The sequence below is a fragment of the Phragmites australis genome, chromosome 3 (assembly GCF_958298935.1).
Source record: "Phragmites australis chromosome 3, lpPhrAust1.1, whole genome shotgun sequence".
Lineage (NCBI taxonomy): Eukaryota > Viridiplantae > Streptophyta > Magnoliopsida > Poales > Poaceae > Phragmites > Phragmites australis.
The window spans coordinates 33,755,255-33,827,343 of record NC_084923.1 but is presented as its reverse complement, the minus strand read 5'-3'; the positions used below and the strand labels follow the sequence as shown (position 1 = coordinate 33,827,343).

Below are 72,089 nucleotides of genomic sequence, written 5' to 3'. Positions count from 1 at the left end.
GACATGGAAACAAGGCACCCAGTGCTAGAAGCTAGCTGTACTAGGGTTCTAGAGTCGTGCTTCCTTCCAAGGTGTTGAGATAGAAATTCTTCCACTATAGCTTCCTGAGCGGGGAGCCTAGCATGCGACATATGGTGAGTCCATGTGCAGGGAATGACCTCACTTGGAGCCGCATCCTCTTTTGTGGTATGAGCTAAAGTGAGACAAGAGATGATCTGTTGTCGGAGCCTCTCGGCCTTGATGATGTTCCATTGGCCATTCTGGCATGCTTGTAGTCATCCCGATCGATAGGCGAGGGCAGTGCATTGACATAGGTTCTCGCAAACTACTTCTAAAGCCACGACCAACTCGGCTTCAATTTTCTTTGCGAGGGTTGATCCCTCCAACATGGCATTAGCCTCAGTGATAATGTTGTGGCATTATTCTTTAATTTCTACGAAACCTCTCTTTTGAAACCTGTTTGTTGCAGGAGCTTAAGTTAGCTCTTGCATCATCCTGGAGTAGACTGCGCCCTCGTGCTGGAAGATGACTACGGGCAAGAACGCTGCAACCTATAGGGTCGTGGGAATCGAGTCGTGGGCAGGGACGAATCCACCTGCAACAACAGCGTCTCTTGATTAGTACTTTCCCGATGACCTCTTTGCAAGTAGCACTTGGAGACTCGGGAGACCATCGTGGAGACCAACGCAACGCGGCAAAGATGGGAGGAGAACCATGTCCCACCGGGCATGCCATTTTGTTTTGCGCATTTGAAACTAGCGTCGAATTGTATATATAACTATATGAACAATGTGGGCATTCCAGTATACAAAGTATACGAAAGATGGGAGGACGATGTAACAGAAATTGTAAACTTTATTCATTCATGTCGAATTCATAAAGTACAATTTTCCAATTACAACATGTTACTCCACATCGCACACACTATCTGGTTATCTCAACAATCTGGCGATTGCTTCGTCTTTGCTCCCGGGGCTTCATGAGGCGTTTCCCGTTAATTATGCCCGTCTTCGGGCTACCTCTGGTTAAGCTTCGCTGGCAGTCGTCATATCAAGGTCGTCTCCGAGTTTGCAAGGTTGCAGTCACATGCAACAAAATAGAGCAAAGTGATAGCATTATAAATAAAAGCAGAAAAGACAGGATAACAGTCTAGTATTGCTTCTTGGACTGTTTATGTATCCCAGGTAATCATCGGCTCATATCAGACCTCAGAATAGTGTAAGTAGTTTAGGTAAGCTAGGAGCACGACACGACGTGTTGCTTCTACCAGTAGCAGCAACTTGGCCGCGACCAGGAGCAAGGCCCCGTGCTTAGCTCACTAACTCCCTCGGGCTTCAAACTCGTCCTCATCGGCCAACTAAAGGCAACATGCCACGAAGCCAAAAAGCCACACAAGCAGTAGCTACAAAGGCAGGGTGATTACAATAGGCCACAAAGGCACCTGCCGCAAAGGCACATATTCTCTGTAATAAGCGTTATTGGACAGCCACACAAGCAAAGGAGATCACCGCAACAACCACAAAGGCATTAGCATCACATTAGGCAACATAAGGGGCATGATCACAGATTGGAGCCAACTCTCCATCATCCTGCAGAGACATATTAGAGATGACAATAGCAGACCACAAGCATATGTCTCAAAACTAACAACAGAGCACAATGCACTCCTTGACATCAAAGTAAAAGGGGCAGCATATATGCATTGGGAAGCCGCCCACATAGCCGATTCCATGGTCAATATCAAATCAAGAAACGCAGGGGCTTCTGATCTTAGCCAACTCAAAGATAGTCAAGCAGCCTCACTGTTCTTTGATCAATCATAGCAATAGAGAAATAACAACAAGTGTCGGGCCTCAAATTGATCATCGGCTAACGATCGCAAAGGGTATCTGTGAGGCAACAACATAGTGACAAAAGGGGAAACACCAGCATCATAGCGACCAGCTAGACAGGGAGGAGGCGACTAGGCCATCAGCAAGGCACATCAGCATGCAACTTGGACCACGAGGCTTCAACGGCGCATGGCGGCAGCACGAGCTTCGACGGCGCGCAGTTGGGGCTTAGGCTTCAATGGCATAAGACCGGAGCATGGGCATCCATCGACATTCGACCGAAGCACAGGCATCAGTGGCACGATGGCCGGACCGTACGAAGACACATCAGCCCGCGTGAGCTCACCGATGTGATCACAGAGGGCACCCACTTCGCGACACAGGCTGGAAGCGCTTAGCTTCTATAGCAGCAGCCGGAGCTCAGTCCTCGACGTTGGCGGGGCACGCAACAGGGAGAGGGGCGGTCGAACTAACACAAGCACAAAGACGAGCGCAGATGGCAGGATGGCATTAGACACAGGGAGACAACAACACTGTCAGAGGCTCCTTGATGTTGCTGCCCAGGAGAGGCATGCAAGAGGTCAAGCTAAGCATGGTGAATGGCATACCTCACAAATACGGGTATAGGAGAAGAAACATCGCACTAGCGGCTGGGCCGACGAGGCACAATGGCAAGCACGATGACTGGACATAACAGAGAGGCAGCAGAGGCAGCGGCCCCCATCTTAACTACCCGTCCAAGGGGCAGCCAGAGGACGAGTTGGCAGCCAGGGATCATAAGTACAGCGGCACGAAGGCCGGGCTCAGACAGAGAGCACATCGGCATGATGGCCGGGCATCACAAAGCAAATGGGAGGAGTGGAAGCATTGTGCAGCTTCAACGAGGGTCCATTGGCGGTGATGACGACAGAGGGGCGGTGAAGATGGCACGGGCCGAAGGTGAGCACACGAGGTTCCCCGACTTGACCACACGGAGGTGGACAGTAGGTCGAGCTGAACCCGACGGGTGGGGGTGACATGAATCCGTCGGCGGCGAGCTCAAGCCGTCCTTGCTCCGACGGACTCACAATGCAGCAGGGTTTCCGCGCAACAGCCAAAATCTGATCACCGTCCCGAAGGCTCTGTATATATAGGCACGGGTCTAGGGCCACCCCATCCGAAGAGATAGAGACCAAATCATACCGGAATCCACAACCACCAGTTGAATCCCCATCCGGCCCCAATTCAAATCAAAGACAAAAGAGATAGAGGCAAGAGGGGATAAGGATGGAGTCCAGTTGCAAGGGGGCGCGACGCAGGCAAAGAGAGGTGCGCGTGGCGAGCTCGGCTAGGAGAGGCGGTGTGGTCTGCGCAAGCACGGGGGCTCGTGAGGAGAAGATGAACAGGAGGGGGCGCGTGGCGAGCTTGGCTCGGAAAGAAAAAGAGGCTGGGTGGCTGGGCCGGCTCGGCTGGTGACAGGCTCATGGGCCAACCTAGTGACAAGAGGGAGAGAAGAAAGATGGCTAGGCCGGACTGTTTTGCTTTTCTCTTCTCTTTTTTTTTCTCTTTTATATATATATATATATATATGCGATATGCATATACGCGCGCATATGCATTCAAAAACATAATAAATGCTAAATGAGCACTTGCGTCAAAATGCAGTCGTACAGCATGAAGGATGAAAACTCTACCTTTCTGTCTTCTGCAGGAGACTGATGGAATGACTGCGTCCCTTCATGAGACTTTTGGAAATGCCATGGGAGGCAGCTAGGAAGGCGACGAAAGCTCTCAAAGCTGCTATGGTTGAGGCATCATGGTGCAGAATTCTTCGAGCAGCCAGGTGAGACTACTATTATTTGATTCCCTTGTGCTCTTGTGCTGGAACTTGATGCAGCAGCCATTCTTTTATTATGTTGATTGTCCTTGATGCATTCTTTTATTCTATTTTACGACAGGATCCAAAACAATACGCTGAAGAAGTTATGGAAAAGGCCATGACACCTGCGACTGAAGCATTCGAGGAAGCCAGAGGAATGGGTGTGATGATGTATGACAGACCAGATTATCCACATCAGCAATATGAGGTGGAATCATCATCACATCAGCAATATGAGGTAGAACGATCAACCCACAAAGTTACTGCATCCTTTCAGACTGCTTTCCAGGTTGATATGGAGGTTGCTGCTGCAGTTAAAAAAGCATTTCTTCAACTCGCAAAATCTCCAGATTCATCAAATAAAGAAGAGTTTACGGAGCTATTATGGAAAATCAGCCAAAATCCTGATTTGACAGACTGATGTGAATTCTGAAGCTAAACAGCAGCTGCGTGACTGTAGGGATGGAGATACAAGTAATTTGAAACTCAATAAAGAAAACTTCAGTACCAGCAGCGTTTCTTCTGATTTCAACGCAACAGAAGTTCAAGAATCCACAGATGTTGCGGACATTATGCTTGAAGGGCTAAAGGCTCTACATGAAGATGAGCTTGCCTCAGTCATTGTGGCCACATCTGGCCTAAATGCCGCACTTCAATGTGATAGGGGCAAATATCATGATACAGAGGCTGTGAACAACTTTGGTGCTGGGTCACTCAGATCACAAGCAAGAAGGTATTCTACTACAGCGAGCTTCGTTGATGTCCAAGGACCGAAGAAAGAAGTCACTTCTCAGTTACCAAGTCTGGACAAGTTCTTGGTGAAGCATCTTTCAGAACATGAAAGAGACGTTCAGGAAGCAAGAGAGGCAAGCAGAAAACCCATTTCAGTAAAAGATTTTACAAAAGGTGCCCACAGCCAATTTACAGGCAGCAATGCAAAGGCACCAGAATCTGCTGACCTAGGCAGCATTCTTGTGAAACATGTGTCTAAGCTTGAGAAGGAGATTCTGGAAGCAAAGAAGAACAACCAAAGCACTCATCCTGTGGAAGGAAGCTGCAAGGATGTCGAAGTGAGTGTTAAGATAGACGCGCAGTCCAGAAACAAAGAATCCGAGTTTAACAAGCCTCCGTCTGTCAGAGTACGCCGGAGTAACGACGATGAGCGTCGCCGGCGAGCTCTTGAGTTTGGGCGCAAAGCGAACACAGCGAAAGAGACGCAGATTTTTGTGCTGCAATGCGGCAGCCTTTTTTGTTTTTCATTGCTTGTATTTAAAGACTCAACTTAGGCCGTTGTGGCCACTGATTCAACGCGCGACATGCTCGCGATCCGAGCATACCGCGCCGCGCTCCGCGCCCGGCGCGCATGACGCAGACTTGCCCCGCACGAACGTAGCGTGCGTCAGGCTGAAGACTCGGACGCCTAACTGACGCCTCTAACAAACTAATCAAAGGAAATAATCAGCGTACAAGTTTATTCATCATTTCTCCGCCTAAACCTTGTGCGCCCGCTACTGAATGCTGACGACTCCGATTCTTCCTCGCATCTCCTGGAACTTGACTCGCGCCAGAGATTTTGTCAGGATGTCCGCCAGCTGATCGTCAGTCCTCACAAACTCGATCTTGATTCTTCCTTCAGCAGCACATTCGCGAACGAAGTGATACCGAATTCTGATGTGCTTGCTTCGGCCATGGAGAACTGGGTTCTTGATCAGGTCAATTGCTGATTTGTTGTCAACCCTCAACAATGGCGGCTGGACCTTAGCTCCTAGGATTTCTGACAGCAATCCAGCGAGCCACACACCTTGGCAGGCTGCTGCCGATGACGCCATGTATTCTGCTTCACACAAAGAGAGGGCTACTGATTTCTGCTTCTGTGACTGCCAAGAAATTGGGCTTCGCCCCAAATAGAACAGCACACCGGAAGTGCTCCGGCTGTCATCTTCATCTCCGGCCAAATCACTATCGCTGTAACCCAATAACAACAAATCTTCTGCTTTTCCCTTTGTATACTGAACACCATAATCACGAGTTCCAGCAATGTACCTTAGGATGTGCTTCACTGCTGCTTGGTGATCCTCGTGAGGTTCCTCCATGAATCGGCTCACATAATTCACCGAGTGAGCCAGGTCCGGCCTGGTGTGAAGCAGGTACCTCAGAGCTCCAACGATGCTGCGGTACTCTGTTGCATTCACCACCGGCTCGGAACTCTGCTTGGAGAGCTTGAGCCTCACTTCCATAGGTGTGTGGCACGGGTTGCAGTCCGCCATCCCCGTCTTCTCCAACAGCCTCTGAGCATAAGCTGTTTGCCGAATTGAAATGCCAGAATTGTTTTGGCGTACCTCAATTCCCAGATAGTAGGTGAGCAAGCCCAAATCACTCATCCGGAAGCGCTCACGCATCTCCTGCTTGAACTTGTTGATGTCGAGGTCCACTGGCCCGGCGATGAGCAGGTCGTCGACATAGACCCCCACCACGAGGGGCCTGCTTGCCGTGCGCCTGGTGTAGGCGGCGTGCTCGTGATCGCTCCTGGTAAAGCCGAGCGAGCTGAGGGAGGCGTGCAGCTTGGAGTACCAGGCTCGCGGTGCTTGCAGCAGCCCGTACAAAGCCTTCCTCAGCTTCAGCACTTGGTCCTCCTTGCCGACGGTGAATCCCGGCGGCTGCCGGACATACACCACCTCTTCCAGGTCTCCGTTCAGGAAGGCGGATTTAACATCCATGTGATGAACCCGCCAATCCTCGTGCGCCGCCACAGCAAGAATCATCCGCACAGACTCCATTCGGGCCACAGGTGCAAAAACTTCCTCAAAATCAATGCCCTGTTTCTGAACGTACCCTTTTGCGACGAGCCGTGCTTTGTGCTTAACGACGCGCCCGTGTTCATCCTTCTTCGCCTTGTACACCCATTTCAAGCCAATTGCTCGATGACCTGGTGGGAGATCTGCAACATCCCAGGTGCTGTTTTCCTCGATCGAGCGCAGCTCCTCCACCATGGCTGCCCGCCAGCTCGGTTCACGCGCAGCTTCTTCCACTGAGGACGGCTCCTCAGCGCTCACCACGTGCAGTTCCTCCTGCACCTCGCGGTCTGCCAGACCGGGCACCACCGCAGGTCCCAGGACATTGTCGATCCTGCGGAACCTGAGCGGCGCGTCGTCGTCATGGTCGTCGTCGAGGTCGACTGCGCCGCTTGGTGGGGATGCGAACTCGACTGGAGGTGGTGGTGGTGCCGGCGACGGCGTTCTGCCTCCAGCTTGTGACGCCGCTGGTGCCGCCTCCGGCTCCGCCTGCGCGCCGCCTGGCGCTCCTCTGTACTCGGTGGTGGTGATGTACTCGAAGACGAGCGGCTCGGTGATGTCGCCGTGGATACCGCCGTCCTTGTCCCAATCCCATTGGGCGAGCTCGTCGAACACGACGTCGCGGGTGACGTGCACGCGCCCGGTGTGAGGATCATAGGCTCGGTAGGCCTTGGATCCGGGCTCGTACCCCACGAAGATCATCTTGGTGCTGCGATCGTCCAGCTTCTTGAGGTGCGGAAAGGTGTTCTTGACGTGGATGATACACCCGAAGGTGCGCAGGTGGCCGACGGCTGGCTTCTTCCCGTACCAGGCTTCGAATGGCGTCATGCCCTCGACACTCTTGGTCGGCGATCTGTTCAACAGGTAGACCGCAGTGGTCACCACTTCGCCCCAGAAGTAGCTCGGCAATCCCTTCGCCTTCATCATGCTCCGCGCCGTCGCCACGACGGACTGGTTTCGGCGCTCCACGACGCCATTCTGCTGCGGTGAGTAAGGCGCCGTCAGCTGTCGTCGTACTCCCGTCTCGGCGCAGTGATCGGAGAAGGCGGTGGAGTTGAACTCGCCGTCGCGATCGGTGCGCAGGCAGCTCAGCTTCTGCCCTGACGCTGCCTCCGCCTCAGCACGAGCTCGCTTGATGGCGTCGGCCGCCTGATCCTTGGATGATAGCAGCATGATCCACATGAATCGGCTGAAATCATCAACCAGCAGCAGGAACATCTTCTTGCCGCTCGGCGTTGGCGGCGTGATTGGGCCGCAGAGATCCCCATGGACCAGCTCGAGGGCGCGCTTGGCTCGGAACTCCGCCTTCTCCGGGAACGAGGTGCGCCGCTGTTTCCCGGCGAGATAGCCGTCGCACAGCTGGTCCACCTGCTCGATTGGTGGCATGCCGCGCGCCCACTCCTGGTTCGCCATCTTCTTCAGCGCCGGGAAATTGAGGTGTCCCAGGCGCGCATGCCATCGCCATGCCTCCTCTGTTCCACGCGCCACGAGACACACCGGCCGTGTAATGGTGGCGTTGAGCACGTACAGGCGGTTCAGGGCGCGAGGGATCTTGGCCAGCAGGCGTCGGTCAGCATCCTTGATGCGCATCACCCAGTCATCAATCAGCGTCTGGTAGCCGATCTCGTCGAGCTGACCAACACTGATGATGCTTGTCTTGAGCCTGGGGATGAAGTACACACCTGTGAAGGACTTGTGTTCCCAATTCTTGCAGCTGAACAGCACGGTGCCACATCCCTCAATGCGCACCACTGACCCGTCTCCGAACTTGACGGTGCCACAGATGCTGGTATCGAGGTCGGAGAACACCGCGCGCAAGCCCGTCATGTGGTTGGTGGCGCCGGTGTCGACGACCCATCTTGCGGTGCTCTTCTCCTCCTCCTCCTCGCCTATCTGGGCGAAGACCTTCTCTTCCAGCAGATGGACCACCGCTCGCGGTGGAGGCGGCGGCGGCGGCGCCGGCGCTGGTGTCGCCTGGATCTCGCAGACTTCAGCCATCAGCAGGCCGCCCTCTTCTTCCTCCGCCAAATGGGCCTGGCCAATCTTCTTCGCCTTGGACTTGCAGTCCTTGGCCCAGTGGCCCATCTTCCCACAAGCACGACACTGGTCGCCAGGCCTGGCCCGGTGCGTGTCCTCGTCACGGCTCTCGCGCCGTGCGTTGTTGCCGGGACCGCCGCCACGGCTCTTGCCACGGCCGCGGCCTCTGCCTCTGTCGTTGCGACCGCCGCCACTGGATCCGCCACGGGAACCTTCAGCATCGCGTACCTTAAGGCGTGCCATCCATTCCTCTTCAGTGAGCAGGAGGCGGCCACTCCCATCCTTGGCAGATTTCTCCGCCGTCTTCTTCCTCTGCTCCACAGCGCGCAGATGGCCTGTAACCTCCTCGATCGAGATAGTATCCAGATCAAGGAGGGTCTCGATGGAGATGGCCACGGACTCCAGCTTCTCAGGGACAGAATGGAGAATCTTCTTCACGACCTCCTTGTCCGTGATTTGATCCCCAAGCACCCGCAACTCATTCGCCAGCGCATTAGTGCGGAGAGCGAAATCCTCGACACACTCACCAGGTTTGAACGTGAGATCGGCGAAGTCCCGGCGCAGCCTTTCCGCGTTCGCCTCCTTGACGCGATCGGCTCCGACTCGCATGCGTCGGATCGCCTCCCAGGCCTCCGCAGCAGAGGTCTTGACCGTGAGCCCAGCTTGCATCTCCAGGGGAACGGCGCGGAGGAGTGCGGCCAGCGCGTTCCTGTCGTCGCGGAAGTCGCCATCGCCGTGCTCGATGATGTCCCAGAGTCCTACCGCCTGCAGGTTGACGCGCATCACCAGGGACCACTCGGTGTAGTTGGTGCGCGTCAGCATCGGGTAGACGACCCCCGCCGTTGTCTTCTCGACCACCCGCTCGATGACAGTGTCGCACCCGCGGTGGCGCGGTCGGCGCGGTGGCGGAGACGGCGACCTGCGGCAATGGCCTCCAGGTGGGGTGTTTCCCCGTCCTTCCAGGCGAGCAGCTGCGGACATGGTGCCTCGGATCACAGCCCGCTCTGATACCACTTGTCAGAGTACGCCGGAGTAACGACGATGAGCGTCGCCGGCGAGCTCTTGAGTTTGGGCGCAAAGCGAACACAGCGAAAGAGACGCAGATTTTTGTGCTGCAATGCGGCAGCCTTTTTTGTTTTTCATTGCTTGTATTTAAAGACTCAACTTAGGCCGTTGTGGCCACTGATTCAACGCGCGACATGCTCGCGATCCGAGCATACCGCGCCGCGCTCCGCGCCCGGCGCGCATGACGCAGACTTGCCCCGCACGAACGTAGCGTGCGTCAGGCTGAAGACTCGGACGCCTAACTGACGCCTCTAACAAACTAATCAAAGGAAATAATCAGCGTACAAGTTTATTCATCACCGTCAGAAGCTGAAAATAGTAGTGACAATGGATGTTCTGATTCCAGGGGATCAGGTGATGACAGCAATCACATCCAAGATATTTCTGATTATGTGCAAGAAGTAAAGAGAACAGAAATTCATATTCACATCAGCTATCACCCTCTGGTGTAAGGGGCAAACAGGGTGCTAAAAGGTTAACTCGAATTGAAGCTGCAAAGCTGGATGCACTTAAATCTTTCTATACTAAAGGTGGCAACACATTACATGTTGGCCTGGATAAGATCTTCGTTAAGCCAATCCTTAGATTGGAGAAGGAAAAGAGGGAAGCACACGAAGGACAAAGCAATGTGCAGCAACATCCTCCGAAGCATGGTCAAAGCACAAATTTGACAGAGAGCTTAGATGATGTCTTAGTAAAGCATGTATCAAGACTCGAAAGGGAAAAGATTGAATACAAAAAGAGGAATGCATTGGGAGAAGGATGGACCAATGTGCCACATAATCAGAGAAAGAGCTGTAACAATGCCAAATCGTATGAGAGTTTAGATCAAGTCTTGGTAAAGCATGTAAGTCGACTTGAAAGGGAGAAGAAGGAATATAGGAAGAGGAATGCACTGGAAGGAGGAGGAACCAATAGGCAGAATCACAGTGTCACAGCTTTGACAGTTTAGATTAAATCTTAGACCCTATTTGTTTGCCTCTGGATTGTGAATTATGGATTCTGTAAACAAACGGTCAGATTCTAAAGATGGATTCTGCAAATATATGCCTGGATGGCACAATTCACAATCCACTCAAAGTGAACTTCTATAATTCACAATCTAGAATCCACGGGGGAAACAAACATGGTCTTAGTCAAACATGTCTCAAGACTGGAGAAGGATAAGATGGAGAATGAAAAGAAGGGTGCTATGATCTTGATAAAGAAGGGTGACACACAATGTACAGATGGACCAGAAGAAAGTTTGGCTGACATCTTTGTCAAGTGCCCAAGTAAACTTGAGCAAGCCAAGGTGGCTTCTTCCGCCGAAAAAAAAAAATGGACAAGTGGGTTTAACCCTGTTGAAGAGCTCAGAAAAGCAAGAGAGAAGGAGCTTCTGGATGCATACTTGATGAAGCCTCATGTGTGGAGAAATGGGTCTGGGGAACTTGATGAAACCTCATGTGTCCAAGATTGAGAGGGGCAAGGTAATTTCTACTTTACTAATCCATCATCTTTTTTTCTTATAACAGAAACTGTGCCTTACAATGTTTATACTGCTTTCCAGGTTGCTTAGAGAAAAACTGAGGAAGAGCAGAAGCAAATGTGCGCTACTAGGGAGCTGTAACTCGGTGGGACAAGTATATCCAATGTACTTTCTGTACTGTTTGTTGTCTCATATATATATCGAGGCTCCAGCTCGGAGGAAAATGCATGCCATTGTTTTTTTATTCCTGTATACTCTATTGACTAAGGAAACGTGAGAAACCTATCAGGAGACAATAAGATCTTCAGCCAAACATCTGTGTTTCTGCTATTGCTCTCACGAGTCAGGGCAATTGGAGTGCTCTTAACTTATTTCCTCTTTGTCTTGCACTAGCTTGGCTTATGTTGAGCTTGCATGCTTATCTGCCATAGCATATGCGAGGATCAAGACATAAAAGGCCGAAAAGTTTGACATTGTGCTCAGCTCATCAACAGGTCAAGAGTATCCCTGATAGATATGTTCCATGCTTGTTGCCTTTTATTGTAGCATAAGCATATAATGGTGCATTGGTGCTGTCATTTTGGTACTTCATATGGCTTGCTGCAATAGGGTAAGGATATGGCAGATATGGCTTGTTTTGTCGTCAAACCCCGCCGTAGATTCTGTATATTATTGAACGTTTTGTTACCCAGTATAACATAAGTATGCTATGATTTTATCGAGTTGCTTATTGCATAATTCTTTTTACTTGCATTTCTTCATCCCAGATAGGATTGCATCGGCTGCAAATCTAATACATGTAGATATTTTGTGCAATGTTTTCCGTAACTGCAAGAGCTTGTAGTCAGAATGTCAGATATTTGATTGTCTCTATGAAACTTTAATCTGTCACAGCTACTTCTCGTCGGGTCAACATTTTTTGCATGCATGCATGGTCTGCCCTTTGCTTCTGCTCTGAAGTTCGGTGAAAAGCTGAATCATAAGACACAGAGACAGGGGTGGACCTAGCTAATAGTAGTAGCTAGTGTCGTGTCGGCCCGAGAGAAATCAGAGGAGGGCGTGAATGTTCAGAGAAAGCTAGAAATGTGTACAACCCATAAGGGCATGAGCAACACAAGCCACCGCTATCTGTGGTCTCATAAAGGAGAGAGAGATTATCACATGAGAGGAGGAAATTTTATTAGCCCTTGCATTTGTATAGATTATAAAAACTGCTCATTTATATTAATATTTATGCTACAGAGATAGATAAAAAAATATAGGATATATAAAAAATCAATAGATAGATATTAGATGAGAAAAATAAATGAAAGAGATATCTCATATGTCCACGCTCCCTTGTAGAATTAAGTTTCCCGTACCACATCTGTTGAAGACACTACTCAAGTATCAAAGCTAAAATGCAAGATAGCTTCAAATGGGTCCAGTAGAACTTTTCTATTGCAGCCCTTTACTATTTCGATTGGAGTTCTTATACTTTTTATAATTTACTATTCATATGGATTGAGTATACTTTTTATAATTTACTTTTCAGACCAAAAGTTTACATAAAGAGCCCAAAACACGAAAAAACATTGTATTTAGAGCATCTCTAGCAGCGTGGCCTTCCGGCTTGCCAAAAATGAGCTCCAACAGAGTAACCAACCAAGTAGCTATCAAATACTGGGAAAGAGTGGCCAAATTTGGCCCACCATCCTTGTTCGTCTCCGTTCCCGCGTGCCTCCGCATGTAGTCTTCCCTGCGCTTTTCCGTTCCCAGGCTCCCACGCGCCTGCGTCGCCGAGCACTCACCTCCATGGTTGTCATCCCTGTTGGATCTCCCCCGAGTGCCTGCGCATCCTCCGTCGCTGAGAACGTGCCTCCTCGCGTGCCCGTGGCATCGCGCCGCCCCTCCACTGCCCCTTCGCCAGCGCTTGGGAGCATGTGCCTTTGAGCCTACGCACCGCCCCGCAGCTGCCCCTCCACCTGCCTAGGGAGTCACGTGCTGCGCTCAGCCATCTTTGTGGTGGGGGTGGTGGCCGTCGGAGTGGTGGGCGTGGTGCGCTCAGTCGTTGGCGTGGTGAACGTGGTGTGCTCGGCCATCTGCGTGGGGGGCGCAATGCAGCAGCAGCAGCTTGCAGCAACACGGTAACACGTGGTAACATGTAGCACGCAGCAGCAGCAGCTCACCTGCATAGAGGTGAGAAGCATGTATTCTTTTATGGATTGAGGAGAAAGTGATGTTAATTTGTGTGGTTTGAGTGCTAGATTACGACTACATGATGTTGGTTGCATAATTTGATTGCTAGATTGAACTATAGCCTACTGTCAATTCTAGAGTAGAACTTTTAGGTTTTGTGCACTGCAAGTGTTCGATGAAATGTCATTATGAATACATAACTGAATTTTTTCTTGCATGTTGAATTTGGTAGGCAATATGGAGCAGTATGTTAACATTTTGAGTCAGGGAGACACTGGTTGGGATGAAAATTTGGATTGGCCTGTAGTTGAGGAGCAAGCAACATCAATTGAAACACCTCCTTCGTCTACAGGACCAAACAACAGAAGATCTAAAAAAATTTGTGAGGAGAAAGATAAGATGTTGGTGTTGGTATGGCTAAATATAAGTATGGATGCATCCCAAGGTACCCAACAATCTTGCTCTACTTATTGAAAGAGAATTCATTCATACATCCACGAGCAAAAGAACTTTGAATCAAACCGTAATCCAACCTCACTTCAGAACCGTTGGGGTGATATTAAAAAAGTTGTTAACAAATTTGCTTCTTGTATTGATGAGGTTGAGCGGAGAAGGCAAAGCGGTGTGACGGAGAGAGACAAGGTACATGTTGTTTATGCCAATTACTTGTAGACTCTTTATGTTGTGTGCAAGTGTAGTAACTCATATTCATTCTTTCCTTGTTCAGATTGTTCAAACATGTACTATGTACAAGGGAAAACATGATGGGAAAGCATTCTAGTTCTTGCATTGTTGGCCTCTACTACAACACCAACCAAAGTGGCCCTTTGTTGTCTTCAAAGAAGCAGAAGACAACATCTAATTCATCTCTAGGTTCTTCCACTCGTGTAAGTGCCAACTCAAGTAGTCCAATAGATGAGGAGGATGCAATAGCAACTCCAAAAAGTGATCCCTTCAAAAGACCAAGTAGTAAGAAAGAGGTGAAATTGTGACCAGGTAGAAGTTACCGAGGCAAAGAAGATAAGATGTACATGGGAACATTTAAAAGCTTCTAGGCAGAGAAGGTAGAAGCAGAGAGAGAGAGAGAGAGAGAGAGAGAGAGTTGAAGAAAGAGGAGCGCTACGAACGAGCACATACACAAGAACAAGAGAGGATTGCACTTGAAGCCAAAAAAGTTGAAGTTACGAATAAAGAGTTGGAGTTCAAGAGATGGAAGGAGGAGGAGAGAATTATGGGGATGGACACTAGTGTTATGACTGGGCCACATAAGAATATATTCCTTTCTCTCCCGAATTTCCTTCTTTCATCTGATTGACTCGAAACAAAGTGATCTAGTATGCCTAAATAAATTGCCCCAAAATTAATCATGACACTAATAACACATGATTAGACTTAATTACGTGATTACGGATTTAAGACATGACATCGTTGATCCGAGCAAAGTGCAAGAGGTTCTCAATTGGGTTCAGCCCAAGAATGTCACTAACATCCGGAGCTTTTTGGACTTACGGATTATTACCACTGGTTCATCGAGAACTTCTACAAGATTGCTAAGCCCATGACTGAGCTATTAAAGCAAGAAAACATGTTCGAATGGTTGAGTGAATGTGAGTTAGGTTTCCAGATTTTGAAGAAATTGCTTGTTACCACTCTCGTTCTCGCTCAACATGAGGTGGACAAGGGTTTCGACATCTACTGTGACGCTTCCTGCATAGGCCTCGGATGTGTCCTCATGTAAGAAGGCCGAGTTGTTGCTTACGCTTCATGCCAATTGAAGCGCCACTAAGAGAACTACCCAACTCATGATTTAGAGCTTGCTGCAGTCATGCATGCCTTGAAGATTTGGTGTCACTATCTGCTAGGAAATTTGTGTCGTATCTATACGGATCACAAAAGTCTCAAATACATCTTCACTCAAGCTAATCTGAACATGAGACAAAAAAGATGGCTTGAGTTGATCTAGGATTATGAACTAGAAGTTCATTATCATCCCGGCAAGGTGAATGTTGTTGCCAATGCATTGAGTAGGAAGGCTCAACGCAATTGCCTAATGGCCAAGCCCGGAAATGCCACACTTTGTGATGAATTTTGGAGACTTGGGCTCGAAATGTCCCGGAGGGATTTCTTGCAAATTTTGAGATCACATCCACCCTCCTAGATGAAATCAATGCAACTCAGAAGGATGATAAGGGTATGGCCCGAATCTAAAATAAAATAAATGATGGAAAGGCTATCTATTTATTTTAGGATGACCAAGGTGTCTTGTGGTTTGGGAACCAACTAGTGGTTCCGAAAGTCAAGGCATTAAGGAACAAAATTCTAGATGAAGCTCATGATTCTTTGTTATCCATCCATTCCGGAAGCACAAAGATATACCAAGACCTCAAGCCTAGATTTTGGTGGACTCGCATGAAGCGAGAAATCACTCAATATGTTGTTGAGTGTGATGTCTACCAAAGAGTAAAGTCCGAACACCCCAAACCGGCCGGTACGCTCCAATGTTTACCCATTCTCTCCTAGAAGTCGGAGGAGATTGGAATGGAATTCATTACTGGATTGCCGAAGACCTCTCATGGATATGACTCGATCTAGGCCATTGTGGACCGATTGAAAAAGTCTGCTTATTTTCTTCCTGTCAAGATCACGTATTTGGTCAAGAAATATACAGAGTTGTACCTCACTCAAATTGTTTGCCTTCATGGGATTCCAAAGAAGATCCTTTCTGATCAAGGCATTCGGTTCACTTCTCATTTTCAGAGAAACCTGTATGAGGCCATGGGAACTGAGCTCTTCCATAGCACCGTATACCACCCCTAGATTAATGGTCAAACCGAGAGGGTGAATCAGATTCTGGAGGACATGCTTTGAGCTTGTGCTCTCACATATGGGAAGAAGTGGGATATATGCTTGCTATTCACTAAGTTCTCTTACAACGATAGCTACCAAGCGAGTATTGTCGCCACCGGAGAGAACTTGTGTTCGAGATTTGAGACTTTGTGTATCTCAAGGTTTCTCCACTCAAAGGAGTTTGACTCTTTCAAGTCATAGGGAAGCTAGCATCCCGATACGTGGGACCATTCCAAATTGTTGCTCGACGTGAAGAGGTGGCCTACCAATTGGATTTGCCTTCGTCCCTTTCTGATGCGTGTTTGCTCGATCTTCCAAAGGTAATATGATAAGTTGATTACTGGAGTTTCAACATTGATAATCGAAAGACTCTGATCAAAACAGATCAAGAACCCTCGCAACCACTACACCACTACTCCATGGTTATCAATCGTGCTAAGACGCGGTTGACCTCACCAAGAAGACTTTTCCTGCAAGAGAATTGAGAACACAAGCGAGATCAGGTAGATGCAATCTGAATATGCTAATTACCAATGAAGCACTCGAGTTTGGGGTTCAACAAACCAATAATCAGTGAAACTGTATTAAACAGAATAATCTAAGCCAAACCCAAGTCTAAACTATGACGACTACTGTGTACATATAGGGGATGTGAGGAGATCGACCGAGGGTTGTGCAACCGCGGTCGACCGAGGGTTGTGCAACCGCGGAGAGAGTCATGCACAACCTGGACTCTGACTCCGATATGATTACAAAACCCGGCAGGGTTCAAAACGGTGACACAACACCTTATTCCTTTGACTCTGAATAAACTATAAGGAATATATGCTCGAGCTCATATCCATTGGAAATGGCTCGTCGTAAGCTTTCCAAAATGTCCAAGATTGCCTAAAACAGACTTTGTATGAGAGAGTTATGCCCGTTTTAGTGACGTGCTGTCCTGGAACTCGACTTTGACCACGACCACGACTTCAACCACGACTAGAATTCAGCCTTGAGTCCGAGTAAGACTTTGCCTTCAAGAAGTGACGTTCGAGTAAGGTTATGGTACTTCTCTCATGTTCCTATGCAATAAAACATCACAAGAATTTAGTGGTAATCCATCTAAGGAAACACGAACAGCAAGGAACGAGTTCACCTGGTGGTCTAATTATCGTGCACGTGCTCTTGTAATTGGACCTTGTATGATTTGAGGATTATTGGTGGTATTGATCGTATCCGAAAGAGCCATGAGCTCATCATCCTCCCCCTCTTGAATTGGAGTCATCCTTGACTCAAGCTCATCTTCTTCTCCCAAATATGGCTTCAAATCTGAAATGTTAAATGTGGGACTAACTCCAAAATCTGCAGGTATATCCAATTTGTATGCATTGTCATTGATTTTCTCAATTATCTTACATGGTCCATCAGCTCTAGACATCAACTTTGATTTTCTTAGTTCTGGAAACCTATCCTTCCTCAAATGCAACCAAACTAAACCACCCGGTTCAAACTTTATTTCCTTCCTCTTTACTTCCAGCAATCTTATACTTTTCAGTCATACTCTCTATATTCTTTTTAGTTGTGTCATGCAACTTAAGAATAAACTTAGCACGTTTCTTAGCATCTCAATTAAGTCTTTCACAAGTAGGCAAATGTAGTAAATCAATAATAGCACGGGGATTAAATCCATACACTACCTGGAATGGACTTACCTTGGTGGTGGAGTGTACCGACCTATTGTAAGCAAATTTAATATGGTAAACACTCTTCCTATATCCTCAAATTCTTCTTTAGAACTGCATGCAACATGGTAGATAATGTGCGGTTGACAACCTCTGTTTGACCATCAGTTTGGGGATGACACGTAGTAGAAAACAACACATTTGTCCCCAATTTATTCCAATGTGATCTCCAAAAGTGACTCAAAAACTTTGTGTCACGATCCGAGATGATAGTATTAGGCACTCCATGTAGTCGAACGATTTCCTAAAAAACAAATCAGCTATGTTTGTAGCATCATCGCTCTTGTGACAAGGTATAAAATGTGCTATTTTAGAGAATCGATCCAAAATTACAAATATGCTATCCCTCCCCCTCATTATCTTAGGCAATCCCAAAACAAAATCCATGAAAATATCCTCCCAAGGTACACTAGGAACAGGAATAGGCATGTAAAGACCATGTGGATTTAAGCGAGACTTAGCTTTATTGCAAGTGGTGCAACGTGACACGTAGCGCTCAACGTCACGTCTCATCTTTGGCCAAAAGAAATGAGCAGGCAGCACATCTTCAGTCTTCTTTGCTCCAAAATGTACCATCAATCCTCCTCCATGCGCCTCCTGCAACAACAGAAGATGAACGGAGCTAGCTGGAATGCATAGCTTGTTAGCACGATAGAGCAATCCATTATTCATCACATATTTATTCCATGCTTTCCCTTCTATAAAATATTCAAGCACTTCTTTAAAGTCTAAATCAGCCGCATATAATTCCATAATGGTTTCTAAACCAAAAATCTTATGATCAAGTTGAGATAACATGGTATAATGCCTAAAAAGCGCATCAATAATCACATTGTCTTTTCCTTTCTTATGTTTTATGACATATGGAAATGAATCAATAAATTATATCCATTTAGCATATCATTTATTCAGTTTAGCTTGACTTCTAATATGTTTTAGCGATTCATGATCAGAATGTATAATAAATTCTTTGGACCATAGATAATGTTGCCAAGTTTCAAGAACACGAACTAAAACATACAATTCCTTATCATAAGTGGAATAATTCAGACTTGGCCCATTTAATTTCTCGCTGAAATAAGCAACATGTTTACCTTCTTGAATTAGTACACCTCCAATTCCAATCCTACTAGCATCACATTCTAGTTCAAAGATCTTACCAAAATCAGGGAGTTGGAGCAATGGAGCATAGGTAAGTTTCTCTTTCAACAACATGAATGCTTTTTCTTGTGCAGATCTCTATTTAAAAATTACTCCTTTCTTTGTCAACTCATTTAATGGAGCAGCAATGATGCTGAAATCTCGCACAAATCGTCGATAGAAATCCGCAAGACCATGAGAGCTTCTTACTTGAGTAACAGTCTCTGGGGTCGGCCAGCTCTTTATGGCTGCGATTTTTGCTTCATCCACCTCTATTCCCTATGAAGTAACAACATAGCCAAGAAAAGAAACTCGATCCGTGCAAAAGGTGCACTTTTCGAGGTTACCGAACAAACATGTATCTCTCAAAGCATTAAAAACAGCACGTAAATGATCAAAGTGTTGTCCTTGTAACTTGCTGTAAATCGAGATATCATCAAAATAAACCACCACAAATCTTCCAATAAAAATACCTAAAACTTTGTTCATTAATCGCATTAAAGTACTAGGTGCATTAGTTAACCCAAAAGGCATTACTAACCATTCATACAAACCAAACTTAATTTTTAAAATTTTCTTCCATTCATCTCCAAGTTTCATTCTAATTTGGTGGTATCCGCTTCGCAAGTCAATTTTAGTAAAAATTATAGAACCACTCAATTCATCAAGCATGTCATCTAACCTAGTAATATTATTGATGGCTCTACAATTAACACACATACGCAAATTACCATCTTTCTTAGGAACCAAAAGAACGGGAATGGCACAAGGGCTAAGAATTTCTTGTACATACCCGCAGTCCAAAAGGTCTTGGATTTGTCGCTGAATTTCCTTAGTCTCTTCCGGATTGGTCCTATATGCAGCACGGTTTGGCAAAATTGCTCCCGGAATCAAATCAATTTGATGCTCAATCCCTCGAATAGGTGGTAATCCTTGGGGTACCTTAGCTGGAAATACATCCACAAACTCCTGCAAAATGTTAGCAATAGCAGGAGGCAAAGAGGTAGATATATCCTTAAGTGAAACTAAAGCATCTTTGCATATCAAAGCATAGCATGGTAGCTCATTATCACAAATTTCAGCAAGGTTAGATTTAGTGGCAAGCATAACACACCCTTTTAGTTTAATTCCATCGGACTTAGAAGTTGTTGTTGCTTTCTCCTTTTTGAGTGGAAAAACGTTTTTCGCTACTTGCTGATTTTCAGATTCATTCTCAAGCTCTTTTCTTTTATTTTTAGCTATCTCTTGTTCACATTTCACAATTTCAGCAGGGGTTAAAGGTAGAAAAGCTATTTTCTTTCCTTTATGCATAAGAGTGTACTTATTACTTCTACCATGATGTGTTGCATCAGTATCAAACTCCCATGGTCGTCCTAGTAAAAGGGAGCATGCTTGCATGGGAACTACATCGAAATCAGCACAATCATGGTATGAACCAATAGAAAAATACACCCTAGCTGTTTGCATTACCTTCACCTTACCGCTATTGTTGAACCACTGAATGTGGTATGGATGAGGATGTGTTCTTGTCGGCAAGGAAAGTTTCTCGATCAAATCTGAACTTACCAAATTGTTGCAGCTTCCTCCATAAATAATGACTCGAACACGAAAGTCCTTGACTATAAGGAACATCTAAAATAGATTATGGCGGTGTAACTGTTCCGCTTACTCCATTTGAGTACTTAACACTCTCTGCACAATGAGTGTCCTATAATTCTCTGTAGCAGCTGCACTAAATTATTCCTCATGGTCGATATCCATCTCGAGTTGATCCTCTTTACCTGCAAGGTTAGATGTAAGAGCATATTCATCCTCAACATCACTAGCACTTACATATCCACCTCCTCTGTTGCAATGTATGCTTGCTGACTTGGGCAATCCTTCATGACGTGGTCCATTCCCTTGCATCAGTGACATACAATCCCGGTCGATCACCCTGTAGAGGCAACCGAAGAAGAGCTCTTGGCCGGACCCTGCACATTTATGGATTTTCTTACCTCGGGAGCGTGTGACAGTGTTGAGGGTACTGCTGAACGCGCCCTACTCGAAAAGGGGGCAGCAGACCGTGAAGCTGAACGTGGGGCTGTTTTGTCTTGACCCGGTGTTGATTTTGAAGAAGTCGAGCTTCCAAAATTGTTCCTTGGCCTCTATTGTCGTCCTTGTAATTCTTTTTCTGCCAAACATGCAAGTTGAAACAATCTAGGAACACTATCGTATTCTTTGTAATCAACTATGTCCTGAATTTCACGCCTTAACCCACCATAAAAGCACGCCATTGCAGCCTCTTCATCCTCAATAATATCACAACGCAACATACAAATTTGTAGCTCCTAGTAATATTCTTCTACAGATCTACCACCTTGGTTTAAGCGTTGCAATTTGTTACGCAAATCACGTTTAAAAGAGGGTGGAACAAATCTGTTACGCATAGTAACCTTTAAAGCATTCCATGTCGTAGGCGCTAATCCATCGATGCAAACTCTATTCCACCAGATGATTGCAAAATCTTTAAATTCACTAGTGGCATGCCTAACTCTATGCACTTCAGGAACCAAATGAGCATTAAACTTCTGTTCGACCGTCATCTCCCAATCTAAATAGTTTTCAGCATCATAAGCACTCGCAAAAGATGGTATAATAAACTTAACCTTAGCAAATGGATCATCATTAACACGTGGGTTATGTTGCTGAAAATCATTACCTCTCATACCTTGATGGTTGAAGTTCAATCGTTTCCATTGTCGTGCATCAAAGGCGTCACATTCTTGCCTCAAATTTTCTTCATCAGTGATGGACTCCTCTTGTTCATGAGCTGCAACATGAGGATCCAATCGACCATTGTTTGGTGGTAGATTAACTAATCGATCAAACCGTGTATCGAGTATTGCAATGCTTTCATTGAGTCATTGCAATGCGGTATTGGTTCTCGCAAGCTTCTTGTCAATGTCATCACTAATAGTTTGATGATGATCATCCAACAATATTGTGAGTTCTTCTCTCAAAACACACTCATTCGTATCTGATGTTTCACCTACCATGGTTAGTAGTAGACAGAAGATGACAAAGATATTATCCCTATCGACTACTAGGTGGTGAAGGTGGAGTCACACACTCTCAAGCATCTTACCACACTCTTGCAGGTGTTCTTACCTTACACAGCAGTTGGCACAACCGGTGGCTGGTTCGTGATACCATATCGGGTGCGAGTGAAGTAGTTGCAAGGGGAGAAACCGTTCTGATCGAGAGAAGGTGTAGCTTGGACAAACAATATTTAGTAGCAAGGAATAGCAATAATTGAAATCAGATTAGCAAAGCTGAATAAATGTCCACAATATGCGTCACAATTGCTGGCCCGAACACGTTCCCAAAATTAGCTCAAGCAAGCCGATAACTATAACACACACCACACAGTGGAACAAAAATACGCAAAGCAAATTGATTCCTATTTTTTTTTAATTCACTCTCTTCTTCTTTTTTTTTTGCTCTCTTTGCTTCTTCTCTTTTTTTTTTGCTACTTACTTTCTTTTTTTTGTGAATGTGACACAAACTCAAAACTCTTCTACTGCCTTTTCTAAGACTAGTGAGGTATGTGGGTCACAAAATTTTTCCAGAGAACTCTCTCTCTCTCTCTCTCTCTCTCTCTCTCTCTCTCTCTGGACTCTGGCTACCTTTGTTTCGGCTATGGTGGTTCGATCTGAGAAGGTGGACAACTCCTACTAAGTGGTCGGATCCGAGAAGGTGGACGGAGTGACTGGTCGGACAATGAGTGGATGGTCGGAGTGACTGGTCAAACCCTGAGTGGTTGGTCGGAGTGACTGGTCAGGACCCCGAGTGGGACACAAACTCGGCTATAGCAGACTAGGCAAGCCGAGTAACTCAACGACTAAAATAGCAAAGACTCGATGCTAGAAACTAGAACACGATGACTCGACCAGTAACAAGACACCGACGATGGACTCAAACTCAGCAGCGCAAAAATTGAAAAAAAAATTGCGAAAGGCACAAAGTGGTTTGGACAGCGGAAAACTAAGATCTAAATCCTTTTTTTTTGGGTAATTTTCTGGACTCTGGGTAAAGGAACTCGACGAAACAAAAGGGATAATTGAGTTTACCTAACGGGCAACCAAGCCTCTGATACCACTTGATGCGTGTTTGCTCAATCCTCCGAATGTAATATGATAAGTCGATTAGTGGAGTTTCGACGTTGATGATCCAAAGGCTCCAATCAAAATAGATCAAGAACCCTCGCAACCACTACACCACTACTCCATGGTTATCAACCATGCTAAGACGCGGTTGACCTCACCAAGAAGACTTTTCCTGCAAGAGAATCGAGAACACAAGCGAGAACAGGTAGATGCAATCTGAGTATTGCTAATTACCAATGAAGCACTTGAGTTTGGGGTTCAACAAACCAATAATCGGCGAAACTGTATTAAACAGAATAGTCTAAGCTAAATCCAAGTCTAAACTATGACGGATACTATGTATATATAGGGTGCATGAGGAGGTCGACCGAGGGTTGTGCAACCGTGGAGATAGGCGTGCACAACCTGAACTCCGACTTCGACATGATTACAAAACCTGGCAGGGTTCAAAACGGTGATGCAGCACCTTTTTCCTTTGACTCTGACTAAACTATAAGGAATATCTGGTTGATCTCATATCCTTGGAAAGGGCTCGTCGTAAGCTTTCTAGAATGTCTAAGATTGTCCTGGAACTCAACTTCGACCACGACCATGACTTCGACCACGACTAGAATTCAGCCTTGAGTCTGAGTAGACTTGGCCATTGAGGAGTGATGTCCGAGTAAGGTTGTGGTGCTTCTCCCATATTCCTATGCAATAAAACATCACAAGAATTTAGTGGTAATCCATCCAAGGAAACACGAAAGTAAGGAACGAGTTCACCTGGTGGTCTAATTATTATGCATGTGCTCTTGTAATTGGACCTTGTATGATTTGAGGATTATTGGTGGTATTGATCGTATCCGAAGGAACCATGGGCTCATTACTTTCTGTCGTTCATAATGTGTTCCACGTGTCGCAACTGAAGAAGTGCCTTCGAGTTCCAACCTAAGTGATCGAAGTTGCAAACCAAGTATTATAGCTGCATCTTTCATATTGCGAGCAACCAATCCGAATCTTGGACGAAGCAGAACGCAAAACTTGACAACATTCCATAAAGTTCATTAAAGTCCAATGGAGCAACTACGCCGAAGACGAGGTGACATGGGAGCGTGAGGATAAAATCTGCTTCGAGTATCCCAAGCTTTTTGAGAACTTGTAAAAGTCGTTGTAATTTTCCACAATTTGGACAACTCACATGTCTATATTCAAAATCGTGTCGAATAGAAATTTTGTTCCAAAGAGTGCACATAGAAACCTTTCAACCGAGAGAAACCTGCTCCTAGCGGTCTGACTGCTGTGGATCTGCCGGTCTAACCGCCAGAGGCATTAGGACTTCCAAAACCCTTTGTTGGCTCACGGTCTGACCAATGACTCTGCCGGTCTGATCATTGGTAGGCGGTCGGACCGCCACAAGACTTGCGGTCTGGTTGTTAGAGCCCAAAACTTTCTATTTAGAATTTGGTTTAACCGCCATTTTCGTGGTCCAACCGAGCCGCAGTCTAACCGAGCCTAGCTGTGGTCTGACCACTAGTTCACAAGGCAACCCAATGATTATCTTTTCTTTCTATCGAAGAAAGTCGACGTGATTCTTTTGAATTGAGGAGAAATGTTTCCCATTCCACCACTGTCACCTTCTCACAAAGTCTACCGAATCTTGGGACGAGATTCTTCTTAATGGGGGGGGGGGAGGGGCTTCACGTCCTAAAGTGTTAATTATGTAATTAAGCATGCATGATCATCATTGCATATAATTATATGTATTTGTTTATCGAGTTGAGTTGAAATGTCTTTTAAGTATTTTAGAGATGGTTTAGAGCATTTTGGAAAAGTCCCAAATACTTAGAAAAAGGTGGAGAGTGAAGATAATGGGACACTTAGAAAAATTCAACAAAAACCACCCACGTGGTCTGACCTGTCTTACCTGTGGTTTGACCGCCAGGTGTGCAGTCACATGGGCCAGCCGCATGGACTTACCGCGGTCTGACCAAGAACATTGGTGGTCTGACCACCAGAGCACAGGGGCTTAACTTGAGTGAATCTATCACTCTCTCTTGCTCTCTCTCTCTCTCTCACACACACACACACACACTCACTCCCTCACTCTCTTCCCCATTCCACCTTAGAGAGAGAAGGAGAGCTCCACCTCAACGTACATGATGATCGAAGATCGACGGTGGGCTCCCAAGCTTTTGGAGGACTTCCTCGAGCTCCTCCCCTCTTCTTCCTCGTTTTAGGCATACTCATCCAACCTCAAGCCTGCATGCCACCCCGGAGCCCGATCTCCAAACCGGAGCTTCTCCGGAGTATATTGATCTTCTAGGAAGCTGATGTACACTAAGGTGAGGCATCCCCTACCATTTCTCTCATTGTTTCCAAGCTCGATTCGACCCTCATGTTGTTTAGACCAAAGTTCAACCTAGCCTAAATCCAATCCACGAGCTATTTTGAATTTAGGTCAGTGAATGTTGTCCAAATCACTTTAGAAGCACTCCAATAGTCCCATAAAGCAGTTTGGTACCCTTCGTCATCAAAGGTTTCACCGGAGTCCTCATTGGCGACCCCGCAAAACTGCTGCCCAAAAGGTTTGGCCTATCTGATGGCCGGTAGGCCAAAGAATTCGAGTTGAAAACACTATACTGGGGTTAGACTACCACTAGGGCCGGTCTAACCATTCGTTGACGGTCTGATCGCCAGAGGTCAAAACATTCTGCATGCCTACGGTCTAATCGCTAGCCTCTGAAAGCTAGATATACTTAGGTTAGCTTATCTGGGGTTTTGAATTTTGAAACCCTAATATTTCAGTGATCTTCTGCAAATATTTTTGAACCTTGGCGCTAATCCAAGCGAGTGAAGGCGACGTCAACCTCCTGGACTTTTGTGAGTATTGTGCGGGAAGTATCAGGCAAACCCCACTGTAGCAAGGCAAACATCTAAGCACATTGCACCCATTGATTGAATTGTGGAGTCTAAATTGATAAGTTATGTTGTATGTAAGTTTGCATGTACAGTGAGTTGTTGCAGGGCGTCTATGGGTAGAAACTATGTTGATGCATTACCTCTACCTTGACTTGTTGATTATCCATATCCTTGTAGCCTTGATAACATTGTTGATGTCTAACTTAAGAGTTATTCGAAATACTTAGCAATACATAAGTCCTCGATAGAAATCGAGAAATGGTTCATCCATTGTTCACGAGCTTAGGGCTTACTTATTGTTCACAAATATTGATTATGATATTAATGGTTGGATGAATGGTGAGGTTGAGGCAAGATGTGGGCGGTGCTAGGGGTGTCTTCTGCCCTGGAGGAGTTCCTCGGGGTAGTTCAGGAGAGGAGCCCGGGCACCATAGATTGCTTGCATCGTTTAAGTACCATTCGTCAGTGCAGTTAGCTCTAGTACTTTCTGTACTAACAACATGCTGATCCAATGGTAAGGTAAGCTGAATATCATATGCCATGCCAACACTTGCCATGCGGCCTTATGAGACATTAGAGAAAAAGAAAAGGAGAAGCAAAGTGGCGGGGAGCCGGAGGTGTCTGGGATACGCTCGCGGTAACCCCGATGCCATAGGGGCAAGTCAAGTGGGTGGTTCCGGGTATGAGAAAGGTTGACACGGGTACCTCCTTGGGTGGGCATGTGTGGTCACTCAAGCCGTATGGTCCTCGTGTCGTGTGGGTAAAGTTGTACCCCCTGCAGGGTATAAAAATAATTTGAATTGCCATGCTCTCGGTCATGAGCATACTTCTGTCCATTTGCATTGGTCGTAGAGTCACAAATGTGGGATGGTTGGTATGGTTTTGTTGGGCATGGTTGTCGATGGTCGTTGATTACATGAGATGGTTCCATTTACATCTACGTTCATGTGGTTTACAGGTTTGGAGAGTTTGTTTGGTAAAGTATATGTGCTAACACATATGTCTCTAGGTGGCTTACGCATATGAATTTACTTAACCTTGTGGCCTTCTCCTGGTTAGTGGCTCAATGCATAATCCTTGGAGTAAGGTTATCTATATGTACCCTATATAGATTAAGTCTTGCGAGTACCTTTATACTCACGCTGCTCTTTTAGGTAGTTCCGGTGAGAAAGAGCTTGTTTTTTGCTACTTCATGCCCGCCGATGTTGGTGGCGGGCTTGAGTATCCAACTACTCTTGAGTGGCGAAGCTTTTGGGGTGGAGGCTAGGGGCATGTGGCTCCACTCTTCTTTTGTTGTCTATAGTTTTGTTTCCGCTGCGTAGTTGATCTAACTTTTCTGTACATTGTTGTAAATGGTTGAATGCTTAAGAACTTATAATATAATGTTAATTATTCGCTCTTTATTAAGCTTTGTTGTGATGTTATATGTTGGAAAGACATGTGTTCTGATCTTAAGCACAAAACACGTGTCGGGACTACCAGGTGATATTCTGATTAATCATTATAGTCATAATTATGTAAATGGTTGACTTAACAATTAGTTAGAATATTATTTGGACGGTTCCTCACAATGTGCTTCTATGGCTTGGGCAATGCGCAAAAACAGAGGCCATGACATTCTAAACTTGTTGTTAAAAGAAAAATGAGCACAGGAGGTTCAGCAAATAAGGTGAACAAAACTACATGGATAGATTGCAAACCTGCGACGAAAGAACGCTAGGCCGTAAATTGGATTATATGAAAAATAATCTTGGTATAGTCTTGCATGCCCTCGAACTCTATCGCATTGAAGTTCCTGTCGTCCAGGCATGGAACCTCCATGGTGTCGAGCGTTACCGAGCTAGTGTTGTTAGCAGGCTAGCTACCTTACAACAAGAAGCACTTCATCGTCATCATCATTCGAGGACGAATCCAACACATATCGCATGGCTAATCCGCGACGACTCATTTTTGAATCGATATAGGAGGAGTAGCAGAGAGGAGGAAGAATGATGTGATGGAGGAGTAACCGGATGGCTGCCCATATATAGAGCGGAGATATAGCTGTTGGGAAACCATTTGAAAAAATAACCATTGGAATATAGCCATTGAACAAAATAGCCATTTTAATAAAACCATTGCAAGAAACAACCGTTATGAATAATATAAAGTATATAAGATATGAAGAGTGGGATCTGACTAGTCTGCTCGAATGTACATAAATATAGAGAAATAATCTTTTAAAGTGGATAACCAAATGAAAATATGACCAATTAAATTTGACTAGTCTACTGAAGTTGCTCTTACATCCCATGACCTAGCGAGGTAAGCACAGTCTTTCCCTTTCCCCTCCTCCTCGGGCAACTTTACCCCTCTTCTCAACACCGTCGATGCTGCCACCATTCATCGCCGTTCGACATGGCCGTTGTTGCCACTCCTTGACCAGGCATCGCCGCAGCCTAGACCACCATCGGTCGGCTCACCGCCGTAGCCTACTTTCTTGCCGACCTTGCCCCAACCTGCTTCTACCGCCTGTTGCAAGCATTACCCCTCCTGAACACTACATGAAAAAAGCCATGGGTGACGGGTGATAACTGTCATGGGTGACAGGTCTTGTACCCGTCACCCAAAACTCGTCATTGATGGCTAGTCATAAGTGACGGGTAAGGACCCGTCACCAATGAGGTCATAGGTGACGGGTCGTAACCATAACATGTCACCTATTAGCATCTCCCCTGAGCTGTATAGAAAGACATAAGTGATGGGTAACCTTTTGACCTGTCACTTATGACATTCTATACAGCTCATGGGAGAACATATAAGTGACGGGTAAAAAATTTACCCATTACTTATCTGAATACATAAGTAACAGGTAACCCATTCACCTGTCACTTATGTCTTCCTCACCAGCACATGGGAGAATACATAAGTGACGGGTAACTTCTTTACCCGTCACTTATGTATAGGTTACCATACTAGATTGCCCTGCTTTTAGGCTGCATCCTGTAGCGTAGCCAGGATTTGGCAACCGTCTTCTCCCTGCAAACAACAGCAACACATCCAAATCCATATCGACAAACACACTTTATTATAGAATCACAAAGGTTACAAAGTTCCGACCAATTCATTACAAAATCACAAATGTTACAAAGTTCTGATCAAATCATATTACATAAGATCTACCTCACAACCTAGGGATTCTATAGTAGAACTTGCCATGTGGGCTGATGACTTCAGACATTATGAACTTGGTGATCCGTCGTCGAATCTCTGGGAGTGCACCATCGTGGAAAAACAAGTGTCAAATCCCTGCATAATTTGACACGTAACCAATGTCATGTGACCATGAAATTAAACTAATTACTGAAATTAGTTACGAATAATCTTGCATTGAACTTACATCGGGTGATTTGAGATCCTTCATGCGGAGCGTGAGGAGCATATTCCACGCAACATAGAATCTGCAAGCGTTTCCCGGTGGTTGTTGGTGGCATTGCTGAACAGAAAAATTTAGTGTTAGATCAAAAAGGGAAAAAAGAAACAACAACAGAGAGCATTTGGTAATCTGTTAGGTAGCACTTACCATGAACCCGGTCTTATGTGGTTGTCTTTCGCGTTGTAGTCTGGTTGAGCTCAAAGTTACTTGTCATAAGCCCTGCATTAAGAGAGATCGATTAGGGAGGATTTGAATATTAGAAAAGTTAAATATGTAAACTAAGTTATGCAGAAATTACGCGTCGAGGAGTCCTTGTAATCATGATATCTAAGTTTGCCTTTTGATCCTACTGGACTTGACGAGTCAAGGTAGAACCCCAAGTTTCACCCGAGGGCAATAACCAGTAAGATCCAATGGCCACCGGTGTTGTGGGCGCCCAACAGGTAGTCCATTTTGGAATATTGTTGCATTGCTCTGGCCACATGGTCCGTAGCGTAGTCGGGGTGAAGTTGGATGACCGATATTGTGATGGCCTCAGGATCAAGAAATACGATGGACTCCTTGTTCTTCTTTGTTTCTTTTATCAAGTGTCTACAGATAAGAATATAGTTAGATTCAAGACTTAGTGGTATTAATTAATAAATATCCAGTTTTAAGGGACTTATAATGTGAAGATCCGTAATAACGATACATCCAGGCCATCAAGATTGAAGAGGTCGTATAAGTCATTGAAACCCACAATGAAGTAGCTGTCGTTATTACTTAATAAGTGTCATCATTTGCACTGTACGACTATGGATGTGGTATTGTTGTCTCTAAAAGCCTGCATGTAGTAATTATGCAGGTCAACACATACTTATTTCGCCCTTGTTAGGCCATCTACTATCTTCATGGGCCTCTTATATTGGAATTTCTTGTTGGCCTGTATCCACGTTGTTCCAATGTCTGTGGACTTCTTCGCCGGTACAATGGCCTTCAACCTCTCCGGCAGGTGTTTCTTAGAACCTTTCTTCTTGACCTTCTTTTCCTTCTTCTTTGGGCTCTTTGGGGGAGACAATATTGGAGCTGGAAGCAAGGCTACCAGATGTGGAGGAGAAGGCAGTGAAGACGGTATCTCTGAAGGAGGAGAAGGCAGTGAAGCTTTATTCTCTGGAAGCGAGGGGCGCGACGGCGGTGCACTTGACGCTCATCCAAACTAGGATGCACTGGAGACCATGATGTTGCCCCTCTTCAACTAGATCCTTTGACGAAGAGCTTTACCCAGAGTTGTGACTTCATCATTGGGGGGGTGGGAGCTCCAACACGTGATTGGTGGCATTTCTATGTAGCATGTTCACCGTAGAAGGCCCTTTAGTTTTTTTGACTCCATCCCTGTCACCATCGTGATTTCTACGCTTATATCGATGGGTTTCACAAACAAGGCATTGATCCAGCTCTGCATATTCTCCACGAAACAAGATACAATCCTGCTTACATGTATACATTTTTTCTATTTTCAGTCTTAAAGGAAAAATTATCTTCTTCACTTCGTAGACGCCCTCGGGCACCAAGTTCCCCGAGGTAGCATGTCCCTTAAAAGATCAATGCTTCGAAACTCTTGTCAGTCCAACCATAGGTTGCCTTCAGCTATATAAGCGTTAGGTTCCTAAACATCCGCGTGTACTTCTCCTTACAGTTAGGATAAAAGAGCATCTTGGAATCCTGTACAAATTCCTGGAATTTAGCAAACTCACCATTGTTATACTTGTCGTGCCGCTCGACATCCCGCATCATCTGGTCCACATTCTCCACATAATTCTCGAGATCATTATCATTGAAACCTAATATGTCCTCGCCTCTGAGATCATGATCCATTTCATCGGGTGTAAGTCCTTGATCTACACTATGGGCATCGAGGCCCCGATCCATCTCTCCCTCGTTAAAGATTTCCTCATCATGTTTGTTCCAACATGTATAATTCTCTTTAAATCCACGCATGATCAAGTGTGCATGAACATTGTCTGGTTTCAGAAATTTCTTATCATTCTTGCAATCGTGACATGGACAATAAATTACCGTTTTACCATGATCTTTCATATCCGCCAAAGCAGCATGCATGAAATGTCACCCCGCTCAGGTACTACGTATAAGTCCAGGTCTCAAGATACATCCAACTTTTGTCTGTCATCTATAATTAATATAAAAATATTCATTCTTTATTAACAATTACCTTAATTGCATAATTAAGCATGCGATTAAAAATTCCATACAATTACACTAGATTTGTGGTATCTCATGGTAGATCAGGCAAACCTAGAATCAAATCTAACATAAATACAACTCACTTGTACTAAGATTTTAAATAAAAATGCAAAACGGTCGATTACAACTCAAAGCACAAGAAATCTTCCAATTAAGGTTTAGAGGAGGAGAGGAAAAAGGGAGATGATAACCTTCAAAGACCTAGTACCAATTAAAACTTTAAATCAATAAGATATTAGAGAGTCTCTAGCGAAACCGGAAAAATCATCATCTACTATGCACGCAGTACTGTTTAGTAACTGTTCGACGTGCACAGTAGCTGGTCAACTCTTATTACTTATTATAAGTGACGGGTCATATTATGACCCGTTACTTATGACTAGTGCATGGAGATTCATCACTTATGACCAGGTTATAGGTGATGTGTTTAGTCATTACCCGTCACTTATGTTACAGGTAGCGGGTAATATTATGGTCCATCACCTTACCTATTATCTGTGACTGGTCTATACCCGGTCCTAATCTGAGATCACATGAGTGATGGATCGTATAATAACCTGTCGTTAAATTATGTCTGTTTTTCACATAATAGAAGTTGTCGCCCTCTCCCATTCTATCGCTGGTCGGTGCGCCGCTGACCTCTCCTTTCCCTCCTCTGGCAGCGTCGAGTAGCAGATCAGGGCATCATCATCCTCGCCCCGCCTAACGCCGTCGCGTTGGCTCCGCCCTTCTCCTAGACTTCTCCGGTGCGGATCGAGTAGACCAACACGCCGCTGTCCTGAGCCCGTCATTATTCCACTTCTACCATCCTCTCCGCCTAGTGTCGCCATCCACTCGCCGTCATGCTTCGTGGAGGGACAAAAAGGTGCACGCGCGGCTGCCTTTCGCCCTCTTCTCTCCACGGACCATGTTCTCTCTCCTTGAGCTACCAGGGCCTCTGCAGCTACCACTGCCACCCTACAGGCCACCAACTTTCCCTCCTCTCTCCTCCACAGTAGCTCGCCTCCGATGTGGAGCTAGCGTTGAGTGTGCCCTAAGAATTCGAGAGGCTAGCATTGTTGTTAAGTCTTAGTCTGTGCATTTTGCAAGCGTTACGAATTCTGCAGAATTTTGAAATTTACTTTGTGCAATCTAACTTGGTTTTCCGACATAAAAAAGACACTACTACAAAAACTATTTTAGAGGTGGGTCATAATCCATTTGCACAGACGTTTAGCCAACCCGCCTGCGATCGAAGGCCTGTGGAAATGAACAATTTCCACAGGCGCAAAAGAGACAGCCCATGGAAAACTGTTATTACAGGCGGTTCTCTTAAGTAACCGCCTGTGTAAATCGATTATCACAGTCGGTTTCTTAAGTGAACTGCCTATGATAATAGTATTCCACAAGCAGCCTCTTTTGCAACCGGCTGCAGATAGGTAGATTTTCACAGGCGGGCGATATAAGGACCCGCATGTGGTATGTATTTCATTCAAAAAATAATAAAGTGCATATATTTTATTCTCTCCAAATTTCAACACATTTTCAAGACAGATACCTACATCACAGATTTCAACAGCATTTGAATCAACAAAAGTCTAATATTTAAAACAAATACAAAATTATTCTAAAGTACAATATTTTTACATCACAAGTCAATTTACATCACAAACCAAATATTCAACACAAGTATTCTTTCATCTCCCACTCAAAGCCTTGGATGGCTAGCCAATTCGCCTCCGAGATCGAAGAATCTGCCACTCTTGTGGATGACTTCGTGGATGATGAACCGGCACATATCATGTTGGACGTTTTGGATATTTTTGTCTTTGAGAGAGGTGTGGGTAGATTCGATCATCCGTGCCTGAAATGAAAACACAACTTAAAGAGCTAAAATACTACTGAAAACGGAAACATAACCAAATAAGAATGTGCAAGTGCAATGATGATTTACGTCCATGGGGTTCGTTGTGTACCTCCCATTTACCCTAAGAAACTGGCAAACATAATATCCACAAAGAACGGTGTTGAAACCTTGCTTGTGGCACTTTAAATAAAAATGCAACATATTCGTTAGTTCAATAAAACTCTTCGTCATGAATAGTGAGATACAAGCATTTGAGGTGTGTAATTACCGAAAAATGTGTACGAACCGCCATTGCATCCGGTTTGGCCGCATCGTGTATCCCACCTTTCGTTACATACCACTTGTAGGCCCTACTCGAATGCCAATAAGTAATTATCAATTCATAAATAATTTATAAGAATTTTATGTATGGTGATTTTCTTTACCTCTGTATAACATCGATGAGATCTTGGTACGATTTTCGGGGGAGATCGGCTGAGTTAAGGACTACGAGTCTGCTCGACTTCGGCATCAGTATTATACAAATAAAGTGATTGCTACATGAATCTTTATGTTAGGTTCTTGATCGACCAATTAAATTAGTACGATTTTCGGGGGAGATCGGCTGAGTTAAGGACTACGAGTCTGCTCGACTTCGGCATCAGCATTATACAAATAAAGTGATCGCTACATGAATCTTTATGTTAGATTCTTGATCGACCAATTAAATTGAATACTTATGTTAGGTTCTGGACGTATCACACTTACTTGAAGTTGTAGGGAGCTATTATGTAGTCCTTGTCTTGCATTTCTAGTATAGCCCTTCCTACGTAGGTTGATATGTCAAGCCTGCATGATTTGGTCATTTCTCTTATGACCCTTGCTTTCTCCTTGTTACTCGTTTCCTTAATCCGGGGGTTATCTGTTCTCAACTTCACGATCAAGCTGGGTTGGAAAATTCGTTGTGGATCAATTAATTTGACTTGTACATTCAACTTTTCCACATCGTTAAATTGCATTCTACAAAACAAGTCACTAGTCATTAGCTTCCATAGCATATATTGGTAGATATATAAACATAGGGATAGATTGTATACACTTACAGTCACCACACGCTTATGTGATTGATGTCTAGTTTCTCGTGGTGGAATAAAGCGTGCATGTCCTTAAAATTCAGCATGAGATAGGAGTCTTCGTTTAGAAAAACGTTAGCTGGAACAAAATCAGTGAGAGTGGTTTTCTGAGCATATATTCGGTTATCACTCACTAACTCATGCAGTCAACAGTCTGTGGCTACTTTCACTGCAACTGCCTTTTGGATGGGCGCTTCGATCCGAGTATTCAGAAAAAAATTTAGATATGTGAAATATAACTCGAAATGTAACACGAGTGTCAAAATCTGACTCGAATTCAGTGTATGATTTGGCAAAAAAATTGAACACAGATATCTAGATAACTGTGACACGCACATGTAAATCATGAGTAAGATCAGGCGTGATGAAAAACAGTGCTCAAAATTAACCTGCAAGTACTCGTCAATTAGCAATTTGTCAAGCGGGATTAGCCCCTTGACACGCAAAGCGCAAAGCCTACCAGGCTACTTACTAGCTGCATCATCCTATCCTACAAGTCACAACGGCACCTTGCAATCCTATCAAGACCATCTCAACTTCTCAAGCCATCCTAAGGCTGAGGCACTGCATGAGCCATGGCGATATATAATTGCATATCCATACACCAAAGTAGGTCCGCTACTGCTGCTGCTTCTTCATCACCGTCCTTCCTGGAGACGGAACGCCGTCGCCTTCTGGTACGATGGTGACCCGTTGGTGTCGGTCGACAATGACGACGTCGGACTCCCGCTGGAGCAGTCCGACGCCAAGGGAGTGCTGCCCTCGTCCCGCCGCTTCCTCCGGTTGGCGTTGTTGCCGCCGCCAACGGCCAGCGTCAGCTCCAGCTCGTCTTCCCTCGACGGTGGCGTCGCTTCGTCTGTGCCGACGATGATGTACTCGTCGGCGGGGAGGTGAAGGTTCAGCGAGCGCCGCGGCTGCTTGCGCCTCTGGCGCCGGCAGCTTAGCTGATCCGACGGCACGGTCAGGCCGTTCATCAGCTGCTTCTGGACGCGGTAGAGCCGGTGCAACTCATGGGCCTTCAATTTTCGACCGATTGCGCAAAAGAAATGGCGAATTGATGAGGAAAAGCTTATCAGAGTGGATTAATTCAGCGTGCTTTGCGTTCGAGTGTACCTGCTGCCTGAAGGTCTCTTCGTGCTTGAGCATGGCCATCTTCATGAGCTCCATGTCGCAGTGATTCACGAGCTTCTCCATCTGCATCATCCTCTCGGAAAGTTGATCTTGACCAGTGTTTCTTCTTAAGTGAGACCAACTAGTTGAGTACCCTGCCCAAAGGTGTAAAATGCACAAATCAATAACATGGAAGCTTTTCAGTTGCTGGAAAAGATGTGTTTATAGGATTCAGGGCTGAATACCAACGACGAAATCAGGTCATAATTACAAGTAAATAAGGAGAGGCCAACAAGAGAACCTCAAGGCTGGCTGGATGGCCATTCTAATCATACTAGTAATGAAATAAAAATCTCATAATGATATGCAATTACAGAACACTGAAACCACCGGATCACACTAGACTAGAGGGGTAAATGATCTGAACCTGCTATTACCCTATCAACAAGATCAAAAGATGCATGTCATTTACCTTTGTTCTCTTCTTGTCTCCTTCAGTAGATTCTTCTTCAGTCAGTGCTCATACTACTTGCAGTTGCATGAGACAAGGAAAGCAATAGAAGAGAGCAAAAATGTCTCCTGGTCGAACTGGGGAGTGAGGTAAGGAGCGGGGGTATTATAAGCCTGGCCACACCAACGAAATGCAATGATGCCAAGAGAGGACATCTGGCTTGGCCCTTTTCGCATGCCGAACAAGAGCAGGGGCACAGAAGGAAGGACGCGTCCTTTGCATGAGCGGCCCCTACCGGAGCAGACAATATCGGCAGGAGCCTAGTTAAACCGGTGGTCCCACGCAGTGTGGGCCCCGCATGGCCAGAAGCAGCAGGCCGGTACAGTTTCTCTGTATGGGCACGCAATGCATATGCACTGACACTGCTGTGTGCGTACATGTGCACCCCCTCCGCTCCAATGATCGTCGTTGAATGGTTTGGCACTAGTTTGTATCTCTCATTGATCTTCTTCGATGGTTTCTCGATCCATCACGACCAAAAAAATTGAAAGCAGAAAAAATATCAAAGATGGTTTTATCATTGTTTCATAAGACATTATTATCATATTTCGTAAAGCTATTATTACTATCATCATCCTAAAGTAAGGCTAAACATTATCTACTATTCTATAACCGAAAACCATAACCCTGCTGATAAGGATGATAAGAGAAAAATAGAATAAATTCTAACTCTTGAGATTCTCGATAAATTCTTTGCATGTATGTTTGTAAAATAAAATATTTTAAAACTGGGATCGATATGTTCAAAAACACAGCTTGTCTTCATTGTACTCAGTTGAATCTTCAAAGTCTTGATCTTGAAGTCATTCTAGTTCATTTAGAACATTGGCATATACTTGCAAACATAACACAACAACATCATCACATACAAGATCTCACTTTTCCGGACAATCCAGCGAAAGAATAGGTAAAAACAGAGCTACAGATAAAAATTTATAGCTTGCGAAAGATTAAAATAGGATGAAAAGATAATCTAAATATGAAATTATGTGGTTAGGGGTTTTTTTCCTAGAATTTTTCAGAGTCATCTATGATTTTCTAGAATTTTTTTAAAATTTTCTAGCAATTATTTGAATTATAAAACTACATAAAACATTAAATAGAATTAAATAACATATTAAACTATTTTCCAAGTTATTCCTATTTTTTGAATTATTTTTTACTGAAAACTAATTATTACACAATATATATGAATTATAACGTTAGCATCCCATACCGACGTGGCCCGATAAGTCAGCAAAAAGGCTGATGGGGCATGCTGACTCAGCACACTAACGTGGCTTATACGGCGTTAATGCCCGACAGATGGCATCGTTAGGTTCATTAAATCAGGATCGTTGATCGGACGATGGACAACTCTGGATCAATCTACCGAGCTGGTACCTTATTATTAATCACAATTGCTCAATCAAGATCAGACGGCTCACCATGATCGGCTTTGTCCCCTCACATGAGACGGCGGCATAGAAAGGTTCCGTGGTGGCACACTTGTTGGAATTCACCGAAACCTAGTCGACGTGCTTCAACAACTCCGACGAGTGGCAGAAGATGGTCGGCGAGACTCTACGATCTCGTTTTAGGCACGTATTGTCATCAGCGAGCTTTGCAGAAGCTTGATATCGAGCAATGGCCGCTCGGGTCAATGAAGCTTGTCAGCTAGCGGCTCAGATGGCTAGTCCATCTCGATTTGTTGGGCAAAAGGCTGGTAATGGCGAGAGGAGGGGCTCTTAGAGCATATTTATAGTCGGGAGCAAATCATGTCGGATTAGGTTTTACGATGGAGGGTACTGTTTCAACTCAATCTCCCTGTTTAAACATAGCTCGGTTGGGATTATTGGCGTAAAAGCTTGCGTGAAGCTCCTAGAAACTTCTGTTTGAACCTCAAAGTCAATCTCCATCCGGTTTTTGTTCAATTTTGAAATTGCATGGTGAGGGCGGCTTGATGTCCATCTTGAATTCAAGTTTGAGTCGGGCTCCACGGGAACTTGCACAGGCTACATCTTCGTGAGGGTCACTTGAACGTGTATTGTAACTGCCCAAAATCCTAAAACCAAGAAAAAAATATACTTTTCTAAGGAAATAAAATAATTTGCTAAGCTAAATAATTCTTAAGTGTATATATGTGTATATATTTGATTGCTGGCTCGATTGCTTGTTTAGGTGAGCCTATATATATGTGGTATATACGTTGTATAAGTATAACAATACATGTGTATATACATGATAGGAAAAAAAGGGGAGAAAAGCTTTGTAATGTTTTGGTCCCAAAGTCCAGCTCTCACCTCCTCTCTTCCTCTCTTCTCTCTCGGCCCACTCAACCAAGCCGGCCTAGCCTGCTGCTCTCTCTTCTCTTCTCTCCCTCTTTGCTTCAGCTCAGTGCAGCGCAGCTGTAGTAGCAAACGGCACCACCGCACGCACGCACTGATGTTGTTGTGTCCAAGCCAGAGAGCAAGCACCCAACCGCCAAACGAGTTCACCCAAACATCTAGAAGCTCAAGCTCGCGCTATTTTTACCCAAGCCCGAGCAAAATCCAAGATGAACACGTATAGGAGTCTGCCGGTTGCCCAAAATCCAAACCAAATTCGCGAGATAGAATTAGAGGCGAGCAATGGATCAAAAGGAAAAAGAATCCAGGTGCTATGTGCGAGTTTTTGCCCAAGAGATAAAGTCCCGAGCATGGTTGAATCGTCGGATTCAAGTTTAATAGTTTTAAATAGTTTTATAATTTAAATAAATACTAGAAAATTGTAGAAAAATTCCAAAAAATCAAAGTTGACTTTGGATAAATTCTAGAAAAATCCTAACAACATAATTTTATATGTACATAATCTTTTTAGTTGTGTGATGTTGTGATGATGATATTTGTTGCGTGATGTTTGGTTCTTTTGAGATCTTGGTGTTTATGTGTTGTTATTTTTCCATGTATGTTGCTAGTAGACGTTGTAGCATCTAGGCCAATAGGTAACTAGTAAGTGTTTCGGTGATTAATGACAACTATATTATTGTGACTAACAATTTGTTTTGAAGGGAATAAAAAATTTAGTATACAATGATATTTGGGTACTCTTGGTCTCTAAAGCGATAATCTAGTCGATCAAAGGGCATGTGCATCAAGATTAAGGATGTTCTAATTCTAAGTGTCATAAAGGAGATGAAGGACACTTAGAGTAGTATAGATTTCTTTTCTTAGTCTTTTGACTGTACTCTAAAGATAGGTTAAGAGTAGTAGCTTGACCTAGTTGAGCCTAGACTTGATTTGATGTACACTTGTGAAATTCTAGCACTAGGTAGCTCATAGAAGTCCGTGGTTGAGATGTTGAGAAGTTAGAGCTCAAGGAAAGTTTGAATTGGATAGCTCAGAAAAACTTGCCTCACCGGATGATCTGGTGGTTGTGTTATTGGTCTCACCAAAACATTATTTGCACAAGTCAGAAAAGCACTTCTATGTTCACCAGATGCTCCGATGATCAAGGCAGGGTATCACCGGATGCCTTTTTTGTTGACACGTGTCCAAAAATTTTAGAAGTGTTACACCAAATGGTCCGGTGTTAGAGTGTTTAAAGCACCGGACTAATTTCAACAAAAGAGAATTTTTTTCCCGAAAAGATGAAGTTGAACTCACCGGATTATCCGGTGATGGGAAGATGTAATCACCAGACTAATTCTTGCAGAGAAGCTTTTCCGGTGACCAAAGAGATTTGTACTCACCGAATTATCCAGTGATGGATATGTATGAGCAACGGAGCATTTTCAGTAGAGAGGCTTGCAAAGTGAAGTTTGGCTTGGTTCAACTGACCGGATGGTCCGGTGTCAATGTATTGAACACATGATGCTTATCACCAAACTAATTCTTAGCAGTAACGGCTAGTGACAGCTGTCACTTAGGTATAAAAATTGTACTCACCGAATTGTCCGTTGTGAGTAAGGATATACTCACCGGACCATCCGGTGATAACAGAAAAAGTGGGTGGTTAGGCAACGGCTATTTTTGGATCTCTAACCTATAAATACCCCTTCCACTTGGTTTCAGTCCACACACTTGCGACCCAGAGGAGTTCATACACTATGTGTGTTATCAAGAAGCAAGAGAGAGCACTTGAGTTGATTTCCATATCCCTAATTGAAGATCAAGGGCATCATTAGTGCTTGGAGAGTAGCAAGTGTGCATCTAGTTGTAGTATAGGCTTGATCTTGGTCAAGTGAAGTTATTGTCTTGTTACTCTTGGTGGTTGGCAACACCTAGCCAGTCTTGGTGATTGGAGGTGTTCTTGGTGAGCTCTTGGAGTTCTTGTTGGAGACTCGAGAAGAGCTTGTACTTGGTTTGATGTCCGCCAATCTGGAGATGAAGAAGTGGCAATCATGAGGGAGTACTTGAGTCTTGGTGACTCAAGAGGGAGCGATATCCTTGGTGGATGATCCAACGAGGACTAGGGGGGAGTGCAAACTCCTCGATACCTCGGAAAAAAATCTGGTGTTCTCTTGTCCATCTCTTTATATTCCCGTATTTACTTTGAGCATTTACTTTCTTGAAATCTTTTGTTGCCGCATTTATCTTTGTATTTTTGCTTACTTTTTTTGTTCCCTTTCCTTAGCTTGATCGTGTAGTCGCATTTCTTTGCATCTAGGTTAAGGTTGCTATTTGTTCTAAAAATCGGAAGAAGTATTTTTAAATGCCCAATTCACCCCCCCCCCTCTTGGGCCATTCTATCCGCAATGAAGAACTCAGCAACTTCGCCTGCAATGAAGTATGGGTTCTTGAAGAGAGGCCTCAAGACAAGAATGTGATTAGAACCAAGTGGATCTTCCGCAACAAGTAAGATGAACATGGTATGGTGGTATGCAACAAGGCAAGACTCGTCACGCAAGGATTTGCATAGGTAGAAGGTTTGGATTTTGGCGAAACATTCGCTCCCGTGGCAAGGCTTGAGGCCATTCATATCCTTCTTGCATTTGCTTCACATCGTAACATTAAGCTTTATCAAATGGATGTGAAAGGGTGCATTCTTAAATGGCTTCATTAATGAACTTGTTTATGTTGAACAACCCCCGGTTTCAAAGATCTTAGATATCCTAATCATATGTATAGGTTGCACAAGGCACTTTATGGACTCAAGCAAGCCCCCAAGAGCTTGGTACGAACGCCTACGTGACTTTCTCACCAACCAAAGATTCAAGATCGGGAGGGTGGACACTACATTGTTCATAAAGATCATAGATAAAGAGCTTTTCTTATGTCAAATTTATGTTGATGATATAATTTTTTGTTCAATTAACAAAGAGTTTTGCAAAGAATTTTGTGACATGATGTCTAGGGAGTTCAAGATGTCGATGATTGGCGAGCTCAACTACTTCCTTGGATTTCAAATCAAGCAATTGAAGAAAGGGACGTTCATCCATCATGAAAAGTACACGAGGGACATCCTCAAGAAGGTCAAGATGAATGATTGCAAGCCAATCAAGACTCCAATGCCTATGAATGGACATCTTAACTTGGATGAAACGGGTAAACCGGTTGACCAAAAGCTTTATCGTTCTATGATTGGGTCACTTATTTATCTTACCGCATCTATGTCTGATATTATGTTTAGTGTATGCATGTGCGCTCGCTTTCAAGCTAATCCTAAGAAATCTCATCTTAGCGTGGTTAAAAGAATCCTTAGATACCTAAAGCATACACCTAGCATTGGCTTGTGGTACCCGAAAGGTGGTAGTTTCCTACTCTTAGGTTACTCGGATTCGGACTTCACCGGATGGTGTGTGGATTGTAAGAGTACTTCGGGTGGGTGCCACGTGCTAGGGTGATCCCTAGTTTCATGAAGTTCTATAAAGCAAAACTCCATAGCTTTGTCCACCGCGGAAGCCGAATACATAGCCGCCAGAGCATGTTGTGCTCAAATCCTTTATATGAAGCAAACCTTGCTTGACTTTGGTGTTCATCTAGAGAAGGTTCCACTCCTTTGTGATAATGAGAGTGCCGTGAAAATTGCAAACAATCCCGTTTAGCACTCTCGTACAAAGCACATTGATATTCGTCATCACTTACTTAGAGACCATGTGGCTAATGGTGGTATCTCTCTTAGTGGTGTAAGATCAGAAGATCAATTGGTGAATATCTTCCCAAAACCTCTAGATGTAGCCACCTTTTGTAGACTGCAAAGTGAGTTGAATGTGATAGATGCTTCTAATGTCATGTGGTGCCTTGTCATATAGATGCATTCATGATAGGTGCTTGTCTAACCTTCTCAAGATAGTGTTGAACATGGGTTTTACTTGAGATAGTGGTCCCCTAGTTTCTCTCAAGGCATGTTGATGGGTTCACCATGAAGAAGCTTAAGAAGGGAAGTAATATGATGAGATAGATTTATCTTATTCTATGCATTCACATGCCATATAGCTTGCCCTCATGTTTACTTTCATGCACTTGTTATGTATTGCATGTGCATTGGGGGTAGAGAGGTCACAAAGGAGGATATCACTCTTTGATATTGTTGTTCGCTCTCTATGTGAATATACACCTCTATGAGTGTGATTATAAAGACGTAAGTACTTAATGCCTATTGAGTCATGTCCTAATGAATTTAAAGTCTTAATCTTTAATTTTATAGGAAATATGGCTCATACATTTCCTTTGGAGTTTTCTCCTTCCTTTGTATTTGGTTCTTATTGCCTATTTCAAAATTATGTATGCTATAGCCATTTTGGCAAATATTTGAAAATGAGTATTTGAGCAGGTGAGAATTCACTCAAACTAGACCAAACATGTGTTTTTGTTCAGCGGTCATTTGAAGTTTGGACTCAGTGAGAGATTTTAGTTCAGCAGAAATTTTTCTCTTCTCACCGGCTAGTCCGGTGCTCATTCCTTCCTTATCACTGGCGTATCCGGTGCTCTTTGTGTTAGATCAGTCTTTCCTTTAGAAAAGGTCTGGTGTTTGCAAAGGGTTCATGATCGGACCTTCCGGTGTTCACTTAGTGAAAGAAGAAATTCAGAAATACTGAAAAAATAGTCCGGGGATACTGTCCAGTGTCTATCCGGTGTTCAAAAGAGTATCACCAGATCATCCGTTGCTTGAAGTTGATCTCGGCCAATGTTTATCATGCTCTCTGGTGAAATTTGTCCGGTGCTCAAGTCTTAGCATCACCGGACCTTTTGGTGCTTGAAATCATTTTCGGCAGGGTTATGCCCACTGGTGAATTTTGTCTGGTGCTTAGTATGAAGCATCACCAGACCTTCCGATGCTTGGAAATTTTGTGGGACCCACATGCCATATAAGCTTTCTCTCTCGGGCTACTCTCTCACTTTTTCGTGCCGTTGCCCGTACTCGCCTCACCTTACCGTGTCGCCGCAGTCCGGCTCCACCTCCCCATCACGTCATTGCTCCTGTACTCGCTGCCGGTCAGTCGCCGCCACTTGCCACCATCCTGCTCCACCGCCTACGCCGTGTCACACCCAAGAAGGCCAGCGTCGCCAGTGCCATCTATTGCCCTTTGTGCTGCCGTCAAGGCGGCAGCTGTGCTCTCTCCCTCACCGTCATCTCCTCTCTCCAGATCATAGTGATGGGTCGTGAGCGTAGTGACAAGGGCAAGGGCAAGGGCAAGGTCGTTGAGCAACCGATGAAGAAGGCAAAGTCTCAGAAGGAGTGGGACAGAGCCCTTGCTGTTGTAGATGTAGCAAATGCATAGAGAGGCTTTGCGATCAGGGACAACACCACCCCTTCTTAGCGTCGGTCCACCCGCACCCGTCCTGCCACAGGGTTGTGCTCGACGCCTTCCGGCCAGTCAGGAAGCCGGAAGAGAGCTCGTCTGGGGCCAGAGTTTGAGGAGGAGGAGGAGCAGCATTCCTCTTTCTCTTTCCTAGCCAAACAAAAAAAAAGAAGAGAGAGAGTTTTATTTGAAATCCAAATCGAAATGCTTTGCCCATTCACAAGGACTCGATTCTATGTCCAAACATCACATGCCAGCAGACGAGCAGCCACAGCCACAGGTAGAGCTCAGACTGCATGACTTGACATCTTATAAGGGACCAAGGATCAAGAAGCTAAGGTTCATCCCTATAGATGAGTGGTTTCCTGAGGTCAGAGAGGATGGGGTTGATCCCCGGTTATATACACTGATGTAGGAGAGTTTCCTTCACTCCTATGAGAGGAAGAAGGTCAGCTTGAGCCTGCACAAGTCGCTCAACTGGCACTATATGCAGTTGGCTGCAGGGGGAGTGGACGTGTGGCAGCACTTTGACGCTTTCCCAGGACTTACCACTCTGGTCACAAACATGGACAGATATGTTGCGGATTGGGTCAGGGTGTTCTACACCACAATATGGATTGCACCAGACAGGATATTTATTCAGTTCGTGTTCCAGGGTGAGACCTTCAGATTATACAGAAGCTGCATGCTCGAGGCTTTGGGGGTTCAGGCGAGTAGTAGGTTTCTGCACGAGGTTGTTCATCTAAATGCCGAACCCCCTCGCCATCCTCTGGTTGATGGTATCTTCCCTACAGATGATGAGATCAGGCCGCTGTTCAGAGCACCCTTCACTCCAGGTTCGCTGAGACTGCCAGACATGTTGAGACCGATGGCAAAGGCCATCCACTTGGCCTTGAGACGCAGTCTGCTACCGAGGATTGGCTACGGAGAGGCGATCACCAGTTTGCAGCATGGTTGATTCTGTCTATCCTCGCTCACCGTCAGTTCGATATCGTGGATTTGATTCTGTGTGAGATTGAGGATACGATATTGGAGGGGATGTCCGTGGCCAGACAGCAGCCATATGTGCACTTCATATCTCATATGCTGGCTCGTGCTATCGGGTCTCCTGACTACATCGAGGCCTGCGCACAGAGCCCTACTTGCTTCAAGGAGTATGCTCCTTTATCTCCTACCGACAGATGTTGTGATCAGTGTGCTATGGTTTGTGCTTAGGATTAGATTCCAGATGACGAGCATGAGAGAGTAGCAGCTGAGGACCAGACCTTAGCAGAGGTCGAGGCAGAGCTACCTCATTATATCTTTGATGTGGACAGTGATTCAAACTCGGACAATATTGAGTATATTCCTCCGATCGCTAGGTCACATGATGCCGAGGTAGGAGGTTCTACTCAGGATGCCCCCTAGACCTCAGTTCTTACCTCTTCAGCACCTAAGTCAGCTCCTCCCGTGCCACCTGCTACACCGCCTTCTGAGATGACAGGTATTCTTCAGCAGTTGCAGCAGCAGCAGATGGCAGTTCAGGCAGAGCTTTAGATGAAGCTTCAGGCTGATATGGTTCACCTGTATGAGCAGCAGTTTTTGCTCATGCAGTCATTTCAGCAACAGGAGCAGGCTATTCTTTCAACGCTTTTGGCCAACAGAGAGAACAATGCCAGGTTGTTCACAGCCCTCTTCCAGGCCCAGGGCCTTCAGCTACCAGTTGCACCTTCAGAACCTTCTCCAGCTCCTAGTCCTCTCCCAGGCAGTGTTGGCCATCTCTTGACTACTCCGGGGTTAGACTTCCCCCTCTCAGCTCTTTTCACCACCGGAGTACTTTCTCAGCCTGTCGGGACTGCTCAGAGGCCAATGCTTTCTACGTTGTCATCACCTTTGCTCGCTAGACCTCCTAGCTTCGAGGACTCTCCGTAGTCAACTCTTCCAGCTCCTCAGTAGCAGTCTGTCATGCGTCCTCCAGTCGCTCAGTCAGTTCTTGACGAGGCAGACTCCACTCTTCGGGATGTGCTCAGTCAGGTTGACCAGGAGATGGCAGCTCAGGGTGTTAACACCTCCAGCTCCAACCCTCGACCAGACGTAGAGGTTCCTGCTCCTTTAGCTTCTATTCATCCTGCAACAGGATCGTCCTCTCCTGACATCGATGTCGGTGCCACCCAAATCATCTCTTCGTCCTCCGACTCCGAGATCGACGCTTCCCAGTTCGTGGTGCAACCATCTTCGGTGGCGTCGCCTTCCTCATCTCCTCCGGCTCTAGATGCTTAGTTGTTTATCTCTTTTTGGTGCTTAGATGCCAAAGGGGGAGAGAGAGTCTAGTGTTAGGGGGAGTTTTGGAGAGACATAATTAGCTTTAGTGGCTAGAGAGCTTTTGTTTCAGGGGGAGTTTAGGCTTTTGGGTAGCTAGGTTTGGCTTATTTGATCTTACGGATTTTGATGTAATGATAGGTCATTTGGTTCTTAATCGATGTGTTCGCTTGTCATCTCATTGTGTTTAATTTCTTGCGTGCTTAATTCTATTTATTCTAACATATTATATAGTCATATGCTGTAATTGCCTAGCATGATAGGGTGTACTTTAATTCATATCTCTATATTCTTATTTGTGTTGTCATCAATCACCAAAAAAGGGGAGATTGTAGCATCTAGGCCCCTAGGTAACTGGTAAGAGTTTTAGTGATTAATGACAACCATATCATTGTGACTAACAATTTATTTTGAAGGGAATCAAAAAATTTAGTATAGAATGATATTTGGGTACTCTTGGTCTCTAAAGTGATAATCTGGTTGATCAAAGGATATGTGCATCAAGATTAAGAATGTTCTAGTTCTAAGTGTCACAAAGGAGATGGAGGACACTTAGAGTAGTATAGGTTTCCTTTCTTAGTCTTTTGACCGTACTATAAAGAGGAGCTAAGAGTAGTAGCTTGACCTAGTTGAGTCTAGACTTGGTTTGATGCACCCTTATGAAATTCTAGCACTAGGTAGTTCATAGAAGTTCGTGGTTGAGATGTTGAGAAATTAGAGCTCAAGGAAAGTTTGAATTGGATGAGCTCAGAAAAACTTACCTCACCGGATGACCCAGTGGTTGTGTTATTGGTCTCACTGGAGCATTATTTGCACAAGTCAGAAAAGCGCTTCTATGTTCACTGGATGTTCCAATGATCAAGGCAGGGTATCACTAGATGCCTTTTTTGTTGACATGTGTCCAAAATTTTTAGATGTGTTACACCAGATGGTCTGGTGTTATAGTGTTTAAAGCACCGGACTAATTTCAACAGAAGAGAATTTTTTTGAGAAAAATGAAGTTGAACTCACCGGATTATCCAGTGATGGGAAGATGTACTCACTGGACTAATTCTTGCAAAGAAGCTTTTCTGGTGACCAAAGAGATTTGTACTCACCGGGTTATCCAGTGATTGAAAGTTGAGATTACCGGACTAATTTCTGCAGAGAGGTTTCTTCAGGCATTTTGAAGTGGTCTACTCACTGGATTGTCCGGTGTTGGATATGTATGAGCACCAGAGCATTTTCAGCAGAGAGGCTTGCAAAGTGAAGTTTGGCTTGGTTCAACTGACCGGATGGTCCGGTGTTAGTGTATTGAACACAGGATGCTTATCACCTGACTAATTCTCAGTGGTAACGGCTAGTGACAGCTGGCACTTAGGTATGAAAATTGTACTCATCGGATTGTCTGGTGTGAGTAAGGATATACTCACCGAACCACCCGGTGATAATAGAAAAAGTGGGTGGCTAGGCAACGGCTATTTTTAGATCTCTAGCCTATAAATATCCCTTCACTTGGTTTCATTCCACAAACTTGTGACCCAAAGGAGTTCATACATAGTGTGTGTCATCAAGAAGCAAGAGAGAGCAGTTGAGTTAATTTCCAAGTCCCTAATTGAAGATTAAGGATATCATTAGTGGTTAGAGAGTAGCAAGTGTGCATCTAGCTGTAGTCTAGGCTTGATCTTGATCAAGTAAAGCTATTGGCTTGTTACTCTTGGTGGTTGGCAACACCTAGCCGGTCTTGGTGATTGGAGGTGTTCTCGGTGAGCTCTTGGAGTTCTTATGGGAACCCTGAGAAGAGCTTGTACTTGGTTTGATGCCCGCCAATCCAGATATGGAGAAGTATCAATCATGAGGGAGCACTTGAGTCTTGTTGACTCAAAGGGGAGCGATATCCTTAGTGGATGCTCCAACGAGGACTAGGGGGAGTGCCAACTCCTTGATACCTCGGGAAAAAATCCGATGTTCTCTTGTCCATCTCTTTAGATTCCCGTATTTACTTTGAGCATTTACTTTCTTACAAGCTTTTGTTTTCGCATTTATCTTTGTGTTTTTGCTTCCTTGTTTTGGTTCCCTTTCCTTAGCTTGATCGTGTAGTCGCATTTCTTTGCATCTAGGTTAATGTTGCTACTTGTTCTAGAAATCAGAAGAAGTTTTTCTAATTGCCCAATTCACCCCCCCCCCTCTTGGGCCATTCGATCCTTTCAGACGCCAACGTTCAGGAGGAGCTAGAAGGTCTGCAAGATCAAAATTTTGAAGACCCAACTGAGGTCGGTGAAGACAAGTTGTGTTCTTGATCATTTTTATCCCAATTTTACAAATATTTTGTTTTATAAACATGCATGCTAATAATTTACTGGAAATCCCAAGAGTTAGAATTTACCCTAGTACCCTAGTTTTCCCTTATCATCCTTGTCACCATAGCATGATTTTAGATTATGGATAGGTAGATGATGCTTAGCTTTTCTTTGGATGGTAATCATGATAATCGTTCCACGGACTTGATAATGGTCCGATGCAACAATGATAAAATATGATGGAATAATTTTTGTAGCAACATGGTACAGGGATTGAGCAGGTGGTATGATGAGATGTATGATTGGGAAAGTGGTAGTCTTGCTCAAATCTAAGGACCGGTTCATGGGGTTACCTTTCCGTATTTATACTATAATCATAAACTTGGTATGGAACAGGCCTAGCCAAGTAATTTGCTTACTCTCAGCATAGTGTAGACCAGGCAGAAGAGCAGTTAATGGACGATATCTTGGGATCCAAAATATGCAAGAGGGGGCTTCCGTTGTTGAGGTGAAATCACACAACAGTGAAACCTTAGCGGGTAGACATGTGCTGAGAGGGTGCATTGTAAAGGCTTCGTAGTGGATTCTCAGCGCACACCTTGGTAGTGTATAAGAGTTCTACGTCGGCTAACGGATGCTCGGCAAAACAGGATGAAACGTCTTGTGGATAAAGTGCAACCTCTGCAGAGTTAAAACTAAATATTCAATTATGCTCACAGTCATAAGCGGCACTGAAAACCTACCATGATTATAACTTGATGTTTTGGTTAGTTGGATCAACTGTGATGATGAGAATCATAGTTGAGGAAGGTCAGTCATAGTGGTGGGAACTATGATTGAGGGTTCAACCTTAGTGGATGGAACTTTGGGTTGAGGTGTTGGTTAGTTGGTTAAGTGAAGATGGAAGAAATCTTGAGGTGGTTTATTATTTTTACATAAATGCTTATTATGCAAGGGAGTCATATTAGCCTTATTCTTGTCAAGCCTTCATATGCATACTATTTCCTGCACAACTTGCTGAGTATGATAAGTGCTCACTCTTATTATCACCAAACACTTAGTTGGAGAAGGTATCAAGGAGTACGCTGAAGATGGATCGTTCTAAGATGTTTTCTACGTCGATGATGCATGTGGAAGAGTCGTAAAGGATTAGAGTCTTCATAGTTCGTTTAGTTCCACTGCAGAGTTTAATTGTTTCTTCGACCCTCGAAGGTCACTTTTGTAAGACGGTTTATTCGATTAAGTTTGGATATTGTAATGATTATCATCAATGAAGTTATTATATGTTGGGATTGATTTCTGAGCTCAGCACATAGATGAGATTGGTTTGTTTCTTGAACCGGTCTCGACATGTATGAAGGGTCTTGGGACGGAGTCCGACTCATCTACGGCAGCTTGACGCAGATCCTTCCATTGTCAGGCTTGTGCCGGATGGCAACAAAGAGAGAGGAGAGAGGAGGTGGCCAAGTTTGGCTGACACGCACGTGAGTGGCTAGGCCGGACTGGCGTCGGCCCTGAAGAGAATGGGGGCGGGAGAAAGAGAAAGCAGACCGGCTGTGAGAGGAGAATAAGGAGGGTGGGCCAAAATCGGCTGAGCTCGACCCGATGGGGTTTTTCACCTTTTCTTTTTCTTCCTACTTCTATGTATTTGTGTACATACATGTATATAACATGTATTCTATGCCTATATACATATATAAACAACACATATATGTAAACAAACAATTCAAGCATCACTCAAGTATAATATGATATATACTTATGTGTGTGTGTGTATATTCTCATATAAAAAAGAAAAAATGTCTATTTCTAAATATATAGATATACACACATATACATACCTATATATCTATGTACATATATATGTATTTAGGTTTTTGTTTATAAAATAATTTTTATTTTCTTGGGTTCAAGATTTTGGGCCAGGAATTGCCTTGTGAACCACTAGCCAGGAATTCGTTTGCTAGCTAGCAGAGCAGGTTGAATGCTAATTTAACATAGTCATGAGAGACCAGCTGCTATCAAGTTACTGTCATCCTTTCCCTACAGCACTGACTCCATGCCTTTTGATCAAGTTACTGTCCCTACCAGCATCAACTTAACAGTCCCCACACTCTCAGCATCCGCCGACCAAATCATTGTTGTATACGTATGAATGTAACTGCATCGGTTTGAGCAGAATTACTCTACTACATCCAACAAGTCACAAGAAGTGAACATATATAAGTATCGCCCAAAATGTTGAAGACACAGGGGAAGGATGAGATCGAGGGGACAGCAGGCAGCTGCAGACATTGAGGAAAAGCATCTTGTCAGTTTGTCACTGAAAACAAGCGAAGGCATGCATGCTGCATGCACAGGCATCGGGCTGTGTGTGGATCTGTCCATGCTCATTGAGCAACACGGAGAACCATGTAACCATACAAGCGGCTCTTTTTAGGGCTCTGAGCTGCCTGCTGTTTGGTAGAAAACCAAGCAAGAGCTACTGAGCTATCTAGCTAGGTGTGAGAGGGAAATGGGTGTAGATGCATTCGATCGTGCGTGCCAGCAGTCATAATCCCTTTGAGAGCAAGCAAAGTAAGAGCATCTCAACACATCTTTTAAAATTCATTCGTTATATTTTTATATAGGAATCTTCTCTCAAAAATTCATCTCTTATATTTCTTCATTCTTCAGTAGATCTTCTAAATCTCAGCCTGTTATGGCTCAAAGATCCGAATTTAGGTATTAAGCATTCATTAGCATTATGACATCTTTTAAATCATGTTTTGAGTATTTTATAATATTTCGAAAACACATGTCTTTAGTTTATGCACGTTTTCAATCATGTATGCGTTCGAGATTTCCTAATCATCTCCGGAACTCTTTAGGAAAACCCAAATACCTTGGTGGGAAAGAAGAAAGTAAAGATGGAAACTTAGAAAAAAATTCACTAAAAAGACTACCCTCACGTTTTGATCGGGGTAGCCCGCGGTCTAACTGCCAGAGACATGCCAAACCCCCAGAGCCCCTATCTCGGGGTGGTCTGACTGCCCTAGCTCGCGATCTGACCGCCACTGCTCAGAATCGCCACTTAAAGCCATCGCCAAAATCCTATGCACTCGACCACCCCCATCCGTTCTTCCCTATCACGAAAGAGAGGGAGAAGAGAGGAGATCCCCCCCCCCACCTTGAGCTCACCGGAGGCTGCAGATCGAAGGAGGAGATCATCAACGAGTCCCTACATCGTCCCCAAGCTTCTTCGTTGCCGGAGCGAGCCCTAAGCTGGGGAAGAGAGGAGAGCTCCACCTCGACCATCACGACGTCCGGAGCTCGACGGAGATGACTTCCCTAAGCTTCCCTAGGACTTCCTCGAGCTCATCCCCTTTATCCTTTCACCGGAGGAGCATTCATCGCCCTCAAGCCTGCACGCCACCCCGAAGCCCAATCTCCAAATCGAAACTTCTCTGGAGTGGATTGATCTGATAGGATCCTGTCATACACGTGAGGCATCCCCTACCATTTTCCTGTTGTTTCTGAGCTCGATTCGACCCTAATGTCATTTAGACCCAAATTCAACCTAGCATAGATCCAATCCATAGCGTATTTTGAGTTTAGCTCGATGAATGTTGTCCAAATCACTTTAGAAGCACTCCAGGCGTTGTACTTCTTTTGGATTGGCGGGAGGCGACATTTCTGTGATAGCACGAATATTGCCCGGGTTGGCCTCGATGCCTCTTCGGGAGACAAGATATCCTAGCATCTTTCCACCTCTAGCGCCAAATACGCATTTTTCTGGGTTCAGCCATACGCCAGCGGCTCGGAGGCTATTGAATGTTTCTTGTAGGTCGGCAACATGGGTGGCTTCTAGTTGGCTTTTCACCACGATATCGTCTACGTAGGCCTCAACGTTGCGGCCCAACTGTTGTTGCAACACCTTGTGTACTAGGCGGGAGAAGGTGGCCCCGGTGTTTCGAAAACCGAAGGGCATCCGGTCGTAACAGTATACTCCGAATGGGGTAATGAAGCTGGCCTTGTTCTCATCCTCCGTTGCCATCCACACCTGGTGGTACCCGGAGTAGGCATCGAGGAAGCTTAGCATTTTGCAGCTGGCTGTGGAATCAACCAGTATTCTTTGGACATCGACTTCGGCAATATTGGCTGAGATGACCTGGGCATCGGAGTGGGGAAATTTTACCCCTTCGGAGTCGTCGATGGTGAATGTTACGAGGGCGTCGGCCCAGTCGGGGGCCTGCCGATGGATGCTAGTCACTCCGATGTGGTGTACCCCACATGCGTAGTCTCATCGTTGTCGTTTCGAAGTGCCACTGGAGCTCCCTCCGCCGGTAATTGCGAGGAAGATCTATTTGCCCCGCGCTCCTTCGTCACTGTACCACTCTAGGGATGACTGCGGTGGTGAAGGTAGGGCCAACAGTGGAGGATTCTGTAGGGCCAGGTGGTCGACCCGTCGGTTGGCCGATGGCCTGCGATCTTCGGACTACCCCTTGGGGGCCCCACCATTGGAGGCAAAGGCCGCCTGCCTCCCGAGGTACTCCTCTCGGAAGGTGGTGAGGGTTCGGCAGTTATCGGTATTATGCTCTCGTCCTGCGCTGTGTAGAGTGCACCAGGACTCTTCCTCAGAACGCTGGTTTGGGGCGTGGCTTCGCTCCCGGAGGCCTCCGGAGCATCCTCGGCCACGTCCCCTGGGGTGACCTTGGTTCGGAGCCCCTGCGTTGTCGTTGCTGCCCCCTTTGGGACCCGGCAGTAAGGGCCACCTCGAAGCTCTTTTTTGCCAGGGGAGCAGGGGCGTGTGACGATCCGGCCTGTGAGTGTGGTCTCTCGGAGTTGTCACGGGAAGCCTCGCCAGCTTGTGAGCGCCTTCGGCGGAGTTTTTCCTTCTCTGCCCGTGCATATTGCTCAAACTTGCTCATGAGAACTTCGACTGTGCGTATTGGGCGTGGGTTTAGTCGATCATATAGGGGGCCTTCGGCCAAGCCCTGGGTTGCGGCATTGATGACCGAAGAGTTCGATATGCCCCTAATCTGGGCTTTGGTCTGGGAGAACCTTCGAAAGTAGTCCCAGAGGGTTTCATCTGGTCCCTGCCTGATAGTGAACAGGCTGCTGGAGGTTACTGGTTTGATGAAGGTGCCCTGAAAGTTGCTGCGGAAGAGGTCTCAGAGTTGGGACTAGGTGCGAATGGTGCCGGGGTCCAGCGCCCAGAACCAATGTATGGTCACCCCTTCTAGGGCGAGGGGGAAGCATTTAGCCATGGTGGCCGGTCTGCCCTCGCTGGCCTCTATGGCTAGGGCGTAGGATCAAGCGAACTCGTCGGGGTCTAAATCACCTTTAAACTTGGGTACCTTTGGGGTCCAAAAACCCTCTGGGAAGGGCATGGCCTGCAGGTCGACCCGCAGGGGAGAGTCGTGGTCCTGCAGGGGGTCCTCACGACGTCAGCCTTGGGGCTTCAGGGACCAAACGGGTCATGTCCTTGCACCAAGGGGCTCGCCTATTCATGGAGCTTGGGTCGAAAACACGCGGCGGCGAAGGTGTGGGCAACTTCCTGCTCGACCCATAGGGCTGTCCGTAGCTCCTCCATCTGCGCCAGGAGTGCCACCAAGCGTGATTGCTGCTCGAGCGGAGCGGTGTTTCCGGCAACAGTGCCAGCCGCAGCCCCTAGGGGCGCAGCGGGGGCCTCGCCTTGCTGCTACTGGGTCTTCGGGGTAGAGAACCCTTCGGTGTCACCCGCAGCTGTAGTTATGGTTGGATCGGTGGTGGCCGTGAGGTTCCCGCCCCCCCCCCCCCCCGGCTGGGGGGTCGTTGTCGGTGCCGGCCGTGTATAGCCAGTTGGACTGCCACGCAGGCGTGGCTGGGGGGACGATCGCTGCCGATGCGGCCTTGGTGGTCTTTTTCTTCGATGGCATCCTACCTCTCTTAGCACTTCTGTGTTCGCGATCCCCACGGACGGCGCGCTGTTGGAGCAAGAGTTCGTCTTGCCCCCAACAAGTACGGTGAGAGTTTCTTCTAAGGAGGAGACTCAAGCTTGGAGATGAAGTTTGAGATAAAGGAACACCACGAATATATTGATGATAGAAAAATGTATCACTCTGGGAGGAGCATCACAGCGTTCACTGTCTTGCGTGTTCTTTCCCTTGTGTCCGTTTTTTGCCTAGAGGACCATGGCCTCCTATTTATAGGGTCATACGTAGCTTGACGTACAAGTTATCATAATGTACAAATATCCAAGATCCAGCTCAAATTACTGAGCCTTATCCCGGATAACTACCTTCTATCCTGTCAGGAGATAAATATCCACTGTGGTAATTATTGTGGTGCCCGCCCCCTAAAAGGGGTGGGCCGGTTGCCAACTGTGGCCCGGCGCTACATTGTCAGGGGCGTCAGAGCAGGCACCATCATGCCGGGGTGTCAGAGCAGCGTCCACTAGCCTAGGCATTTAATGCCGGTCACCTCCTCGTAGGCAAAGTATGATCGGTTCTTCCCTTTTGGTAGATTTTTTCTGAGGCCTGATGACTCACCCAGTAACCTCTGGGAAGCCGGCCTGGGCAGCGGGAGGCCGAGGCCACCTCCGGGAAGCCGGCCTGGGCAGCAGGAGGCCGAGCCTTCGGGAGGTTGAGCTTCGAAAGGCCGGGGCTTCGGAAGGGGAGGCTTCGGGAGGCCGAGGCCTCGGAGACCGAGCCTTCGGGAGGTAGAGCTCCGGAAGGCGATGCCTTTGAGAGGCCGAGCCTTCGGGAGGCTGAGCTCCGGAAAGCTGGGACTTCGGAAGGCGGAGGCTTTGAGAGGCCGAGCCTTTGGGAGGCTGAGCTGATTAAGCCAAGGGGTCGTCAGGGGTCCTTGATAACGACCCCAACAAGGACCGAAGGACGAGGGGATGCGATGAAGTTCGGATGACGAAGGATACAATGAAACCCTAAGGACAAAAGGATGTGACACAAGAACCTTCGATAAGAGAACGAAGGTATATCCTAAGAGGAACCTACGGGTTAGAGAGAATCTGGTAAGAAGATGACCAGAGTGAATTCGCCAGTAGCCCTAAAGGGAGATCCGATACTGGCCCCTTGGGAGACATGTCGAGTCCAGTTAGGATATGACTCTACAAATATACAATGACAGTAATACTCCGAGAATATCCCGAGATATTCCTTAATGCTAAAAGGAATATTCAAGTGGATAAGGGATATAAATATAATAATGATTGGATGGTTGAGGTATAGCTATAAATATTCTCATCTGTCCGATGTAATAACTATTGACTGTTACGAATTTACTGTTTACTGTGTTGCGATCAAGTTCGCATTGAGTTGAGTACAGTACAGAGCGACCGTTGTGTCACAGCACCAAAATTTATTTTTACCCACAAAATTCAGTGGGCAAGAATTAACCGCGTGTTTGGTTAATTTCCTTAATTCCTCACTCTGCTCAACAACAAGTTTAAGTGAAAGGCGTGTGTTTTAGCAACATGTTCAAAAGTGACTCTCATTTGTTTTGGGAACAAAATTTTTAGAACAACGTTGGATATTGCTAGTTCACGTGCTAGATCTACTCCCCTGTAGATGCCCTTTTGCCCCGAAACGCATGGCCATGGCGTGCCCTGCTTCAGGAATGCGAGCGCAACGAGATTTTCAGTGCCGAGCTAAGCTTTTCAGTCTAAAAGCACACCGGGCTCCGTGAAAATTCAGCTGCAAGCAAGCCCCTCGATCTGTTCTGTCTCCGCACCATCCTCGGAGTTACTCGTACTACGTGCACATCTCATCATTCACAGGCTTTGAGATCCGTGCCGGCCACCAGTAAAAACCTCACACACAGCCTTGACTTGTTGGCAATGTGAATGGTGCATCTGAGTTTAACACCCTTGCAATGACCTCACTCGTATTCGCACACATTCAGAAAGCCTTTCGTTTTTACCCTCTTCTATTTTTGTTCTCCAACCCTCTTTCTTTTTTGCCTCTCATCCTTATCCTTGTTTCGCCCTCCTTTATGTGTACTTTTGTTGATCCCTTATATAAATCAATTTCGACTTATGCCCATGAATTAAGTAGATGATACAAAGACCCTATTACCCTTCATTCATTCATTATTATTAAGATGATTGACTTGTTTACTTCATTGATTAGGTGCATTTATAAGGGGCAAAACAGAAAAGTAGATATAAAAAGATATATTAGAGTTGCAGATGGACTTATATTTAATGTATTGTGAAAAGAGCTAGATGAACTTTCATAGGGATCAGAGGAAGTAGAATATATAGCCAATTGGGTCCTTAAAATTTTACCTGAGGCTTAGTTTGGTCTTTGATGTTTCGAAATTTCCATCATCTGGATCCTCAAACTTTCTCATATCGTTTGAATTTGTCCCTAATTTAATTTGAAATATAGAAAAAAAAAATTAGAAGGCCCTAGTTAAGCTGTCTTTGCCGAACTGAATGATTTATCTCCTTTTACCCAGTAACAGGTCCAGAACAAAAATAATCGTGTCCTACTTGTTAGACTAGAGATTCGGTATCCTACTGTTAGGCTAGAGAGTATCCTATGAGCTTAATACATATAATAAATCGCTGAAAAACACAAAATTACATAGTATTTTATGCACTCCACCTTCAATATAAGCCCGTCCGTGCTTTTACCCATGGTATCAATCCATAGCTAGTGAAAAAGGAAGGAGTGTGGCGATTCCCGAAGGAGCCTCGTCAAAGGTGCTCACTGGGCCCCGGCCCCACTCAACCCTGGTGTCACAAAACGTTCGATCCCCAGTGTCGATCCAGGACCTCCACGACCCGTCAATGGTGGACCCCTATCGTGCTCATGGACGAGTGCTCTCGGCTACCTCGCGCTGCCGTTGCAGATCTCTAGGTTGATGCACAACTACTGTTGTCATCTCTATCAGACATGGGCAGATGGGTTCAATCTCGGATGTAAGCTATTTCCTTTCTATGTTCCGGATGTCATACACAAGAAAACCAAACTCGGATAAACTTTGAGGACTCTACTTTTCTCTTTAAAACCCTTGGGATAAGGAGAAGCTCCAAGTCTCTGACGCATGTCTAGTGTCAGTGTGCTTTGCTTCTAAAACAGTTTTCTCAAAAGAACTCCAAAAGCATCGTTTTCTCTTCTGATTTCGATGAACAACAAAGCACTCTGTTGCTAGCTACGAAACACCTTAATTGGCTTTCAATATAAGCCGAGTAATCTTTCCTCTAAATGTCATGTTGGATGAAATGAAAATGGCACCTGATCGTGCTATAGCATATCGGTAGACAAATTCACTGCAATTACAAGTTAGTACAAACAGAGTAACCACATAAAATATTTCGAAAACCAGTAGAAATAGTTTAACCTAGTTTAGCAATCTCTGAAAACTAATAAAAGAATTTCTAAAACCAATAAAAAATCTGAAAACTAGTCAGTTCAGCAATTTTTTATAACTTGGCAACAACTTTGAGACCTAGTTCAACATTACTTGAAACCTAGATCAACAATTTTTAAAAACTTGGCAATAATTTTTTAGGGAGTGTTCACTAGATATAGGAACAGATTAGCTACTGATCCGACCTCGAATATAAGATTAGCTATTCAAAACGCCCAAACTGTAGTTGCCACTGGAACACATCTCAATCGGATACGTCAGTGAATGGAGTGCTTTCAGAGCAGTGTTTGCAACAAGAAGAGTCATGTTCACACCTAGCTTTGGGTTGGTCATATCATAAATACTTCACAGGTAAAAAGATAAATGTGCCACAGAAAAGATTAATAACCACACCACAAAATTTATAGGAAAGGGAGCAAACAAAGGATCATGTTTCATCAATCCATGCACCATGAAGACTTAACTCTGACAACAGTAATCACATCGTAAAAAGTTCATGTACAACGTCTTTCTGTAAACACATACGAGGTATCAACGAAGTTCAGTCCTGGTGTGGTTGGTTACAACAAGTTCGTCTGGATACATCACATATTGATGAAAATTCTACAGTGAAAACAAAATGCAAGAATGAATAAACTTTGTTCATCTTCTCTGCCCGGTTACTTCGAACCAGCATTCTGTGATGGTCCCAGAGGCACCAAACTGTACAATGTGAACCAATCGCCCATAAAAGTGGCTATTCACTTTCGTAGTCATCTTCATCTCCAAATGAGAACACCGAGGCATCTGCAGCAATCGCCTTGAATTCGCTCATGCTAGAAGATTCAACAGCTGGGGGCGGTGCTGTTGTGGTCCTGCTCTTGCTGCTAACTTCAGTTTTGAGAGATGTAGCATCAGGTGCATTTGTAGTTCCTTGTTCGCTGGTTATAACTACTTTCTCGATTCTGCTAGCAGCAGCTGATGCCTCCTTTTGCACAGCGCTTGTTTCAGATGGCTTAGCAGCATTTGCAATGCCTTGAGCACTGCTGGCGTGCTTCTCCCTCCTACCCTTGGATGATCCATCTTCCCCTTCACTGTCAGAGAAAACTTCATCTTTATCATGGCTTCCAGCTCCCTTGTTGGATTCTGCAGGTGCAGGATTATTTTCTTTCGCAACCGTGCTAGCCGAGGAATCAGCACCAGATTTGTTATCAGCAGGTCCAGCAGCTGGTTTTGGTTTGGGTGGTTGTGAGCCATCATAATCTACCAGAACAACCTCAACCTGGAACCCAGGTGATGGCAGTTTTCTCTGGATAAAATAATATAGTATGTCAGTCTGAAGTCTAAAAAAAGGAGGTAAACACAGCATTTTTGTGCTGACTCAGCAACTAATAACAGAAAGTGCAAATATGCAATCATTAGATAAATAACTAATCATTGGTAAATGGTAATATGTATGCTATCTTCACCTACTGATAATAAAATGTTTACGCACAGACAAAGAAAAACATAAACTCAGTTACAAATTCAGCTTCCTTGACCTCGCAGCTACACAATATTCAGTATGGCAATGCCTGGAGCAAAAAGTTGACTTGAAAATACAAAGTAAATTAGAAATAAGACCACAGGCATCAACTAGAAGGTATGGTGAACATCAACCTTAAGACGTTTAAACAAATGAGTGTCTAGCATCTGATTCCAACAGCACAAGAACAAACGTGTGAACACATTAGAACTGGGGACTTAGTGACACGTCTGGTTAAATAGTTTAATATTCGCTATTCACAAACAAAGTAATATGGATACAATCAACAATGAAGTAGCATTTACCTTGTCAAAATCATCAAGATCAGTTGGATTCAAAGTCAACCTGTTCTCCATCATTGTTGTATTTAGCCAGCTGAAAAGGGCACGGGAAGAATTGGAACTACATATCGAGACAATAACTTTTTCCAAGTTTCCAATATAAAATTTTGGTGCCATCCAATTGAAATAATATGTAGTTATATACATGTACAAGCAACTGACAACTCATGCCAATAAAAAGAAAATGAACCCATTAAGCAATAGAAGCACAGGTCTATCCAGGAAATAATACAATATCATTACTACATGGAGCTCACCAGTAAAAATCTCCCTGTCGATCATGAAAAGTGATCTTGAAATCACCAGCTACCTCTGCTAAACCAGGTTCCCCAGGCAATGCAAAAACCATAATCCCCTTCTTTGGTGCACTAAACCAGAAATCTTCTGGCTGAAAGCATGATAATAAATTTAGTATTCCATGGAGATTACAGAGGAATAAATTCCACAAATTCAGCATAAAAGAATGGATAGATCAAATAAATTGACAATAAATATCTATAGTAGTAGATATTAGTTTCCACATGTCATACTGTAAGGTCACAGAAGAATAAGAGAACTTTTTTCATATTTATGGTGTTTGAGAAACAGGATGGAGAAGCTTCATTCAGAGAATGGCTTCTTTGTTATTTATGTCCAGAGAAATACAGAAAATAATGCAGTATTTTTTTTCCTTTTATATTTATTCTTCATATGTAGCCATGTAAAGATACAACACATTGGTACTAGTTATTTTGGTCCCTTGGATTGCTTCCAGTTGTAGCAAATGAAACTAGCTACATTTAAAGAGGATATCACTCCAAAACGAGATATTCCTTTATTTAGTATTGTTACATAAAAACATAGATGTCGATATGTGGGCACCATTACTAACTATGCAAAACAGGCATCAAAATAGGCAGATCCATAATTTGGGAAATCTACTCAAATATTCTAATAGCAAACTGGATGAACAAGAAACTAGAGCAAATTTCACTTTGGACCATATATTAGTGCACTTTGAACCACATTTAATAATAGGTGTCACTTTGAACCATATATTTTACGCTAATCTTTCAGTTTGCACCGTGTCTAAGGATTGAACCTTTGACCGTGCTCATGTGACAAGCAATTCCATCCACCTCAGCTACACGGATTCAACTGTGACGTTGGATTATTATTTCCCGCACAAGCTTTCTTCCTCTCAGTTCATTCTTCGATGCTTGCTTCCCATTTGGTCTCAAAGTTTTAGAGCCGTCTCTCCATATTGAGCCTCCACTCTGCATATATTCCTCGCAAACACCGCTACCGTATGTTGTAGCCTTCACAGCTGCTCCTCTCCAGCCATGTCTAACTTGTCACCGCCTCTCCTCAAGTCACCATCTGCACTACCGCACCACCCCAACCATGTCTACCTCGCCATCGGCTCGACGCCTATCTCTGCAATGCTAGCGAATAGGTAATCAGAGGGTCAGATTACATGCAGGATGTTGACGTTTTGATGGTCGACAACACCATAAACTCGATACTATCCTACACGATATGAAGAGGAGGCTTTAGCAACTTGAGGCCAAACGGAAAGCAAGCAATGAAGAATGAATCGAGAGGAACAAAGCTTGGTCTGGAAATAGCAGTCCACCCTCCCAGATGAATACGTAGAGTTGAGGTGGATGGAACAGCTCGTCACTGAGCATGGTCAAAGGCCTATTCCTTAAACCTGGTGTATACTGAAAGATAAGCATCAAATATATAGTTCAAAGTGGAAGTTGTTATTAAAGGTGGTTCAAAGTGCACCAAGTACAATAATACATGGTCCAAAATGAAATTTACTCAAGAAACTATTAAACTAAAAGTTAGTGAGCACAAAAGTTAGCAAAGCTACTGAACACGAATAAGAATTATTTATGAAATGAACATGCCTACCATAAGTTCTTTTGTTCTTGGATGCTTCTTTGTAGAAAAAAGGACACCTGCATAACAGATTTATTACTTGATGCAAGAGAAGATATCAAAACACAACAAGAATTATATTACTAAATTACTATAGCATGGCGCATGGAAATCAGTTCCAATGAAATGAAGAAACACACCATTGTGATTAGAGACTGTAATTGATGGCCTAATCCAATATGGGCATCTATGAAGACGAAATCCCCTAAGCATACACCTGGAAAGTGTAATCACATGCTTAATTACTAAAGCACAATATACATGCATATCATATTGACACCATGGTTGAAAAAGTATAAAGACCTGCGGGGTGGCTGATTTTCACCATTGAAGTAATTTAAGATGCGCTCCAAATACTTCACATATCTCTGTAGTTTTTTCCAACATATTCAGAACAATAGAGACTAGGTTATACGAATAAATTTGTATAATATTGAGGGTCACTCACAATCTGACTTGGGAGAATAAGACCTTTTCCATCTACACATCTTTTCTGATTATAGTATTCAATGGACTCCTCAGCAGTAGGAAAGAACTGTCCGTTACAAAAAGAAAAGAAACTCAAATGTAAGAAATTTGGTAAAGAATTTGTTGCAGGTATTATTCTGATTGCATTTAGTGCATGCTAACTTTACCTTTAGGAACAGTAGAAGGCTTGAGATCATCAATCCTGTTCTTGCCTTCCCAGCTTTGCAATGGACAACCACGACATTTTCTATATCCTCCTTCAACCATGAGTAGGCACTATGGCAAAATGATATGACAAGTTGTATTGGAGGACAGTTATGATCATCAAACGGGAAGCACGCCACCTGAAATATGCACACAAAATTTGAATATATTCAATAAAAAGACCAAGAAATTCATCATGCTACAATGCTTAAGATTCCAAAGTTATAGATGATCAAGTACAACAGAAGTGTTGAATGACAAACTTGACTTGAAACCATTAGAAGATTTTTCAAAAACATCAACAACTGATTGTCAAATTACCTAACTATGTTAAGAAAACTGATTTTATACATCAACAGATGTACCACGAGTTTTTAGTATCTTTCTTTGTTAGTGAGTGGGCGTGTCATGCAATATGTGTGCATGATAAATATGAAATAGACAGAACAAATACAAAATAGTAAGCAACCCATACCTTTCCTTCGAAAAGAGATGCATCATATAGCCTCTCAGAACAAAGGTTGTACACCTTATACTTCCCCTGTAAATTAATAATTAAATTATGAGGCTAAAATGCATGAATTGTTCAACATTCCTTACTGACATTTCTCAGTACTCTACAAGAAGATAAGCCTGCAAACGTGAGTTCATTTTTATAATTTAAGTCTAGAGTTGCCTAATTAGTTTGAATACTGGAGTAACTAGAAAACTGTTGCTCTTAAGCACACTTTCTTTCTTTTTCAGAAGAAAAAAAAACTGTACAGTGGTACAAAGAGGGGGAAAGGCATCCTGAAAATGCATAGAAAATATATACTACAGAATGAAGCATGTGTTACACACATTAAAACAGATAACCATATAATTTAGTGTGCCATGTTGTGGACAAAATAAATAAGCATCTTCCCAAATGATCATATAGTGCTCATGCAATGAAAAAACATGCATATTTCAAATAATTATGACATAGTTAATATGTATAATAACGATGGCAGAGAAGATGAGATCCCATGAAACAGTCCTTGGTTTTTCCACCCCTTTTTTTTAGGGATAACGGAGGAGACCCCCTCCTAAAGTGAGCACCCGTGTTCGAGCCCGGGTGGGCATGCTCCTCTCCGGGGCCCTCAGTTCTTAGTTCTTTAATACAACTAGGCTGTTAAATGCTCTGTAAGGGTGAAAATGGATCGAATATGAATCAAATAAATGCCAAACCACATTCATATTTCCGTTTTCAAAATGAATGCCATTATTGAACAACGAATAGACTGCTCAGGGAAGGCCAAATGTAAACCATATTACATCCTGTAGAATGTCCTTCACAAGTTATTCCTGTATCATTCTCGGATGGGTGAACTAAGAAGCAGCAAGCTCTGTTGAACCTAGACCATTTTTGCCAAAAAAGGAAGCAGGCTCGTTTTACATTAATAATATTAAGTCAATGCAGCAAGTTCAAGGTATGTTGGTGTTTATGGATGCATAAAGAAGAAAATGGACAAGATATTCATGTAATGGAGCAGTACAACCAATCTGAAACTGGTCACCTGGGAAGCATATATGTTAAGAAACTCGATAAAGAGCAAAAATTACCTTATGGTGCATTTCAAAGAACCTGATGACTTCCTCCATGTGATTGCGGTAGAAACCCTACAATAAAAATATTCCTTTACTTTTTCATGGGGCAAATAAAAAAGAACAAGCTATAAGCAAAGTTTGAGTCTTGTCAGTACACTGACCTCAAAATATCCAAAAAGCCCTGAGCTCAGATCACCAGCAGGAAAACCCATAGCAATTACGTTCTCTGTAATATATGTCATATCTAAATCAAACCCTCCTTCCTGCATAGGCAACAGAATCAAATCAATAGAGCTTTCCCTTTATATTAAATCTAGGAAAAACAATCAATTAGGGGATCAACATTCCGATGATTTGACATAGAATTCTTAATCAGGTGTTGATAACAACAATCAACCTCCACATGATTTATAAAAAGGTCAATAGACAGCATCAAAATAATGATTATTGTTCCTGGAAGTTCACAAGTTCTCCCTTCTCCCAATATAGAATCTCCCATGTTGTTTATATCAAAGTACATAAAACAGATGATTTACTATCATCAAAAGGCACAAAACAAGATCACCACTCACACAGAAACTACTGTTCAAAAAAGTAGCTGGCTAGCCTTCTTAGGCGCTAAGCACCAACCCACCACCTGCCTATCGCCTAGGGATGTTGAGAACATAGATAGAAACACAAAATGTGACAATTTCTTAAATGTGACTGGTGTCTGCACTCTGCAAGTTAAATATGAGCAAATAGACTATTGTCTAGAACTAAGATGACAATTGTTGACATGGATGGATGTTGACACAAAGGCAAACTATGCATCAAGTTTTTCCAAGACATTGTTCTGTTCAGATTTCAAGAAATGAAAGCTCAACAAAACTGTGAATTCTATCAGAGAAGGTGATGGATGAATGCTTGTGGCCAGATCATGTTACTCTACGAGAACTGAAAGTATTTGAAGATATCAATTTTTGATCAAATTTCAGATGCCCCTGCAGAAATTAAAGTACCTGATATCTTCTTTTATTCTGTGAGACCATGTGGCGAGCTTTGACTTGCACTGCCTTTACAGCATTTTTAGAGGAATCCACAATGCCTTTTGTCAAAGAACCAAAAACACCAGACTGTGCTGTTGTTGGGGAGGAGCTTCCTTCAGCACTCTCATCTTGCTGTGCAGCTTTTGGAGACAAACGCAATCCAAGGCCACTCGTAAAACGAGCGAAGGTATTCTTTCCTGTTGGCGATTCTTGACCTGGCGAAGGCTGAGGAATTTTCAGGTTCTTAGCCCAGGAGGACAAACCAGATGTAGAAAACATGGATGCTGGCGCCTCGTGTCCTGCAGCATTTTTTGCCGGAGCAGCAGTTGGTGCAGAAATAGCAGCAGGATCTACACTGGCAACCTGACTGGAAGAATCAGATGAAGCAGCCAGAGGAATAGGATTAGCAGTAGTAACATGAGGAGTTGCAGTTGAATCCTGGTTGTCCAAAGTAGTAGGCAGCAGATCGGATGGCTTGACTTGCTGTTCTTCCATGATTGACTAATAGAATGTTAATTACTCTCAGGGACTAGAAAAAACATGTGACATCTGCAAGATCATAATACATTAGACATAAGTTAGGAAGTTCAGTCTACAAGTAGTACCTCGTGAAGCAACATGGTTGTGCAGCTACATTGATAGATGATGAATAGTGCAGATGACTTCTTAAAATGCTTTGCCCTCTACTACTAGGCATACTTCAAATTTTACATTCCTAGCCACCAGTGAAGCCCTCATTTGACCAATTAACTGGATAGCACAGACACTTCTGTAAACAGTGTCACATCTGATACAAACAATTATGTCACTTTGCCAAAGCATATAGGAAACGTCCAATGTTAGTGGTATCATGACAGGGCATGAGAATCCTAAAAAAATGTTCCAAGACAATAGTATGGATTCTGTCCAGTGCCACCTGCTGCACTGAGGTAGTCTAGCTTAATCTAACAGTTTGTAGGGAACAAGGATAACCTAAAATGGATGCTCATAGACGGTGCAACAGAAAAACAGAATCTCTCAACAATGCTCAAATCATCTCATTTCAAACAAATACAATTTCAATCCACCCTCAAGAGCAATGAGCTCAGAATGTCAGCTCAGGCGTTTGTTCTAAGAGAACCGGTGAACACCATCACAAGCTCGGTCACCAACAATAAATATAAGAACAAGGAACTAGGTGCAGATGCACAAAGGACCCCCACTGGAATCTTGCACAAGAATCTTCCAGGCACTCTTCTATACATTTTCTTTCTTATGGAAATAAGACAAGTGTCCAGTTAGAACTCCTACCTTTTGCGAAAGAAAACACAATTTGATAACAGAGACCATACACATATTCTTAATCTCACACGCATAGCTTTAGTAAACTATTCCGCAAAGTTTTCCTGCAAGCAACTAATTACTCGGATATTCGCAAACTCTCACATTAGTATGATTTTTGTAATGTAAAGGGCCGAATACACTTTGGATCCTATCTAGTCACAGGGTCGCACTGAGATCCATGGGCGGGCTCAACGTGGGGGCACGCAGATTCAGCAAATTTTTTGGAAAAATAAATTGCACCCCCACTTCACTATAGGTATATTGATCTTGTGCATTGAAGAAGAACCTAACCCAAATCATGGATGGATGGATAAGATTTGATTAGATTAAATTCGAATAGCAAAGTATAGAAGACGAATCGGAAGCTAATTGAATGCAGAGAAACAAAAAAAGATTTGGGATTGATTGCTCAGAGTCACAGCAAAGACAAGGTCCACCAGAACAATCCATCGAAGCAAGCCAGGGTTACTTGCCAAAAGAAGGAGAAATCGGTCGTGGTCCGAATGGATCTCCACTCCTCGCGAGTCCAGTGCCAACAAAGGATAGGAAGGAAGATAAAGAGGTTGACGCCTCTCAACGACTGAAATCTACGGTGGATCGCCGGCGGTGAGGTGGTTGGATGTTGAGGAACAACAACTGGTGAGAGAGAAGGGGCAGAGGAGGAGGGGAAAAGGCTTCGAGTCGCCTCAATTTGCACCTTTCCAGATTTGCCCTTGAGATCCAACCACGAATTCCTAAATAAAGAAAAAAAATAGCACTCAATCCAAACCGGTTTGCTGCGGTACCATCATTTTTTTTATTTTTTTTTTGCCTATTGCAAAAATACCACCGGATTCCTTCGCGTCCTCCCTCCGTTTAGAACTCTGTTAGCCCCGTTGACACCTTGTTATCCGGCGAGCTCTCTTCTCTCCGGCGGGCGCAGGAACCAGAGAAGCGAGAAGGAAGAGCAATGGAGTACTTGCCTGCGTGTGCGATGGCTCGGCAGACGTCTCGGCGGCGGGGTCGGGCCACGGGAGCTCGCGCGTAGATCCTTCCCGCTTCTTCCCTACGGGCGCAGATGGCTCGATTTTGGCAGCGGCGACTTTATTTGGGCGGCGGCGGCTCGATCTGCACGAAGAGAGCCAGGGGAAGCAGGGAGAAGGGTGCGTCAAGTGATGGGACGAGAAGCAGAGAGGCGAAGGCCGCCTGGAGCCCTCGTCGCACCCAGATCTAGGCCGGAGAAGAAAAAGAGGGGAGGACAGGAGGGAAAGAGGGGATGGGTTAAACGCGCGATGATAGTCCTCCTAACCGCATGACCTAAAGGAAGAGTGCACCTACGTAAAAATTAAAACCTTCAATACAAATAAAGACTATAATTATTTAAATATAGTTAATTATCTTATTAACACTAATATAAACACACGTAGTCTTTAATAAGTAGCTGCTAAAAATGTGAGCCTTAAAAAATAAATATTGAGCTAGTATGATTGCTATCCTTGGCATCCTATTTCAATCATATAGCACATTCCAGGTGAATCGCGCATTCTTTTTCTTGTAACAATGATTTTAAACTTTGAATAATTGTAGACTCTGATTTCAAATTAAATACAACAGAATAGTAAAATAAATGGAACACATATAGTTCATCTTATCTAGTCCTAGATCTGGCCAAATGGACGAGTTTCAGACCTGGTAAAATGGACGGCCTGACACGGCATGGCTCAAGCTTGTTTAGGCACGAACCCGTTTAAACACAGGTTGTTAACTAAGCGAGTTATGTCGTGCTAGCCCACGTATCGAGCTTTCGGTCCAGGCATGATCCACTTAAGATCAGTCGTACCATGCCGACCCTTGGCACGATAGGCACGGCAGCAGCTGGATGATGTGGTGGCAGGGCGGGGCGATAGCGGGACGACGCGGCAGGGCAAGGTGACGGCGCGGGGCAAGGCGGCGGCGGGGTGAGGCGACGTAGGGCGGTGATAAGGCGGGGCAGCGTAACCGAGCTAGGCCATGTCGGCACAGCATGCCGCGCCCTTGGCCCAGGTATGGCTTGGCGAGATGGGTTGTACTGGCTTGGCCTAGGTAGCCCTCGGCTCGTGTCGTGCCTAGGCCATGCTTACAGTAGTGGGTCTCGTATCGGCCTAGGTGGTGAGTTTTAGCTGGTTCAGATAGGAAACCATGCTAAATTGAATATGTCTATGTATGAAAATAATCTGCCAAATTGGCTTCAAAATTAATTATTTCACAACAAAATAATAAATTAAATAGTAACATAGATAATCCTTCAGCTGGCATTCTTGGCTAATCGTTCACCTGATCTCATCCAAATTGATCCCAAATATGCTTAAATACGCTAGATCTCTCCTTTGATCATAATTGAAGTCATATTGTCCTTGATAAGAATCCCTTTCATCCTCCACTATTATATTATGCAATATAATGAAGCATTCATGATTTTACTAAGAGTTGATCGTTTCAAAAATTAGCAACCACAATATAAAATAGCAAAGCGAGATTGTAGGACTCCAAATGCTCTTTCAACATTTTTCTCGCCACAGATAAAAACTTGACTAAATATGTGGTTGCTAGCAATTTTAGCACTACATGTGTGGTATATGTGTTAGGTCTCGCAAGCGCGGGCCAACTAAATCATGTGTACAACCACAAATAATCTAGAATGATTAGTCCTACTGTCGATTGTGCTATCTGTTGCTCTTTACGGTAACTAATTAGTTATCACTATGCGAGTGAATAATTAGGTGTGAACTCTGTAATTAGCTATCACTTGACTGGATATGTGAAGCCCTGGTAGAGTTAATTGCTAGCAATTTAAGCACTAGTACAGCGTCTTGCGCCAACCGACTTCAAACCTCCTGCCCAAGCAGCGATGCTTAAGCATTGCTCTTTGCGTAAGCATCTCCTATAAGCATCCCATTATACGTGCTCTAACAAACCATTTTATTTTTACAAAAAACCCCTTGTTTACTAACTTTCTTTTTGTTTTTTTGTCTAAAAAGTAAAACTCTTTCTTGTTGTCTTTAAAATAACTCTTTTTTGTTTTTCTGTTACTTTAATGGTATGGCATGCCACTCCCCAACCGTGGCTGAGTGCCTTTTCAAAACTAATTAAAAAAACCATCTAGATTCAATTAAAATCGTCAGGTTTACTATTTATCTCGAATGCTGATCTCTCATGAAACCACACTTGGGGCCAAATAATCCATTCCAAAGAAAAAACAAGGACGTAATAACCAGGGAGGAACTATCTCATACCATAGCACAATATTTTGTAGCCCAAAGTGAGGTAAACAATCAACAATCACCCAAAGGCATCTATGGCTCACTTTGTTTGAGAAAGCAAGCTAGGGCTTCCTTACCTTGGAGAGATAAAACTCGAGTCTGGATGGATGAAGGATGGCGATGAGGCGTGTTTGATGATAGGGAGCAGGAGAAGTTGGGGGAGTTGTAGTCCGCCGGGCTTAGTTGGAGAGATCAGTTGAAGTGGTGGTCATCGGGCTCAATTGGTGAGGGGGCGAGCTGACGAGGAGGCAGAAGGAAGCCGAGGAAGAGCGCTCTCCGCCATGATCCTCTCAACACTCCCAAATCTTCTCTACTCTCACCTGAAGCACTCGATGGTGCCTAGATGGAGGAGGGAGGACAACGCCTGGACAAAGTGAAACAATAGAGGTGAGGGGTGAGATTGGGGGCAATTGGAGTCAACGGAAAAGAAAAGAGGTGAGAGCAACCACACGTGTGACTCACGTGTTGGCACGGGGGGAATGCGGATGACTCCATCCGTAGCTCATCCCAAATCTTAGTGAAATGGGGTGTAGCACAATCTTCTCGACGTAGGATCACTGAAGATAAAATGGGATAAATCATAAGCGTTCACCCGCTACCATTACATGGACTTGAGCCTCTATAGATTTATTGAATCACATGCTTAAATATAGCTATTGAACCCTCAATTTCTAGTGGAAAAGCAAGCACGATCTTAATTGGAGCACCTTATTCCCCTCTATGTTTGTTGTGCCAAATCATAGGAAGAATGTGTATAAGACCCTCATCATGGGAGTAGTTTGTAGTTAACATATATTCAGAATGTCGAGTCTGAATTACATGGATGCACATCTCTAGTTTATATAGACTCCTAAGACACCTAAAATAGGAAACAAACCCTTTACATAATTTGGACCTGAAGAAACAAACACTAAACTTGCTGCCATTGTGTGGCTCATCAAATCTTTCCAACGAACACTCACACGTCCAAAATGGACTCCGTACGTGGGGTTTATGGACTTTTTAATTGTTGTCTATTGGTTGTGACGAGATTAATATGAATTGAATTCAAACCTTTTTATTTTATGAACAATTTGAATCATGTGAATCATGAAAAGTAAGTCTCCTAAATATTTGGAAGCCTATAGAATAGCCGGATTCCCTCCAACAATGCCTTATAGGCCTCGGACTCCCCATGTTTACCAATGTTTGTGCGTCACCATGATAGCCTATAATACATCCAATCAAATTGCCATAACTCTTCATAGGAATCCTCAAATCTTGTGTCATTTGATCCATTGGAAACTAGACTTGATAAGCTTTACAAATTTGTACGTGTTTCTCATTGGATTCCTCTGAGTGCACACAAATATCTCAATAGTATAATGGACAGAACTACCGACTATCTAGCAATAACATGGTTGTCTGATCCTCATCATTCTCCCTATTCTCAAAAAAGAGTTGTCCTCGACTCGTGCTGGTGGTTGAAGCTTTGGTCGATGACGAAGGTGACAACAACGATAACAAACACAAAAGTTTGACTAACCTTGTTGTTGTCCCAACATGGATTTGGCCACACATGCACAACAATAAGAGTTTTTAGTATTTTCTTCTTCTTTTCCCCTTTTTCCCATCGTCACGGAGCCTTGGCCTTTGCTTTTTTCCCTTTTTTCAACCTTTGGCCTTTGCCGCCAATTCTTCTAGTGCAACCTTTGCTTCTGGACCCCCCCTCCCTACAAGTGATGCCCATAGTCCTTACAAACTTGCACTGATGAGCACTTCATTACCTCTTCTTGGATGCACCTGGTTCATGTGATCCCTTGATCCTTTGTGTCTAGGCCCACTAGCAGACCTTGAAAGCAGTGGTGTATGCATGAAGAAACCATGGTTACTCTTGGGCCATTGGTTTTTGTCAGTCAAAGCTGGAACCGATCCCTCATATGCATCTTTTGAACTTTGCAAATGAGTATCTGTGAGAACCGACCAATATTACACTTAGTTTAATCGATGGGTCGGCTGTTCACCTAGATGAGGTATAACATACTCTCACCCGTTGGGCAAGACGTATGTTAAAGCACATCTAAATGACAACCACAACAACTGTAGTCCCCAATATGCACTCAAGATAAGTCTAAGATCAATGCACATATCGGTTTTACAACATGCACATCACATCAATATATAATAGGGATCAAATTTTAAACTCAAATTACAAGTCTTGATCATATTACAAGTTCACATCATTAAGTGCTAGAATCTGAAATTTAAACTTGATAGCTACACATATTACAAGTCCATAAGCTATCATTCTAATTAAACAAATGCTAGATGATCATATTACATGACAAGTTTGTTTCTAAGCACTTAAGCATAAAGCTCGGAGCGGAAGTATCACAAAAGAAAACTAAAGGCTAATGGTACCAATTGCCCACAAGGCAACCAACCAGGTTACTAGTAGCATAGCTAGCGCTACGTCGCTCTGAGCGGGGTACAAGTGACCAATACATATATATTATGTGAGTACGAAGGTACTCACAGTCTTACACATATGTGTATATATAATATATGTGTGTGTGTGTCTGTGTATATATTTCTGACTCCAAGGAGAATG

At 44.3% G+C, this 72,089-nt stretch overlaps 2 protein-coding genes across 3 annotated transcripts; both read right to left on the bottom strand.

Annotated features, from left to right (window-relative positions):
• Positions 1 to 34,984: 34,984 nt before the first annotated feature.
• On the bottom strand, positions 34,985 to 36,395 carry LOC133911148 (uncharacterized). Its single transcript, XM_062353348.1, has 3 exons — positions 36,184 to 36,395; positions 35,715 to 35,866; positions 34,985 to 35,617 (listed from the first exon to the last, which is right to left on the bottom strand). Exons 2-3 carry the CDS (start codon positions 35,802 to 35,804, stop codon positions 35,240 to 35,242), a joined length of 468 nt encoding a protein of 155 aa, XP_062209332.1. The 5' UTR covers positions 35,805 to 35,866; positions 36,184 to 36,395; the 3' UTR covers positions 34,985 to 35,239.
• Positions 36,396 to 58,317: 21,922 nt separating this feature from the next.
• On the bottom strand, positions 58,318 to 67,507 carry LOC133912859 (phosphatidylinositol 3,4,5-trisphosphate 3-phosphatase and protein-tyrosine-phosphatase PTEN2A-like). 2 transcript variants are annotated; one of them, XM_062355796.1, is made up of 13 exons: positions 67,184 to 67,507; positions 64,872 to 65,447; positions 64,032 to 64,133; positions 63,886 to 63,942; positions 62,777 to 62,842; positions 62,265 to 62,441; positions 62,078 to 62,164; positions 61,933 to 61,997; positions 61,770 to 61,846; positions 61,603 to 61,649; positions 59,961 to 60,091; positions 59,668 to 59,737; positions 58,318 to 59,146 (listed from the first exon to the last, which is right to left on the bottom strand). In XM_062355796.1, the coding sequence occupies exons 2-13, from the start codon at positions 65,391 to 65,393 to the stop codon at positions 58,595 to 58,597; spliced, it is 1,953 nt and encodes a 650-aa protein (XP_062211780.1). In that variant the 5' UTR covers positions 65,394 to 65,447; positions 67,184 to 67,507; the 3' UTR covers positions 58,318 to 58,594. The 2 variants fall into 2 exon arrangements, with proteins under 2 accessions (XP_062211780.1, XP_062211781.1); XM_062355797.1 differs by lacking the exon at positions 67,184 to 67,507 and adding an exon at positions 66,695 to 66,951.
• Positions 67,508 to 72,089: the final 4,582 nt, after the last annotated feature.

Coding starts and splice junctions, on each gene's coding strand:
- LOC133911148 (XM_062353348.1), bottom strand. CDS start 35,804: ATGATGCAGATGGAGAAGCTCGTGAATCACTGCGACATGGAGCTCATG. Junction 35,618..35,714: donor AAGAGACCTTCAGGCAGCAG/GTACACTCGAAC, acceptor CGAAAATTGAAG/GCCCATGAGTTGCACCGGCT.
- LOC133912859 (XM_062355796.1), bottom strand. CDS start 65,393: ATGGAAGAACAGCAAGTCAAGCCATCCGATCTGCTGCCTACTACTTTG. Junction 63,943..64,031: donor GGCTTTTTGGATATTTTGAG/GTCAGTGTACTG, acceptor TTTTTATTGTAG/GGTTTCTACCGCAATCACAT. Junction 59,147..59,667: donor ATCTTGATGATTTTGACAAG/GTAAATGCTACT, acceptor TATTTTATCCAG/AGAAAACTGCCATCACCTGG.